Here is a 72,089-nt window from a genome sequence, read left to right as displayed (position 1 = left end):
ATAGAGAGAGAGAGGCTGTGGGACTCGATGTGGGACTCAATCCCAGGACCCCAGGATCACGCCCTGAGCTGAAGGCAGACGCTCAACCGCTGAGCCACCCAGGTGTCCCACCGAAAATAACTTTTTAAAGTCCATTTGACACACCACTGACAGAATTAATTAATTAATTTCTCCTTAAAGCTACTGCTATTATTAAACATTTAGAGTCTTTTGTTTTCAACTCAGCTCCTCTCTAACTCACTACAGGATTTTGAATTGAGTAGTGAAGGGTGGGGGTAGAAGAGAGTAGGAAAAAGTATATGGTCAGCGATTACAGCAGATAGCCAGAAAGGGCTCCACTTATAGGGTTTCTTTCTTTCTTTCTAAAGATTTATTTACTTGAGAGAGAGAGACCTCGAGCGGGGAGGGAGGGGCAGAGGGAGAGGGAGAGAATCTTAAGTGGACTCGCCCTGAGCATGAGCAGACTCAGGGCTGATCCCAGGACCCTGAGGTCATGACCTGAGCTGAAACCAAGAGTCTGCTGCTGAACCAACTGAGCCACCCAGGTGCCCCTAGATAGAGTCTCTTTCTAATAACAGATAATCGAAGTCAGGACAATATAACATTTACTACGGTTTATACGCAGCGCTAACCACGGTGGACAGAAGCAGATATGGTCACATACAGTTCCTGGCAACAAGCATATGCGCTGATAAGGAGCCAAACACACATGAACCACAAAAACATACACAGGAGTGACTGTATTTTCCTTTCTTTTGATTTTGCTGGCCCGAAATTCTACAAAACAACTTTTATTCCCTGCAGCTTGAGAAAATTTAATGCAGGGCAGCCCGGGTGGCTCAGCAGTTTAGCGCTGCCTTCAGACCAGGGTGTGATCCTGGGGTCTGGGATCGAGTCCCACATCGGGCTCCCTGCATGGAGCCTGCCTGTGTCTCTGCCTCTCTCTCTCTCTCTCTCTGTCTCTCATGAATAAATGAATAAAATCTTTAAAAAAAAGATAGGGATCCCTGGGTGGCGCAGCGGTTTAGCGCCTGCCTTTGGCCCAGGACGTGATCCTGGAGACCCGGGATCGAATCCCACGTCGGGCTCCCGGTGCATGGAGCCTGCTTCTCCCTCTGGCTGTGTCTCTGCCTCTCTCTCTCTCTGTGACTATCATAAATAAAAATTAAAAAAAAAATAAAAAAAAGACAGAAAATTTAATGATAGATTATTTGTATTATTTTCTCTTCATTCCTAAACACCAAAAACAAAACAACAACAAAAAACCTCAAAAACCAACAACCTAAGAACTCTGAAGATTAGCAACAGCAAATAAATGGAGGATGAAAGGCCAAGCCCGAAAAATGACCCTTACAGGGTAAGTTTCTGGGTTGTTTTTCCCTCTTTTATTTTTGTGCCACGATCAAGGGCAGTTTCAGCGTGAAAAGGTGCAGAGTGGTTGGTACAGGGAGCAAATTTCAGAGAGAAACTCTGTCTTTCTAGTCCGAGGAACAGGAAAAGGAGCCTTTGCTCCCAGGGCAGCCCCAATTGTGGATAACTGCAGCGGCGCACGTGGCTAAAACTCCAAGAGCAAAGCAAAACACAAAACACAGAACCACACACAATCGTATTCAAGCCAGACGACTAGGAAAACAGGATTTCCCTGGACATCTGAGCTATGTGGCAGGTGCCACCTGCAGGGAAGGGGGAGGGGAGGCTCCACTTCTGCACTTGAGCTGACACAGGTCTGCGTGTCCGTGAGACAGACCACGAGCGACAAGGCAAAGGATTGGAATTCTACCCCTGGGTGTTCAGATGGAATTTCAAGTTTCTTTCTTTCTTCTTTTTTCATTAAAGATCTTCTATTTATTTATTTGACAGAGGGGATCTGCAGAGAGGAAGGGCACGGGCAGGAGCAGACTCCCCACTGAGCAGGGAGCCTGTTGGGTGGTTGGGTGGAGGGGCTGATCCCTGGACCCCAGGATCATGACACAAGCTGAAGGCAGACGCTTAACCAACTGAGCCACCCGGGCTCCTGAAGCTTGACATTGCCCCCTAAGTAGGTAAACTGCTTTGTGACACCACCGCCACTAGAATTCAGGACCCTCTAGGGACTGTTAGAGGACTCGGGGTCTCCTGTCTCCTAACATGATATTCACAATGTCCAGGATACGATCCAAAAATACTCGACATACAAAGAACCAGGACAACAGGAAAAATCCTCGAGGGAAAATCATCAGCAGATCGACACATGGAAACTCAGAGAGGAACCCCACGTTGGACTCATAAGCAATTACCACCACCCTTCCTTCTTCCCTCCCTCCCTTTCTTCCTTCTTTCCTTCCTCCTGCTTCATCGTGTTCTTCATTTCTTATCTTCTCGAGGCAGACAACACTTAGATGTTGGGTCCTAGACTTTTTTTTCTTTTGTAATAGAAACATACCAAGGTAACTGTTGGGTTGTTCTTTTTCTTTTCTTTTTTTTTTCTTTTTCCATTTTCTTTTTCTGTGTCAGCTGAATACCACAGATTGGAATTTGCTGTTTTTGAGGCCACTAAGGACCATGGCAACAAGGCCCACGTGAAAAGCATGATGCACCAGGGCACTTTCTGTTGGATGCTATTGTTACACTGCTGCTCCTAGGAGGCTGAACCAGAATGCGGCCCCCTAGACCAAGCAGCCTTAACACAGAGGGCTCCAGGTCCAAGGCCACCAATAGCGCCTGGAATTGCCTGCCAATATTTACCAATCGGGACAAAGCACTTTTCGCCCCCCTTTTCCCTCCTTAGCATAGAGGACTAGAGTGGGAACCTGAGTGGGAGATTTCTGTGTTCACAGTCTCCCCTTTGTAACCACTCTGTTGGTGCTGGTCTGCCTCCAGCTGGGGCCCCAGGAAGCCTTGGCACTGCTTTCATGGTTGTGGGGCCCGAGGACCCAACTGCGGTAACGTTTCATGTATCATGTTGTTCAAATGGATTTCTAACTTTTGTGACTTCTTGCTTGACTCCTAGCTTGTGCAGAAGTGAGTTGTTTAATTGACTTATCTTTGGGGCTTTTCTAGGTGTCGTATTGTATTGATTTGTAACTATTCTCTCTCATTTTAAAGAGATGTTATGTATATTTGAAAGAGAGAGAGAGTGAGAGAGGGAGGGAACATGAGCAGGGGCAGGGGCAGGGGGCCAGGGCTGCAGAGGGAGAAGCAGGCTCCTCGTTGAGCAGGGAGCCCAAGAAGGAGTTTGAGCCCAGGACCCCAGAATCAGGACCTGAGCCACCCAGCGGCCCTCATTTGTAACTCTTCTCTTACAGTCAAGAGAACAACTCCTTTAGCCTGAAGAACTTCCTTTAGCACTTTTTTTTTTTTTTTTTTTTTTTTAGACTTGATCCCCTGGAGCCGAATATCCTCATGGTAAGTTTACCTGAAAATATCTGTATATTCTTTATTTTTTATTTTATTTTATTTTATTTTTAATATGGAAGGCTTCACGGATTTGCATGTCATCCCTGTGCAAGGGCCATGCTAATCTTCTCTGTATTGTTCCAATTTTAGAATGTGTGCTGCCGAAGCGAGCACTATCCTTTATTATTTAAGGATAATTTTTCTGGAAAAAGATCCGTCAGCACTTTGAATATAGTTCTGGACTCCTTTTATTATGATAAAAAAGTTAACTACTAATTATATCATTGTTCTTGTATGTGTTCTGTGTTACTTTTCTCTAAGTACTTTTTAAGATTTTTTTTCTTTATTTTTTTAGTTTTCAGCAGTTTGACTCCAATGTGGTTTTCTTTATATTTATCCTTTGTGTGTAGGTGTCATATTTGTTCTGATTTGTTGAGATTCTTGGATCTGAAACTTAAGATTGTCTACCAGTTTGTGAAGGGTTGAGCCATCATTTCTTTAGATATTTGTCTATATCTGTCTCTCCTCTCCTTCTGGAAATTTAATTGCATGTGTGTTAAGCTGCTTGGTATTATCCCAGAAGAGTATTTTCCTATTTACTTATTTTCTATTTATTTTTCTTCAGTAATTTGTCTCATTCTGCTTTTGTGGGTGAGCAATTTCTTGTGATCTTCTCATAAATTTCACCAGTCATTTCTTTTATCATTTTCAATCTGATGCTGATCCCATCTAGTGGATTTTTCATTTCAATGTTTATATTCCAGAATTTCCATTTTTATGTATTTTCATTTGTATTCACTCTTTTAGACCATTTGTTCTTTAACTCTTTAAAAATATTTTTAATTTTTTGAACACATAATAGCTACTCTAATGTATCTGTGTGACAGAGCCATCATCTGGTCAACTGAAGGTCCCGCTCGACTTGTGTTGTTTATTTTTTTGAGATTATAGCATATACTTTACTCTTTCTTTACATATATAATAATATTTGGAGAAAACTGAACATTGTAGATAATACGTTGTAGCAACTCTGGATTCTGTTGTGTTCTTCTGGGGATGTTTTGTAATAGCAGTCTAATTAGCTTTCTTGGATTCTAACTGTAACTTCACTCTTTCTAATGGAATGCAGCAGCTGAAAACCCTGCTTATGCCTCACAGCAACCAGCTGCTGCTTTCTTTCTTTCTTTCTTTTCTTTTTTTTTTTTTTCTAGCCTAGTTCCTGAATTTCTTCACTATGAGTCTGCCAGCATCAGATTCTCTTTTTTGATGTTTCAAATCAGTAAGGCTGATTGGCATGTTAGTCAGAGAAGGCACTTGGTTAAAAAAAAAGCAGCAAAATCACAAATTTCACCTGATAAATCGTTTTTTCAACACTATATTCTATTGGCCTTTCCCTGCTTTATTTGCCGGTCACCCAGGGCTCTGCTTTACACATTTATAGTTTAGTGGTCAGCCAGGGATTTCTGCAAATGCAAATGTTGAGTCTTGGTACTTCTGCACTTCTCAGATTTGCCTTTTAAATTCTCAACTGTTACTTTAATACTGATCACTTTCCTCTCCATTCCTGAGCTGGTTAGGCTGGCGGTTTCCCTTCTCTACAGATGGTTTTTGGAGCATGCTCCAACATTTCTTAATCTTCATAATGACAAGTGTTTGAGAACACAATTGCCCTTGGCTTATGTTTGAGCTTATGTCTAAGCTATATAACTTTTATCCATGGTGTGATTTATATGACATCACTTTGCCACCATTATCAGAAACTTGTTCATACCCATCACAGATCATTGGTCTGCACTTCCTTTGTGGGCAGGTTTCCATAGCTCCCTTTGCCTTTCTCTACCATGATGGTATTGAGGCTGGAAGTCTAATCATTTTTAAAGAATTCTACTATCAAATAAATCTTGAAAATACCATCTCACAAGAAGTTAGTAGACATAGTTTCACTTAACTTGGGCAAGCAGCTTGACTGTCTTATGTCATTGCTTTCTCTTCTGTAACTTAAGGAGTTGGATGAGATACACAGTACTCCTGCCAGTGAAATTCTATTTTTTTCCTCCTATGGTCAAGAAGGAAACATGACTGCTACTAATTTATAGACATAGTGATTGTTTAAGCCTTTATCCTTCTGTTTACATTTTCTCAGAAAATAAGTCACTTGTCAACCGAAATGTTCTCTGGAGTTAAATGAAACATTTTATCTATTGTCTCAGTGGCTTTCTAAATCCTGTTTCAACTTCAATACCCAAAAATAGTCAACAGGCACATTATTCTAAAGGTGACTTTTGCAATATTTTCTAATTTCCCAACCAGAGTATTTGAAATTTATTCCCTCCATTTGCTGTCAATTTTCTCTCTTTCTGAGTATACCTGCTACCACTCAACTCTAATTTCCAATTCCTCCTGGGGGCAGGGGGTGTTTCATATTCAGTTGCATTGTTGTCTTGGCCCAGAATGTTTTTACTCTCTGTGCAATTCAAAAGATGGATGCTGAGCTATATTTTCTCTTCTGAATGACAAAGTCAACAAAATAAGAAACATGTCAAGAAAATGTCAGATGTTAGCAAGAGACTGAAAATAACAAGGTGGGCAAAATATAGGAAGAATTCTGTTACAAATGGGTTCCTACAAATAATAATTTTTGTTATCTCTCTTTTTATGTCGCGAATGTAGATATAGTAATATTTATCTTATTAAGCCTAGTGTGCTTATTATTTTCATTAACTTTTCATTTAATTATCTATTTATCAAATACTTTTAAATTATTACCTCATGCCATAAAGCAGAGAGCAAAACAGTTTCCCTGCTCATTGTTGCCACCCAAAGTCATACCATGATGAAAAGCCCTACTTAGAGTTGACAGTGATCATTAGATTCAGAGTCTTGGTAAGCTACAGCACAAGAGGGCAGAGCTAAGTAATTTAGGTGTCAACATCTTTTGAAGGTGGCAGTACAGGAGATAAGACAGGAAAGCAAAGATCAAAGAATGTCAAATAACTTTTTTTTTTAAATTTTTCCCACTGAATTAGCCAAATTATTTTTAATTGAATCTGTTACAAACCTATTACATTTCAAAAGAAATACATTCTCACTGTGACAATTCAAACAAGAATTAATCTAAAATCACCTTGCATCCTTATATTGAAAAATCAATTGCTTTCATGTTGTTACCAGGAAGTCAACACCATAATGCATTCTTTTTATTTATGAAATATACAACTAGAACATATTAATCTGATTAATATAAAATTGTTTCACTAAATCTCTTAAAACTTGCTCACTGACTTTGTTATAGAAAATGAGATTACTATGTATGAATTTTATAAATACACAATTACATTATGTGGATCTGTGATCAACTTACTGAAAAATGAAGAACATTTATTTAGAAATACTACTATATCTAATAAAATAAAGGATATCTCTAAAATTAGCTCGCTGGAAAAATTTTTAAAGTTGGTTTCCTGTTAGTATTGTTCTATAATACTTTGATTTTTGGGAATGCTATATTTCCAAAGCTAGATTTAAAACCAATAAAAAATACTTAAGCTGCACATAAAAAATCCTATAGAAATGATTTGGATAATAAGATATTACAAGTAGATATTGTACATTGATTTTATATGAAATATGAGAATGTTTGAATTTTTTTCAAGGATGGCTTACCTATTTAATAGTTATGAGTATCAGGCTGGAAGCTAAGCAGAATCCAAGATTATTTTTCAAAACTCCTTATCATTTTTTTTTCCTGGTGGTAGGAATAAAAAGGAGAGATAAAAATGTCAAAATAGCAAGTAAAGTGGAGAATGAGGAAAAGAGATGTATTTTTTAGTAAGGAAGTGTAGCCATTTGTTAAGACAGAGCATTGATATGTGGTCTACATTTACATAAAGGTGTATATTCAGTCAAGTCACCTTTATATCTTAGTCTTTACTATATTGCACCAATAATATGTAATAAGCTAAAGTATATTGCTATTGGTTATGTTGACATTGAATAGATATATGATGGCTATATTATTACAATTTGAAGCTATCACACTGCTAGATTTACACTACATATTAACTATCTCAGTAAAATGCGTATATGAAATTGTTTATTTCAAAAATATATACTAGGAATACTTGCATTCTGACATCTTCTGAATAAAGATAAAAATTATTTCTCTTAAAGGTGACAGATCATGGGTGGCTCAGTTAGTTGAGTGTCCAACTCTTGATTTTGGCTTAGATCATATTGTTAGGGTTGTGAGATGGAGCCCAGCATCAGGCTCTGTGCTGGATGTGGCGCCTGGTTGAGATTCTCTCTCTCTTTCTCCCCTGCCCCCCACCAACATCTCCCTCTCTTAAATAAATAAATAAATGTGACAGATCAAATGTATGCATTTGCCCCCTTTGCCTGTTAAGATGTTCCCGAAAGAGGGAAGGAAATAAGGATGTATGAATAAAAATATACTCGTAATAGAAAAAAGAATTGTGGAGGTTAGAGTGAAAAGAAGTCATCATTTATGAGAAGTTTCACTTTATTTCTGCAAATCGGAAAAGGATGGGAAATCACAGAGAGAGAAACAAAGTGGACAAATGGAATCCTGAGGTGCACAGTGAGTTTTATTCCTGTGAAAATCTGAGGACCTACCACTAAAGAAATTGAGCAAAGCTTCTGAGGAAAGCTAATAATCTCTGTGCAGGTCTCACTGGGTCATTTGGCCGGTGTTGAGTCAGGAAGACCAATGACACAGTAATTCAGTTTTCTGGAACCCCATCCACCCAGAGTTGCCTCATGTGAATTGTCAGAATTTCCACTCCAGGGTGGGTCCATGTAACAAAATAGTTTTACTTAAGCCTACTGTACTTATGAATGTTTTTTAAGGAGACAGCTCTTTGACAAATTTCTTCTATGGTTATTCAATTAAAAAAAATCTTCCCACTATAGAGATCAGTTTGAATAATTCATATCTTTCTAGAAAATTAATTATTTTATCTATATTTTAAAATTTGTTTTCATGGAGTTTGATCAAGCAGTACATTTTGATTATTTTAATTTTCTCAATATTTGAGGTTATTTCCCCATATTTATTGTTTATATATTTGTCCTTTTTCTCCTCTTCTTTAGAATAGGTAAAAGCTGTAGCTTTTTCAATTAAACAGCTATTTAATTTAGTTATTACTTCAAGTCATTTTCATTTTTAAGTCATTAATTTCTGTCTTTATTATTCTCTTATTTTTCCTTATGTTGAGGTTGGCATTTTTCCAGTTTCTTGAATTTCTACAAGTTTACTTTTATTCTTTCTTTTTGGTTTATATGTGTCTTTAAAGCTATGAAATTTCCTCTGAGTGCAGCTTTAGACAGTGTAGTGTAGTCATAAATGACATTTTGTGAACAAAAGGTTTGATTAAAAGTTTGATATTTCTGGGGCATCTAGGTGGCTCAGTCAGCTAAGCAGCTGCCTTTGGCTGATGGTTATGATCTCAGAGTCCTGGGATCGAGCCCCATGTCAGGCTCCCTGTTCAGTGGGGAGCCTGCTTCTCTCTCTCTCTGTCCCTCCCCTTGCTCATGTTCTCTCTCTCAAATAAATAAATCAATAAAATATTAAAAAAAGCCTTTGATATTCCAAGAACTTAAGAGATAAAAAAAGATTCAATTATTTTTTATTTACTTGATATTTCATAGTTAAAAGAGCTAAATCGAAGCCTTTCTATTTTTGGTTTTTGTATTTATTTTCCTTTTTGATGCCAAATCATTCATTGATCTATGGAAAATAAAATGAGTAACATATAAAGTATTTTCATATTGTTAAAATAATCATTGCTAATTTAATAATTGTATCCAACATTTATAGCATTATATCAATTCTTTGTATAAGGTACTTTTCTAAACCCAATGTATGCATTAATTCAATAATTTTCATTTTACAGATGAGAAGTGAGAAAACAATCTTAGAGAGGTTATATAAATTATGCTGAGCAAATTAGAACATGTAGACTCTAATCTAGTTCTCTGACTCCAGAGCTAAAGTTTGTACCTAGCCTTTATGTGTGGGGAAAGAGCACAGAAACTGGAGTCAGGCTGCTTCATCTTCTAGACCAGTCTCTGCTACAGTAAGATCTGGTACAGGTTGATCATGCTTTATGGGGCTAAGTTGGGGCTGTACTAAATGTGTTCGAGGTCTACTATGTTAGCGTTAATGTTATGTAATCCTTGATGTGCTATTCTAGGAGCAAAAATAAATGTTTGCACTCCAAATATTGCTGGCGGTCAGTGGCATTACCTGTGATATGGCAAGCTATGGCCAAGGGTACATTCCAGAGTCATAAACTAGAAAAAAGGTATCTGGCCTTATTACATTGATCTCATCAAAACTCTACAGTAACTAATTGCACTAAGTAGTGGTGACTTAAGAGTCCAGTGGGCCCAGAACCAATGCTGGAATTTCAGAAGTCCTAGGAGTCAGCTAATGTCAGAATCCATATATCGACTATAGTGGACATGAGTTTTGAGTTTAGTTAATACCAACTATGCTGGGTTTGAGTGACCCACTGTTGGCCATATAACTTTGGTCATATGTTAAGTACAATTTGGAATATAAAGCTCGTTTTTGCTTACTTAGACAGAAACAAAAGAAAATATAGCCCCTTTCCCTAAAGAAAGCAAAAATGAAATATATTTATCGAAGTGTACACAACTCCCCCTTTAGCTACAGTTTGTTACCTGTGCCGACAGTGGTCCAGAAGCGGGTAATCCTCCTTCAGAGGCATTGTCACAATGCCAATAGGAGCCTTACGCTACTATGTCACAACGCGTTTGTCATTTGCCTCACTTCATCTTATCACATAGCCACTTTATCATCTCACATCATTATGAGGAAAGAAAAAAGAGAACTTTAAAATCTTATCCAGAATTTTGCCCCATAAAGGGCCAAAAACCATAAAGGTGGCTGGCTGGAAATGTGGTCCATCCCATGAGTGCATTGTAGCCCACACATAATGGAGGTTCTACACTAAGGAAGGAGAGAATGAACCCTGTGTACTATACTTAGAAATTCCTTCCCTAATCTGCATAGTACAGGATTAATTCAGGGCAACTATCACAAACTGAAAGTTTTAAACAACTCAATTTTTAGCAATCAATGGAGTCATTATGTCTAAGATTTCAAAGTTCTCTTTTTCCTTCTTGCCAATCATTTGTACTTTTTTTCTTAATTGGCTGCTATTTTCAATCAAGTACAATTGCCCTAAAGTAAAGTTAGAGTCACATTCCACTGATTAGAGTTGTCTTCTAATGATTAATGAGCCAGTCTGAAATTCACACTGTGCTTATTTAGAACATGATAGCATCATTCGGTAATGAACTTTCAAGAGATTATTTATTTCCCGTTGCCATATTTCTAATCAAGTACTCATATGCATAATGAATGCTTCAAGAGAAATCTTTTTGCTTGTTTACCAGAAGAGTCATCTTAATGGCAAACCACAAGCATGTTGAGATGGATTGTCTAGTGAGATCTCAATATGAATTAAAATATTTCATGGATTCATAAAATAGTAAAACACAATGGTCTCTAAAAATTCTAATAAATCACATGAACTCAGATGTGTAAGAGAATTTGAGACTCACTTGGCCAACCCCTAAGCCAAGTCCATGAATATAAGAATCACCAGCAGGTGATTCTCTAGTGCCTTGCGGACACCCTCTGGAGTTTGGAAACACCACCTCTGTGTCAGTCCCCTCTAGATGGCAGTCATTGCTAGAACATTCTTTTATTGAGCAAAACTGCAAAATTTGCTTTCTCCTCCATCATCTTTTTCTTTTTCTTTTTTTTTCTTGCCATGCTAGATGCTTATGTGCTAGGCATATACTTTAGACGAAGTAAGCTGCCAGCAATGTTAACAGCCATATTAGAAAAAAAAATTAATTTCAGGATCACCAAAGTGGTGAAAAGATCACTAACCACCCAAATAAGGGAGGGAACCACCCATGCAGATATCTAACTCTCTGCCCAGAGTTCAAGGCGGAGGAAACAAAGTGCAAAAGGCCATTGGGGTAGGACATGAGTTTGGTGGGTGTGTTCAAGAAATAGCAAGACTAGTGTAGCCAGATCAGAGGGCAGGAGGGGAAATTGGTAAGTGGTTAAGATAGATAGTAAGTGGCGCTGTGAGGGAGATATGACGCCTTTGGAACAAGGAGTGACATAATCTTTCTTAGTTGTAGGAGAATCACTCAGTCTGATGGGTGGAAAGTAGAATACGAGACAGAGAGGAAGTGGAGAGACCACTTAGTAGGCTGCTGCAGGAGTCGAGTGGAGATACTGGCTTATGTTAAGGGAGTAACTGTGTTAGTGCCCTGATTCTACTTACGCTGTGTAGGAAGAGCCTACATGATGGATTGGATGTGCCACAGGGAGTGAAGTATAATGAATCCGATAATTTTAATTTGAGCATCATATGATTTTAATATGCCACGTAGGCATCCGAGTGAGGATATTGAGAATATGTAGACTATATGAGTTGGAATTTAGCTGAAAAGCATTAGTCCAATGTCTTTTAAAGTCGTTGGGTTCGTAGAGTACATCTATATCCTTTCCACCTTCGTGCTGTGAGACTGCTGGGCTTGAGGATGACATATGTTATTTTGAGGTTGCAGCTTTCAGTATTAATGATATCATGGCCATAAAGACCAGTGGTATACTGAAAGATTTTTTTTTTTTTTAATTGTAGCACCTACTGCAGTGTATCCACAACCATCAGGATGGAGGTACCCATTTCTCAACTCCTGGGAGCATTGGGTGGTTAGAGCTCACAGTTGCGCCATACTTGGGGAACTGCTCTTCCTTTGAAGGAGGCTTCCTTGCACATGCCTTCCCCTGTGTGCGGCTCACATCTAGCGGGCTGGGCAATGTAGGAGGGTGATTCTCAGGTATCCCTGAGAGCACCCATCATAAACCTGACACCAAGTATCCTTCTCAGAATCCATTCTTCAGGAAGCCCAACCTAAGCCACAAATGTCTCACAAAAGTACCTATTCATAAATAAAAGGTTTTAATTTTTTTTAAAAAATAGACCCACGATGACACAAATGAATTTGGTATTATTTACATGATGTATTATAACCATCCAACAATGGGGGTTAAAGGAGAACATTCAATTAGGCTATATCCTCTTTAGAATTTTTTTAGCTAAGGATTCATCCAGGTAGAAATAAAGTCTAATGGCAAATGGGGATTTCATTGACTTTATATTCCATTTTAAAGTTGAATTTTAGATAGACCATCACATTTATAGGACATTTTAACAGCAATTATATTTAACAACACAGAAAAAAAAATGAACCAAATAACACTTCAGATGCAGAGATGCCTCCAAACAACATGGTATGTTCATTATTTTTAAAATTCAAAAACTTCACAAAAGACCAGGATCAAACTCTCAAAGCTTTTTGTACAGATTCTCATCTGTCAATCAAATGCTCCCTTTATGAACATGTTGCTTTTCATCATTTCAAGAAGTTGACATTTCTGTGGTTAAGATCATCCCCTCATTTAAAAATCTCTCCCCCTAACTTCCTGTGTTTTTCAGTATTATTTTTTAAAAACACTAATAAATGGTCTTTGGATGGATTCAGCTTTTCTTGGCTGCTTATAAACCAGTAAACTTAACAAATCAGAAAGAATGTTTCTGCAGAAAAGTTAGTTGAGTAAATTTTTTAGCTTTAATATACGTTTACTAATACTGACTTAAAATCTTTTTGAAATACAGAAAGAAAGCATGACCAAAAAATGGGAGATACACTAGAACACTCTTAAGTGCTTTTCAAGAAAAATATGTCTGAACACAGAAACATCTGCTTCATACCTACCTGACCCTTATCTCTTCTATTGCTTTAGAATTTCAACCTTAAAATTCTTTCTTTTTGTTGACAGAATAACATTATGTCTTTTGAGGGTGGAGGGTGGAGAGGGAAAGAGAGAGAGAGAATCTTAAGCAGGATCCATGCCCAGCCTGGAGCCCAATGTGGGGTTCGATCTCACAATCCCAAGATCATCGTGACCTGAGCCTAAATCAAAAGGACTGAATGCTTAACCGGTGGAGACACCCGGAAGACACCCGTGAGCTAAATAACATAGGCAATGTTATTTAGATTATTTTAAGGTGAGTTAGAAAAAATAAAGCAAACTACTGTAATTTTAAATCATAAAGTGGAAGAGTGAGATGATTTTTTAATATTTTGGAAATAAATTGCAAGTTTAATCGGGCTGGCTGAAAGCGTGTTGTGGAATTCTCTTCCCCTGTGACACATCTAAGGAGATTATAACAAATCAAAAATAATTTAGTGCCTCTATTACATCATCTCTCTCTTAATTGTTCTCACAAGTGATTCCTTGTTACATAAGCTAAATTATTATTATTTCTTGTTTCCTTGACTCGACTGGAGACTAGGAGAATTGGCTTCTTTAACTGGTCTATATGGTGGTCCAGAATGGCTCTCGAGGCCCCCTCAAAAACCAGCTAGCAAGTAGGAGCTGAATTAAATTTTTGCTTGTGTGGTTCCCAAAAGGAGAACTGAGAGCCATATGTGAGCATGACAGATGGGCTTATTTCAGCACAGTGGTGGGAAGAGCCTTCAAACAATTACAACCGTGCAGAATTCAAATGAGCAGTGAGTTCCCATCCCCTGCTGGGCTCAGACACCATTCACCGGCCAGAACCTTTGTGGCGGGGACCACAGCACTGGGCAGCAAAGGGGACGGCTCGGTCTCGTCCTGGGGTGGCCCTGGAATGGATGCGATGGCTTGCGTGAATGTACCCCTCCCCTCAACTCAGGACCGTTTCAGACGTATGTCGAAAAATTTGCACGTTGAAGCAGCAAATCCAGTTCGTCCAATCTTATTTCTCCCAGGGCTGTGACATTTGCTCACAGCTAGAGTCCACTGGCAAGTGTTGATTGTTTTTGAACTTGCTATCACTAAGGTTGCTATGAGAAGATTCATCTTGGAGTCACTCGGAGATGAGGTCCCGCCAGGCTCTCTCAGCAGTGACCTTCCTGTCTGCCCCATGGGGAGTGACCATTGCAGTGCTAGTCAAAATATTTCCACCTTGGCCACCTGTGATTAGAATAACAGCCCTCAAAGATGCCAATGTCCTAATCTGTGGAGCCTGTGCGTTATGTCCCCTTCCGTGGTGAAAAGAGACTTTCGCAGGTGTGATGGGCACTGCCTGGCTCTGGGGGGAGATGATCCAGGTGGGCCCAATCTAATCACGTGTCGTTAAAAGCTAAGAACACTTCTCGACCGTAGTCGGACATGTGAGGACTGAAGAAAGGTTGGAGAGATGCAGTGTGACCATCTTAGAAGCTGGTGGAAGCAGGGGCCGTGAGCCAAGGTAGAGGGGTACTTCTAGAAGCTGGAACAGGTAAGGAGATGGCTTTCCATCTACAGCTTCCACTGCAGAGAGCAGCCCTGCCAACATCTTGGTCGTAGCTCAGTGAGGCCTGAGGAAAGTCTGTGTCAGGCTTCCAACCGACAAGACTGCTGGTAACTTGGTTATTTATTTATTTATTTATTTATTTATTTATTTATTTATTTATTATTTATTTATTTATACCACCGTGTTTGTGGTAAGGGGTTGGAGAGGCCATAGAAGAGCAACGCAGCATCCATGAAGCCACTAGGCTGTGGCCCCGCCAGGAGAGGCCTGTGGCCAAGGCTGTCGGCCTGCAGCAGCCTTGGGGCCGGGAGTAACTTTCCTCTGCAGAAAATGTGCCGCTGGCTTGCTTCACGGTCTTCCTGTTGTGCAGCTTCGAGCGTCTCCAAACACCCGCCAGCCTGTGTTAGGAGCATGATTTTCTGCATTTGGGGAGGCAGGTTCACAAGCAAGACCCGAAAGGGTTTGAATCCACTTCCGAACGGGATCTCTGGCGTTGTGCTGTGTTCGTTACGGGTGGGGTCACTATTACATTTTAATTATCTTAAAACTTCGCCTCAAGGCCCAGGGCGGCTGTTAGTAATCCAGCTGCAAAGCCAGATGTGCCCCGGGGGGGCCGTGGCTGTGTCTCAGCCCCAAGGGCCTCAGGCCGTTTGCGAGGTGAGCTAGAACCCACGGAGGCCTTCCGGCTTTCTCTTCAGGCTCGCGCCTTGCCCGGGGCCATCTCCCGGCCCCTCACAGGCCTCCCTTGGCAGACGCTGGTCACTGCTCCAAACTGTTCCGTTCTTCACGCCCTTTCTTCCTTTCCCTGCGGTCAAAACAGCTAGTGCCTCCAGGTGCTGCTCCCTTGCAGGTGAGGAGCCCTCAGATCCAGGTGAGTGGCTCTGGGGTGGAGGCTGAGGAGCTGAGGCCCGCGGTCCCCACGCCAGGGACGTCTTGGAGTCCGAGTGCTTCCAAAGGGCTGTGTGGGCCTTGCAGGCCCAGAGCTCCAGTGTGAGCTCCGCACGCACACGTTGCACGCCTGCTCCCGTCCACACAGAAGCTCCGAGGTCAAAGGTCAGAGACCTGGGGGCCACACGCTGATGGCGGTTGGGCTTTGCCATCTGGTGGCCGAGGCGGGGTGCTCGTTCCCTCAGCTGTGAAAGGAGGCCACGGACCGTGACCGCCTCGGGCGTGTCGTGAGCTCTGAGGGAAATCCTGTGTGTCAGCGAGTCAAGACTCCTCGTACCTTCCCAGTCAGTGACTTTCTAGTTTGGGCCTAGGACGAGGCATTTTGTGGAAGACCCAGGGAAACGCAAAAGGCACAGCCTTAGACCCAGGAGCTCTCTCGAACCCTCCAGACCTTCTGCTTGTGAAGGGGCCCAGAAACATAACTGTGCACTTTATTTACTTATTTATTTTTATTTGTATTTTTTTTCTAGCTCAATATAGTTAGTAGTGTCTCTACTCGGCTTCAGATGGCCAATGTAGTGATTCAGCAGTTCTCTACGTTTCTCGGGGCTCAGCATGAGGAGTGTGCTCTGAATCCCCTTCACCGATGTCACCTCGTCTGCCCAGCTCCCCTCTGGGAGCCATGGGTTTGTTCTTTACAGTTTACAGTCTGTGTTTGGGTGTTTCTCTCTTTTTATTTTGTTCATTTTTTTTTTATTTAAATTCCACAGAAGTGTGAAATCCTACGATATTTGTCTTTCTCTGACTTATTTTGCTTAGCATTATACTCTAGCTCCGTCCATGTGCTTGCAAATGGCAAGATCTCATTCTTTTCTGTGGCTGAATAACATCCCATTGTCGTATATACCAGTTTATGTAAGAAAAGTAGTTAGCGCATACACACCTAGAACTTGTCGATTTTTATCATCAACAGTACAACCTATTACCTAAATCCTTGGATATGTATGTGGGTATTTACTTCCTGATAATTCTCACAATTCAGTGAGGGGAGTGGAATATAAAGGAGAAAAATGTGCCATGAACTCCCAGATTTTTTTCTCTTTAATTATAATACACTGAGGAATAGAGGTAACTTAGTAGAGATTATCTTCAAAAAAAAAAAAAAAAAAGTCATGGTAGTCCAAAAAAAAAAAAAAAGTGTCTTAGAACACATCCCTACATCTCTTGCAGAAATTCTACTCTGTTCAGGATCCTTTCATCCCTGCTCTAAGACAGACATGGTGCTGAGTGAAGCTGAAGACGTTGAGAATAATTTGGTGATGGCTTTAGGCACAGAAAACTATCAATGGTTTCATCCTGAAGACTTGAAATACCAAACAAAAGCCAAAACCCTTCAACTTTAATTTTAGAAATAAAAAATAAAAGATGGGCTATAGCTTGAACAAACCCAGAAGAGCCCTCTTAAGACTTCAGAAAAGAAAAAGCGAGATTTCTTTTTTACAAGTTACATTTACAGAAAAGCCTTATTATAATAAAAGCTTTCTCCTTAAGAGATACTATTCAGAATTGATTACCCTTCTTCACAGGATACAACAATAGATATGATTGACAAGCGTGCCAAAGGCTTCATTCTTCTGATAATCAAATGTTCCTCCTAGGAGCCAATTTAAAGGAGTTGTTATATTTTGAGGTGCTGTCATAGACTCCTTGGAAGGAGCTAGAACTAGAAATGTAAGTTTCTTGTGTCTGCGTTCCCAAGGACTCCATGTCAGAATATTATGTCTAATTTAATAACATAATTTTTTAGAAGTTTTTGAAGCTGTCTGGAAAAATGGAACAGCGTAACCTCAGTTCAATCTTTGTAAGCAGCTTTCAAACATCAAAACGGTGCTTTCTGTATTTACTTCTTGTCGTTGTGACTTGATATTTACTGTACAGCAAACAGTGAATTGAGTAGTTAGCGTTTAAAATTCAAATGCAACACTGTTAATTATAATTGTTAATACTACTTTGAGCAGAAGTAGAGTTAGTACCCTCTGTAGCGTGAAGGGATGACCCAATCTCAGAATAACTCAGAATCTCAGAATCTCAGAATCTCATATGCTATTTTCTGCTGAAAGGAGGGGTATGAATATCTATCAATTTAATCAATTCTTCCAACGACAAATGAGGCTATAAAAATCACAAACTAGGTACGTCTAACCTGCACAGAAAGGTGTTACCTTTCTGGGGTGACCTGTATCTAGAACCTACCACACACTCCATAAATCCGAACTACACTACCAGTTAGGAGTGCCATTTGCCAGATACAAAGACCTAAAAATAAGTGGCTTAAAAATACATGAACTTTTCTCTCGTGTATGATGGAATCCAGAGATAGGCTGTTCAGGCCTGGCATGTTGACTTTTTTTGTATTAATATCTTTAGAATACTTTTATTTCCTGCTTTGCTGTGCTTAGCAGAAGCTTATATCCTCAGAACACCTCATGCTCCCGATGGCTGCCCTATCTTACCGATCACAGGTAGAGAAGGAAAAAGGAATATGCAAAATGGTCAAGGCCAGCTGAATCCTTGCTGTTTTAATGAGACTTTTCCGAGTCCCGGTGAACAGCTTTTGCCCAAATAACATTGTCCTGAGCAGAGTTACATGCCTTCCCTTTTCTTTAAGGTAAGCTGTAACGTGTGTTTTGACCGGATTTTAAGCATTGTCAAGCTTAAAATCAAAATTCTGTAGTTAAGAAAGAAAAAGGAAAATTGGATTTGGAGAGGCAACTGTCTTTCCCAGTGTTATGGTGACGATTATAATTATTGGGAAGTCCACGAATAAATGAATCTTCTTCCAGTAGTTTGCTTCTGGGTGTCTCTCCTGTGCTGTTCCCCTTTCAGCAGCTTCTACTGGCTTAGGAGAGCCACCCGGTAAGTGCTCAAGAATTTCACAAGCTGGCAATTAAACACACACACTTAAAAATTAAATAATAGAAATAGAACTGAATAAATTATATTAGAAACAAAGATAGGAGATACTTAGAACATTAGAAGTCCTTAATTATTTTACTATAATTTGTTATTATTTAAGCCCTTGAAGTTACGTACGTCTATTAAGTCTGCACGATGACATTTCTGTCATGGGGTCCTGCTGTAGATCTCTTCCCAGTCCTGCATTTAGTGACGTCACATTGGTAGCTTTAAAGCTGATCATCGAGGGAATATTTATACCACAGAAACTGACATATACTAAAATGTGGGTCCTTTTTTTTTTTTTTTTTTTTTTTTTTTTCTGGAGAGTAGGTTTTCAACCTTTACCAGCACACTCTGCCTTCTATTAGCTAAAATATTTTTTGATAGTTTGCAATATTCATGCTGGCCAGCCAAAAAAAAAAAAAAAAAGGAAAAAAAATCAGGAATCAGGATAGGGACAAATTTAGTATGTTTCAGTAACCTTTTAATCACATCCAGAAGGTTAACTAGTGAACACATTAGAAGAGGGAAAGGATTGTTCTTTCCCTGTCCTTGCCTTGCAACAGTTCTCCTGGGACCACCAGTACTACCAGCCAGATATTTCAGCTCTGAGCTAGGGAAATGAAGCTTTTGTGACCAATATTCTGGAGAGATAAGCAAGGAAAGGAATTGACGCATGTTTCCCCAAGGACTAATGATTTTGTTTAGGTTCCTTGGAGTTTGGGGCCACTCGTCAGAAAAGAAAAAGGCCCTTTGAAAAAAATTCTGCCTCACTGATTGTTGCTCTTTGGTGGGTATGAAAATGAGACATTTTAGGGGAATAAACATGAGGTTATTAAGCAGAAAATCAGTGAGACACTGTAGTGGGGATCATTCCAAAGAGTGGTTTATAACCCCTTCTCTTCATCTAGTATTTCAAGTAAGCCTGTTAAAGCTAATTTTGCTTTTTCACCTTGGGTGTTTTTCTTTTGCTCTCTTCAATCCTGTGCAAACTTCCTGCCCCACTGTCGGGAGTTGGAGACGGTGCCAGAGAGATCTATAGGAGAAAGCATTAGGACACCCTACCTTGGCGGGGTGTAGGGAAGCAAGCACTCTTCACTGCTGGGGGGTGTGAGTTAGTATGACATTTATGAAGGAATCTGACGATATTTATCCAAAATTGTAAATGCATATAACCTTTGACCCAGCAACTTTACTTTGTAAATATATTCTGCATATATGCTTGCACATATGCTAAATGCTGTAGGTTCAAATTTATTCACTGAAACATTTTTTACATAAGAGCAAACGGTTAGAATCAACTCAAAATCCAATAAGGAGTGGCTACAAATTAGGCCTAATTTTTATAGTGGAGTGCTATGTATCTGTTAAAAAATATTTGTAGGAACTATACAGTGGGGGGAAAAATATGTCTGAACAGTATATTTAATATACCTTTTGTGTAAAGTAAGTGAAAATAAAAATCTAAATGTTCATCTTCTTGAATATGCATGACTCTGGAAAGATCCATAGAATCCAAGAATAGACATGTATATGTGGAAGGGAAGGAGGTTCTTTCTGGCTAGATGAGGGACAATGTTGGAAGGCAAGGAGCTTTTTTTTTTTTTTTTTTTTTTTTTTTTTACTTTTATAGTTATTCATTTTTCTGAGCCATGTGAACATACTATCTAATTAAAAATTTTTTAAAAATCTTAAACTGTATATACAGCTTATAGTGCTTAAAGAGTAAGAAGCTTGCCCTTTGTCAGCAGACACATTATTTAAGCGGATTTGAGAAGGAATTCTAGCTTTGAGATGGCTCACTCCAAGGTTTAACAGAGGAGAGTTCAGTGAGGGACCATGTGCTGATTTTAGGGAATCCGTGAATGAGGATGATGCAGTCCGGGATTAGCAAAAACAGGATACCAGAACCACTGCTAGGTCACGAGAGAAGGATGGGGGTTGGAGTTGTCCTGAAGGCACTGCAGGGACAAGAGCTCTAACAGTACAAAGCAGCTACTGCCAAAAGCAGTGGGGCAAAGAGGAACAAAAAGAATAATATCCCAGTCTTCCTGTTTTTCCAGCATAATCTCCTGATAGTGCCAAACAGAACTCGAGGACCCGGAGGCCTAGGGGGAGTGTGTAGTCATCTTCCTGGTGGACAGAAGAGGGCAGAGAAGGGAGGAGAACAAATCTGGGTAACAAATGAAAAATCACCAGTAGGGGATGTTAGGATGACAACTTGCATCTTGGCTGTGTGTGCGTAGGTCCGTCCACGTGTGTTAGATAAATAAGTTGAAGATGGCGCCTGTATATTGGCCCTGACACTGTGTCTTCTTCATGGCAAGCTAGGACCATTAGCTCAAATCCTGGCAGTGTCAAACTCCAATGTTTACATGTCCAGTGGTTTTCAATTTCAGCCCAAGTGGACGTATTTTTAGCTATTTAGCGACTGCCTGCGTTGTGTACTCCCTGAAACTGTGCACATCATCTTCCAGCCATAGATAGACAAACTGTGGGGCTGTAGAAAGCTGCCAACCCCTGCTGCCCCTTGCAAATTTCTGACCAAGAGGTTCCCCACTTGGAGGCTGAGCGGCATCACCCAGACCTGTGAGCCCCCTGTTCGATTCCCCTTCTCCCCAGGGATTTCCTTGCCTCCTTCCCTTGGGGTGATGACCCCACCCTGTTGTCTCTGGACAGTCCTCTTCCAGGAAAGGCTTTCCCTCTCCTCTCTCATGCAATCTCTCACACACCACCCAGTAAAGCTGGTTATATATCACTGCCACCTTGTGGTCATATTTTTCCCCTTGATTAGCCCTGAAATCCTCTAAGTCATCACCTAGTGCTCACACATGGACAACTACTGAAATTCAGTTCATGTAAGTGAGTATTCAGATAATTTTTTCATAAGTTATTCCATTGAGTTTCTAAAATAACTTTGTGGGCTAAGACCTATTCTCCCCACTCGAAGGTTGTTGAATGGCTTGTTCAAGGCCTGAAGGCTGTGGTGAGGCCATAATGCAAACTTGGGGTAACCTTATGACTTCAAATCCCAAACCTTCCTCAAGACTATACACAAAACTCCTCTTCAATTCTTGACCTCCCTCATATTCCCACCCTTCCCTCGTCTGGTGCACAATGTTTATGATCACTTTCTTTCAAGGGGCACAGTAACATACTCTCAGAGGTTCATCTGATACCCAGGATTCAACAGATTCACGCAAAAAGTAGACTGGAGACTTTCTGAATCTTCTGTTTCTAGACATATAACTGCATTACTTTAAATTTTTTTGCAGCCCAAAATCCCTTACATATGTTTTATAAAATGTAATACGCTTCTTTTTAAATGCAAAGCTCGGCTTATAAAATGGAGAAGAACAAATCTAGGGAATAAGAAACAAAATGAAAGATCCAAACACCTGAAATCATCCCTGTTAAGTTCTGATCTCTATGTGCCCCAAAGCCTTAGCTTTTTGCAGCTACATATAGGACAGGAAATCAGCTCTTAGAGCACTCAGAAGAGAGATTTTGAGTTGAAACTCCACATAAATCCGAGAGCCAAGAAAGGCTACATGCCCAGAGAATGCCAGATTTGTAAAATGTGCTTATCAGCAAAGAGAAACAATAACTTATCAGTCTTACTGTGAGTTCTAGGTAGAAGTAATTGGGGGGTTGGGGTTCATTTTTCACTGGCCTACATGGTCTATAGGGAACTCCAACCTAGGCAAGTAACTGTTACGTGGTTCCAGGTTGGTAGTAAAAGCAAATATTCCCTGGAGAGATGCCCAGTTAGCAGGGATCTCACTGAATTCCACCTACATAGCGTAGTCATTCAACGTGAGTCCAAATTCAAAGTTACAAAACACGTGAGGGATAAGGTCACAATGAACAAGAGCCAGTGAAACAGGAAAAAAGGTTAAAAAAAAAAAAAGTCCCCTCAAGGCCCTATTCAAATTATTGGATATGGCATTGCACACATGCACACAGTTATTGGATAGAAAATAATACAATGTGTGTAAGATTTCCAGAAGATTTGTGCTGAGCATGGTGTTCCAATTTTGGATTTGTTGCAGATGGGATAAAGAGAATATTTTTTTATTTACTCTTCTGGTGACTAATTGGAATGTGCCTTTTTAATGCCACAAATGGAAGTATAAGAATGGAAAACGTTCATAAAACAAATGGAAGTCTTCCTTGAAACTAAAAATTGTCATGCTACCCTCAGAGATAATTTTAACATAAGAAAGAGCAGACTCCTACCTCGTCTCGTGACTTGTCTGTCCTCTTTTTCCTCTCTGTAAAATGAAAATTATAAAACCATACTGTGGGAAAGGGAGAAAAAAGATTTTTTTCCCCTCTCCTGTTTTCTTTGGCAGCCTTGAAAAAGGAGGAACTGCTCCTTCAAAGAATTCTACTGGTTCTCATGGTGATAAGTTAATAAGTGTCCAAGCAGAGGCAGATAAACCTTGATCTATGGTGCTGATACAGAGCAATCTTCAAGGCACGTTGTTAAGTGAAAAAAACTTAAGATTCAGAACAGTGTGTAAATGCCCAATTGGTGTAAAAGAATATATATAACACATATTTGTGTATGCACAGAAGATTCATGTAGAAATATGCATGATAGCTGAGGGAAGAAGCAAGTGACTTTGGGGGAATCTGGAGCTGGAATACAACCTACTAGTCCCAGCTACAGGAATGTGTTCTTTCAATTTTATAAACCTGGCTAATTAAAAATTAGATATATTTCGTCATTAGACCATAGATAACACTCTTAATTATTGATTATATGTTATGTATCCCCCGTTTAGACAATATCCTATCTAGCAAGTATGGTGTGTTATGTAGCTGGCATATGTTTTCTTGGGTTTGACTCCTGGCTCCATGGTTTCCTAGCTTTACAAATTCGGGCAAGTTATTTAATCTTTCTATGCCTTGGTTTCCTCTTCTGCTTAATGGCTAAAGTCATAAAGTTGTTTTGAGGATTAAAGAAAATGATCCAGGTGCAAGGCTTCGTATCGTACCTGACACATGGAAAAGACTTGAGTAAATGTTAGCTTCGATTGAGATTTCCAACCTTGCTGCTCAATTTTCAGCTCGTGTATTTCAAACAAACTTACGTACTTGAAGCCCCAAAGGTAATCACCAAGAGGACAGAAAGTTTTAATAAATTACCAGAAGACACTACCGTGTCTTCATCTTATACATTTACTTTCAAAACATTGGCTTCTCGGGAATATTTGGAAGGTAATGCCCAAACCACCCGAAATACCAGAACCAAGAAAATCAGGGGTGCCTGGGTGGCTCAGTCAGTTAAGTATCCAGCTCTTGATTTGGTTAAGGTCATAATCTCAGGGTCTGTGTGGGGCTCTGTGCCCAGCTTGGAGTCTGCTTACAATTCTCCCTCTCTCTAAATAAATAATAAAAAACAAAAACAAAACCAATAATAAAATCTTAAAGAACAAGAAGATCAATACAGTTGCCTTATGGAAGTGTTTGGTCCTCAGGCTAATTATCATCTGATTAAAAACCTGTGTGGCAAAATTATATTTCACAGTTTGCCGAACATCTTATGGGAGTATTGGGAGGTGCCTCCTCTGGACAAGAAAATACGCACTTTGTTGATGAAATCCCAGTGCTACTTCATTGAAAATTACAAGTGAATGAAATCCTTTGGTAATACCAGCCCGGAGAAGACTTGGCTTCCAGAGAATTTGAATTTATTCTTTTACAATGGGAACTATGACTAATTATCAAATAGACCAAAATACCAGACTTCACTGATCACCATAATTTCTTCCCAGAGCACTGATTTATATCAAAGCCAAATTCTAGCAGAATGTTCAGTTTGCAAAGTACAGCTTTGGAATGAACTCCGTGAGTCGGGTGGCTTGTAGGCCGCATCCCTACCCTGTCAGCGGGTAGAGAAGATGCTACGGCCTAACTAGCTAGTCACCAGCACCAGAGGCCAACAGATCAAGTTTAACTATAGGGTTTTTGTTGTTGTTTCATGTTTTTGTGTTTAGCTGAACATTGTTTTTTTGACTCCTGTTAATGATCTTTCCTTTGTCCCAGGTCAGACTTGCTAGTCCCCTCCCGTATCTCCTACCATTACTGAATTTCTAGATGTTTCAATAACCTAGACATTTCTTTAGAGATCTGCGCTAGTTTACTGTTCCTGCTTAACAAATCCCCACAACTTCAGGGGTTAAACCCACTCAGTTCTGTTCGGCAGGAAGCCAGGTATGGCCTAGTAAGGACTTGTGCTCAGATTATCAGTAGGTCGAAAGCCAGGTGTCTGCTAGAGCTGGGGGCTCCTCCGAGGCTTGGGGGGATTGTCCTCGAAGCTCACTGGTTGCTGCAGAACCCAGCTCCTTGGGACCGTAGGACCAGGGCCCTCAGCTCCCACAGACTGCAGACCTTTCCCTGCCATGTGCTGCCTTCCACAAGATGGCAGTTTGTTTCTTCAGGGCCAGCAGGAGTGCAATCTGCTGCTGCTTGGAATAGCTCTCGCCCGTCTGTCACAACACAGTCTTGTATAACTTAATCTAAACAGGGGAGCGACCACTCTTCACATTCATGGGTCCTGCCCACACTCCAAGGGTCAGGATTACACAGAGCTGTGCCCCACGTAGTGGGAGTGTTGGTGCCATTTGAGGGCTCAGCCTGCCATGCTGGCTACTTATGGGCTATTATGAGAGTCAGGGGTGCAGAGGCTGATTTGACTTGCACTGACACAGAATCTCTAAATGCTCGCGTATCCAGGTGTTGTCATCCTCAAGGCTTTCCTCCTTCAGTTTGGTTTCTCTGTGGTGGCAAAACTGGACTTTAGACTTGGATTTGTAAGAATCAGAACTAAGGGGCACCGTGAATTTATGTTGGGGATAAAGTAATGCCGAAGGGTCCTAGTTTGCTGCTTTTCAAGGAAAAAAAAATAGTGGTCTACATAAATTCTTTTTATAAGGATTCAGGATAATCAATTATGGTAATTGTCTGTAAGAAATAACACTAGTCACCATTTGAATACCTATTATATCCGGGGCTCTACACACATTATTTCTTTCAGTCTTTCCTATGAGGAAATCGAAGTTCCATGAATGCTAATACGAATAAATGTTAGAATGGTAAAAATCAATTTATGTCAATTTATTGCTTAATATGGCTGGTCTCGAGCTAGGTTTCAAATCTACTTCCATTTGAGTTCAATGACTATATTCAGTAAATTGTACACTGTTCTGGAAACTGAGCCTGACCAATTCCCCTTTAGCTTGTCCACCAACATTTATTAGGGCCTACTATGTGCCGGGCACCGCGCTGACCACAGTATAATGGTGAATAAGGCAGACGTGGTCTCTACCCTCCAGAATAGGAGCTCAAGTTTCTGCCCAAGTCTGAGATCATAAACTTTTCTTACATAATAAAGATCTTATGTTATTAATACTAATTAGTAACATTAGCAATACGGTTCCATATCGAATATAATAAATGTGTTTTGGAGTGCTTGGTGGCTCAGTGGGGGAAGCATCTGCCTTTGGCTCAGGTCAGGATCTCAGGGTCCTGGGATCGAGCCCCACGTGGGGCTCCCTTCTCAGCGGGAAACCTGCTTCTCCCTCTCCCTCTGCGCCTCCCCCCTTTCGTGTTCTCTCTCTCTCAAACCAATAAAATCTTTTGAGAAAACATGTGTTTTGGGATACAGTCATAATGAAATTCAATAAGCTTTTCTAACTATAGTAGAAGACTATGACATTTTTATTTGCAGCTACTATTACAGAAGGAATAGGAAACTGTGTGTGTCCATGCACGTGCTTTGGTTTGAGAAAATGAATAACCTATTTGGTTAAAGACTCCTATTAACCATTGAAGAATTAAAAACTAGTAAGCTGGGCAGCCTGGGTGGCTCAGGGGTTGAGTGTCTGCCTTCAGCCCAGGGCCTGATCCTGGAGTCCTGGAATCGAGTCCCACATCGGTCTCCCTGCATGGAGCCTGCTTCTCCCTCTGCCTGTGTCTCTGCCTCTCTCTCTCTCTCTTTCTCTCTCATGAATAAATAAATATAATCTTAAAAAAAAAAACTAGTAAGCCTTGAATTATAAACTCGAATTGTCCTTACATACTGTCTTTAGGTTGGAGCAGGGTCACCCAGGTGTCAGGATATGTGCTGAAGAGGGAACACTAAAGACACAGAGTAATAAATAGGAGAGATTGGGATTGATTTTACCAGATATTACCAGAATTTTGAAAACAGAAGAATCTAGGAAAAAAATTTTAATATCTATGTTCATACAAGTTTGATTTAACTGTTTTTATGTTACGTTCCATAAGAGAAGAAAACCAAGTATACCAGAATGTTTTCAGTGATTTGGGGCTTCTAAAAACCCGAATCCGTTCGATCTTACTTTGAATCCATTCTTTAACACCTTTGTTTCTCTTTTTGCAAGCTGCCATTAAAGCAGGATGACTTTTGAAGTGAATTGACGCATGCCCTTTCCACACTACAGAAGGAAGTGTTAAAAGTAAACAAATGCTTTTGTGAATTATAGAGAAACAACTATTGCCATCTAATGGTGGCAATGCAAACTGCATGGGCTGCGTGATACCCTGCAGCCCGTCAGACTATATAAAAATGGTATCAGTTTAATATATGAATTACATTAAAAAATTTGGCAGTGATAAAAACATCTATTAATATCAGTAACACATTATAATATAATTATAAGACTTGGTAAAATTTTACACCTCATATAAATAACAGTTCTGATGAACTTTTGCATGATGCTTCTGTTATAATAAAAGCATAATTTAACATGGAAAATTATTTTTACGGCTCCAGCCAGGTTTTTAAATTACATTGGAAAAGTCTAAATACGCAAGGTTAGTTGATTTAAGTTTACCATGAATTAAACATCTAAATATTTGATAGCAGCTCTGTAATTTTTGTGTTTCATGAATTTAATTTTCTCTTAGGAAATATATTTAAAATGTTTAGCCAATACTACTGTTTATTATATGACCTAAGAAAAATTACCATAATGTTGGGGTTAGGTAATCCATATAATTATTTAATGAGAATGTGATAATCATTAATATTCAGGATATGTCCCCTAAAGAGACAGCACGGATAGTTGCTTACCTAGTGGGATTTGTAGGTCGCTCAAATTATTGCATTGTCTAAGGCCAAATTCTACTGTGTCAGAATGTCAGGTCCTTGTTTCTTAGTTAAAGCGAAATTTACTCTTGAAGATGACGGATTTTGTTATGCTTTTGTTCATGCACTTGTGTGTGTGTTGTCTTGCTGGCATCAGTGCTCTTTGCAAGAGGAATGGGACGGAAAATTTTGATGAGTAGTCGGAGAAGATAGCTATCCCTGATGGTGGGGCACCAGACCACTAGGGGCAGCCAGGCAAAAGAGAAAAATGTAAGGGCATCCTTAAGATCATAGTGAGATCATTTCCCTACTATGCAATGTTGACAGTAGAAGACGAGGAGTTCTCTCTCTCTCTCTCTCTCTCTCTCTCTCTCTGTGTCTCTCATAAATAAATAAATTAAAAAAAAAAAAGATGAGTTGGACTCAACACATCTCCATGTGTTGGTTCTATAATCCTAACTGGGTTATTGATGGTCTTAGAAGCCTTCGTTTCTAAAGTGGATACAAAAATACTGTCTAAAGGATGCACAACTGATAACTCACAGAATAGGCAAGGCTTCCCCTTAGTTGCTGAGAGTTAGCTTATAAGAAGACTAAATGTCTTAGCTAATTATATCCCACTCCGTAGGTGGGATGATAACTAGAGAATTAAGTGGTTTAATATTTTTTTAGCTTTTAATTTAAAAGAGAAAGGAGAGAAAGGTTTTAATATTTTTTTAGCTTTTAACTTACTTAAAGGTAGAAATTTGATGGAAGCTTGAGTATGTGTAACTGTTGAGAAGGCTGCTCATAAGAGGAAGATACTGCCATTTACCCCATGTAAGTCAATGCTGACTACAGACGACAGCTTGTCTGATATATAGTGAGCTGGGAAGGCACTCAAAGTTATACTTTGTTTTATTGAATCATTAACTTATTATTTTTATTTTAGAGCTTATTAAACCAAGAGTTGATGTGTAGGAGATTGCATTAGTGTTCACCAAAGAAACATCCATTAGCTCTTCATCATCTCATCCCACCACTCTTTCAGGTGGGGGGAAGCCATATGACTATACTTATATTTTATGTAGTTTATATATTTTTTATAATTTATAATCCTATCCCACATAGATAATTTACACAATAATATAATAGCCTTAGTAAGGAGAAAGGCTACCTGATTCATATTGGACTGTGACTGTGACACGAAAGAGAAATAAATCTTGAAGTCCTTGAAATGTTGAATTGTTTGTTTGTTTTGGCAGTTAGTGCTAATTACTCTGACCAGTGCAATATTTTAGGGTCAGAACAAAAAATCTGGCAAATAATTCAGTTTCTTATCTGTTCCCTGATGAACAGAAGATGTATTTTAGAAATGGAAGAGAACTTTTATTAGAACAAATGATAGGAGATCTCATCCTTGATTAGTGAAAATAAAAACCTAATGATGGCAGTGATCCATGTAACGGGTTTCCGTGTCTGAAAAAAAGACATCCAGGCTTCAGAACTTATTTTTTAAAAAAGTTAATAATTTTTTTCCTCTCCAGGTCTGAAGGGAAACATTTTGGCAAATGTAAGGATGGGCTGGTGGACTGGCCATCCATCCACAATTCTGTCAACTGCTCTGGGTTGGGTTAACAATAAGTGTCTGAGTTACTTAGGAAAAGGGATACAGAAAAGTTTTTGATGGAAAAAAAACTTTGAGTTCTCTGGAATCTGTGGTCAGAATCTTTCACTTCATTTCTGACTTGATTCTCAACTAAATCATCTTACTCTGCCCAGGTTGCTAGAGTAAACTATCGTAGACTTGGTGCCTTAAACAACACGTATTTCTCACAGTTACGGAGGCCGGGAAGTCCAATGTCAAGCTACTGGCAGATTAGTCTCTGGGTAAGGGCCTTCTTCCTGGTTTCCAGGTTGCTTTTTTCACCATATCCGCACTTGGCCAAGAAAGAAAGAGCTAGTTCTCTGGCTGCTTCCGACAAGGGCACTAAGTCCCATCATGGGGTTCTAGCCTCCTGGCCCACCTCCCGACACCAAATTATTGGGAATTGGGATTTCAGCATATGAATTTGGAAGTGGGGGATACAAACATTTATTTAGCCCATAATGCGAGTTAAATTGGATTTGTTCCTGTGCTAATGCTCTTACTGCCGGGCTCACATCACCCATTTAGATCTAGTGACATCATGGTAATCTTTGATAATTTTTATTCTCTATGCTGGTGTTATTAATTGTTTGGGCACCTGAACAATTTCCATTTCAGATTGAGAGCAGCTTGCTTTTCTGTTGGGAGTTGTGTGCATTTGAGAAAGTGATGGATACGCGCATTTCTCTCTGTATATACAATTACATACATGCAAATACAGGTGTATTCCCCTGAATATATGCATCGGAGATCCCTCTATCTCCATATCCTATATTTAACAGTTGTCTCCAAAACACATTGAATATTGCCAATTTTCATTATTTTTATCTTTAATTTTATCTAGTATGTGTTATAGTAATAGATTTCTTAGAAATGAAATCATCTTTGCACTCAGATTTTATGTAATGTGTTACATTATCACATGGCACTTGCTTTATCATTTTTAATTCATTATTTGCTATCTTTGATTTAGTATTCGAGATTTGTCTGTCCTTTTCCACTTTTAGTACTATTTTTGTTATTTGAAATAAATGTTCCACTAGTTTTTAGTAAAGCCTCTAAAAAGTTTCATTCCTTTTCTGTGGCTGGAAACAGTTTTAATCATGTTGAAGTCATAACTAAATAAATCTCATTCTTTCCTCATATAGACTGGTATCATTTAAGGCTATGAATTTACCTCTTAGCATTGTTTTAGCCTTTTCTCGTAGATTCTAATATTTTTATTTGTTTAAACTCTGAAATTATTTCTGCGTTTAAACATTGTGTTTAAATGTTAAAATTATTTCTCTATTTTTTCTCTATATAGTTCTCTGCCCCATGCAGATTGATGATAGATAGGTAGAGAGAGAGGTGACAAATATGTTAAAAGGGATTCTTACATTTTTGAATGCTATGAAAACTTCCTGGTAACCCTAATCACACATTTGTCTACATATTAGTATAAGCAGAAAGTTGTTTCTGGGGGAAAAAAAAACTGTTTTATTAAAGAGTGTGTCCTGATGAAGTATTTTCTTTTTATTGTTAGAACTCACCCTTCCAATGCTGTTTGTTCAACCTCATAAATATACCTTTAAAGTTTTTAATAGTTAGAACTTTGAAGGTCTTCTGTTCAAATATAGCAGACTCTATTATGAGAACAATGGACGTATTCTTTAAATCTTTATTTTGGCTCAGATCACATTCACACATGTACCACGTTAACATCACACAAAGAGAATCAAAGTTACAACTCAGAGATATCTGTAAAGAAGTTTTTGACTATAAAGTTTACCATTTCACATGGCACTTGCTTTATGATGACCTACAGAAAATTTTCTTCCAGGTATTAGTAACTGGAAGACCTGCGTTTTTTTTTTCCCGAGCAATAATATGTATTTATATTATAGTCATTAATACATATTTAAAATAATCCTGATTTCCTCTTTACTCCAGCACCAAGAAACATTAGAGCTAAATTTTGGAACATCTTCAGGAATTGTGCATGGCATCAGAGTATTAATTTTGTATAGGCATCTTCTTTATATTTCTTTTGTTTTCCTTTTACCCTATTTTAGTTTATAAGTGAGAGGCACCTCATTTGGTTCCATGTGACATGTATTTCACTCAAACAAATCAAGGAGCAGAATTGATAACTATTTGTCTGTTTATTCGTCTAGTGGACTCAAAAGAACAGAATCCCATTGGCTCTCAGGAATTACTAGAACACTATCAGGATTTTGTCTCCATTTGTCTCTTTGTGTAACTACTTCACATTTCTTTTCGCTTAGAGTATTGACTCTAAGTAATTATGGTATGTGGTCAATAAAAGCAATGGGAAAAGAATGAGATCAGAATTAAAGCAATCAGAAGTCCTTATTCAGTAGATGTGTGGAATTATTAATTTAGAGCTTGTCAAATATGCATATTTTTAAAGTATGCATATTTTTTAAATCTTAAAAAATGGAATTAAGGACACATTAATAGAGTCAAGGAAAAAAGGAAAAATGATTAGGAAAGGAATATGATAGGAATACACACACCCCAAGATAGTAATACATGTACCATAAAGAACTGTAAAAAAAAAAAAAAAAATAGAGAAATCACAAGGTAAAAGACAGAAATTCTCAGTTTTAGATTATAAAATTCAGCTTTCCTTGTTGTTAAGAGAGACACTAATTACAGTGTTCTAGAAAGATGATTATCAACCAAAATGATCTCAAGTTAAATGCATTATTATGAAAAAGTGCATTACATGATAAGAGTAAGTTATGATTTTGATAATGACTTTAAAAGCATGACTATGCATTGAGAAAAAATTATAAATTTATAGATATGTAATTATAAAGATTTATAATTTTGCTTAATATAATTTTAAAAAATTTAGTTGCTCAAGCAAACAAAATTTAGTGTCAATATAGAGGGTAGGACCAATATAATTTGTAAAATTGAAAATACATGGGCCATCAAGAAACTCAACAAAATTAGAGCTAAGTAGTGATAAAATTAGAAATCAATAGCAAGGGGCACCTGGGTGGCTCAGTCCATTAAGCGTCTGACTTCTGCTCAGGTTATGATCCCAGGGTCCTGGGATCAAGGCCCGCTTTAGGCTCCTTACTCAGCTGGAAACCTGCTTCTCCCTCTCCCACTGCTCCTCCCCCCACATATATGCTCTCTCTCTCTCTCTCTCTCTCTCTCACACACACAAATAAATAAAATCCTAAAAAAAAAAAAAAAAGAGCCTAAGCAGTTGGAAATTTAAAAATGCATATTGATATAATTTGTTGGTTAAAAATAAGTATTCATGTATTAAAATGCATATTAATATAATTTGTTAAAAATAATCAAGTGTTCATGTATCAAAATAATAGTATGATACATGCCAAACAAACAAAAAAAACCCTTGCCAATTCATACAATAATAACATCTACATAAGTTTAAACATACAAAACAACATCACTATATAAAAATACTTAGGCACTGTCCACCATGACATGCATGGGAATGATGTAAAGCATTTTCAAGTAGTGGACACTTCTCGGAAATTAGGAAGGGAAAGAACTAAATTAGAGTTATAGCTGGATCTGTAATACCTAAGTTCTTTAACAAAAAAATCTGGAGCAAACACATGAAGTGTTCACGTCTCTTAAATGTGGTTGTTGGATGTCAAGCTGTTTCTATTCTTTTTTAAGTACATAAGCTATGTTGTAAATAAAATAAAAGAATGTCTTTAAAAAATAACGAAAATAAATATCCTCGTAGTCTTCAGGAACTCCTTCCATTTTGGCTCTTCTATCTGGGAGAGGGTGAGGTTTTGGATACATTAATTTCATTGGGCCCCTCTGAGAATCACATAAGGATCATATATATTGTTCACCTAATTCAGAACTACTGTATACGGTAGATGTACAACGTATATTTATTCCCACATTTGTTGAATAAATGGATGAGTAGAGGAGCCATCCTGACCTTGAGTCCTAGAATCATAATGAATGGGCCGCGCACACCATTCCTCAATCTAGAATCCAGGAAATATGTCTGACGGAGTCAACAAGAGAGAATCCGCTCTGTATCTGCCAAGACGTGTGCAGTGAGTCCTGTCTCCTTCTGACCCTTATCTTTGAGCTGCAGCAAATAAAACATTACTTGCTGCCACATGAGAAAGCTGCACCTTTGGTCACCAGTTTTAGTATTGTCCTGATCTCACGGTCTTTTTCAGTCTATAGCTCAAAAAGTGATTCTTGGGCAAACTCCTCATCAACATCTATTTCCTTTAGGAATAAAACGTCACCCAGATTTTGGATATGATTTTACTTGTGAAAATGCTGAACATGTATTATTTGGCAATATTTAACCTGGCAGCCGTTAAAAGCAACCCTCCTTGACACCACCCTCACCTTCCCTGTCCCCTCCAAAAGGCACATCTCTGTGAACTACTGTACCTCCCCTTATCCAAGGAAAATATGTTCTAAGACACACACCCCCAGTGGATAGACTTTTTTTTCCTCTACACACATACCTAGATGAAGTTTAATTTATAAATTAGGCACAAGAGGGGATTAACAATGATAACTAATAAAATAGGACAATTGTGCTGTAATACGTTATGTGACTGTGGTCTCTCTCTCAAAATATCGTGTTGTGCTCATTCTTTTGATGATGTGAGATGATAAAATGCCTACATGATGAGACGAAGTGAGGTGAGTGACATAGGCAGTGTAACGTAGTGTTAGGCTACTACTGACCTTCTGACAATATTTCAGAAAGAAGACCATGGATAACCAGAACTGTAGAAAATGAAACCGTGGGTAAGGGGGTGAGAGGGGTGGTGCTGCTATGACTCTGTGCTAAATATTGAAGTCCCTCCATGGAGCCTGAAGCTTCTGAACTACCTATTGCCAAAATAACCAGTTGAAAGATGAATAATTCAGTCAAGATGATTCTGTGGAATTCTTTAAAAGAAAATGTTCAGTTAAAAAAAAAAAATTAGCCATTTCCCCGAACTCAGCCTCTTTTTCAAATGAACTTATCAAAACCATCTGTACGTCTAGACGTGGCCCAAGATAAAGTATTCCCAACAGTCTATTAAGTAATGAAAATGAACAAGTTAGCAAATGAATTGTTCTTTAGGGAATATTAGTAATTCTGGTAAAAGAATTTAAAGGCTAATTTAAGTTTGAAATCTGCTTAAAAGCCAACATGCTAGGTATTCCATGGTGAGTAATCTATTAAAATATTAATTTTTGTCTTGGACCATAAATAGACCCATAAATACAGAGAACAAACTGGTGATTGCCAGAGGGGAGGGAGGATGGGTAAACAGGAGTGAAGGAACGTAGGAGGTACAAGCTCCCGGTTGGGAGTTGAATAGGTCACTATAACGAAAGGAACAGCATAGCCAACGGGCGGTGTTGTCATAGTGTTGTATGGTGACAGGCGGTGGCTGCATAGCAGAACCACTACGGAGTTGCTGGATCACCATGTTGTATACCCGGAACCAGTGTAACATTGTGTATTAGTTGTTTCTTCGATAAAAAAAAAAAAAAAAAATTATTCCAAAAACTGCTTCCTTACCATTTGGAGGTCCTGTTCTGCAAGGTATAGCTTGTCTACTACCTAGGACCTGCCTAATGCAGCTCTAAGAAATAAAGAAATAAATTGCCACATTTTTCTCGGAGGAACTCATAGGTAGGAGTACTGATTTGTAAAACTTGACTCATGTTAGTATGCGTGTTTTCGCATATATTTGCTGTAAATCTTAAAGAATCGTTGACAGTCACCAGGTAAGTCCTTTTGGTTTGTATAGTACATAGGCTAGATGCATAGGCTTTCCTTCCAGGCCAAGTAACATTCTGAGTGAGAACCCTTATAATTTTTCTCAAGATTTAGAGAAAAATTCCCCTACTAAAGTTGATTAGAAAAGCAACTATTCTTGATTTTTTCCTCTTTCATTGTTGCTCTCTCACTGTAAATAGTGGGAAAGTGGCAGGATCGATGAGGAAGGTGAGGCCATGACTTGACACTAAAAAAAAAATGTTCTTAGATCCCATATGTAATATGCCACAGCTTCTAGTTCCTTCTACTTTTAAAACTTTTTTTTCCTTTTTAAGAAAATGGAGATACAATTCATTTTCTATTTTGTAGATTGCCTTTTCACTTTCCTGACGCTGTCATTTCAAACACAATTTTAATTTTGATGGCCTCCAACTTATTCTTCCTTTTGTTGCCTAGGCTTATGCTTTCGGTGGCATATCTAAGAGTGCTTTGCCTATCGAGGTTATGAAAATGACTCCTGTTTTTTTTTTTCTGTGCATTTTATGGAATTAGCTCTTGCCATTTATACGTCTTCTAGAAATTATTTTTTGTGTGTGGTATAAGGAAAGGGTAGAGCTTAACTCTGGATGTGGATATGCAGTGTCCTAGCACCCGATGTAGAAGACTACTCTTCATTAAATTATCTTGGCACTCTTGTCAAAAATCAATTGATCATAAAAGTTAGGATGTACTTTTGGACTCTCAGTTCTATTCCGTTGATCTCTAGGTCTACCCTCATACCAGTACCACATTCTTTTGATCATTGTATTAAGTTTTAAAACTGGGAAGTGGGAATCCTGAACCTTTGTTCTTCAAGAATGTTTTGAGTATAGAATAGGTGGGGTGGACATCCTTGTCTTGTTTCTGATCTTGGGAAAGCATTTGGGTTTTCACCATTAAGTGTGATGTTAGCTGTGGGATTTTTCCTAGAAACTGTCTTTCAGGTTAATGCAGTCCCGTTCTATTCATATTTCTATTCTGTTTTTACTTTATCGTGAAATGCTTTTTCTGCCTCTGAGATAGTCATATAGTTTTCATCCATTAGTCTATTGATAAGGAAGTTAAGAACTATTCTATTTTTGTAAGAGTCTGTGGATAATTTATTTTTCTTTAAAACATTTCTAGAATTTACCAGTGAAGCCATCTGAACCTGGGTTCTTTCTTTGTGGGGAGCCTTTAATTAACTCAAAATTTTTATTTGTTGCAGGTCTATTCACATCTCTTTCTTCTTTTGTCAGTTTTGGTAGTTTACTTCTTTCTAGGAATTTGTTCATTTCATCTAAATTATCAAACTTGTTCATATGCAATTGCTTATATTATTATCTTAAAATCCTTTTTATTTCCATAAGGTCAGTGGTTATGTTCACTCCTTCTTTATTCACTTAAAATCTTTTCTCTGATTCTCAAGTAGCTAAAGATTTGTCCATTTAGTTAATCACTTCACTATCTTGTTCTATTGGCTTTTTTTCTATATTGTTTTTCTATCCTTTATTTCATTAATCTCCATTCTAATTTTTATTCTTTTTTTTTTCTTTTTGCTTTATGAGTAGTGTGCTCTTTTTCCACTGTTTTAGGGTGAAAGTTCTTTATCTAAAGTATTATTTGCACTATAAACTTCTCTCTAAGCACTGTTCTAGCTGCATCCCATTTTGCTGTGTTCTCTGAAGCTCTGTTTATTTTTTTCTTTTTTCTGTGTATTCAGATTACGTGTTGTACATCAATCACCTTCATGTTTATCAAGTCTCTCTTTGGTCGGCTATAATATGTTGAGTTTCTCTAGTAAATTTTTTTATTTTTTATTTTACTTTTTAACCCTAGAATTGCTTTTTGTTTTCTTTTGTGGCTTGCATCTAGTTTTTTTTACATTCTCTACTTGCTGAGACATTGTCTTAATACCTGATTTACTTCTTTATGAATGCTTCCCTTCAGTTTGTCAAATATATTTATAACAGCTACTTTAAAATCTTTGTCTGCAAAGTTTGATCATTGAGCCCTCTCAAAGGCAATTTCTATGCCTGCATTTTTTTTTTTTCTGTATGTAGGTCACAACACTTTCCTGTTTCTTTATGTCTCATAATTTTAGTGAAATCTATTTCCTCACAGCATGTGTCCTCTGGTGTGGTTCCTCATAGGGCTAAGTCTTGGGTATACATACAGTCACTGAGGATAAGTTTTTTTTGAAGTCTTTTTCTTTAAACCAGAGACCTCTTTTTCTCTTTTCCTGAACTCTCTGTTAAGTTTTTTCCCCCCTCTGTCATTATGTGCCCCTCTCTAACCTCCACTAATTGCTAGCTGATTGCTCTATTGTTTTCAGCAATACCCTGGGACATAAATTGTTCTGCAGTTTAATTCGATTAAATTCAGGCCCTTGGATATTGAATTTGATTCAATTAAACTGTGGCTTGCTCTGATCCCAAGAGGCCTCTTCTTAGCTTTTTCTCCCTGATTCTATCTGTTGAACTTCTAGCTGGTTCAGGGTTTTGCTTATTGCTCTCAAGGAGCTACCAGTCTCCTTTTAATTGCTGATCACCAAAATCTCCATTGTTCAACAGTGCCCAAAACCTTAAATTTCCCCAGATGTGTTCCAAATAAAATCATTTCTCTTGGGGAGAGCTGTGGAACTTTCTGTTCTTATGACCTGCTTCATGATTGTTTGCAAGACCTCTGTGCTACTATTAGGGAATTGGAGGTTGGGATAACTGGCCAGCTACTCTCTGAGTGACAATCCCGCCATGCAAGTGAAATGCTGGGTGAGGTTGGTACTCTCTGGTCATCTATTCTTGATTGTTCCAGCATGAAACCTGCACTTTAGGAGCAAGATGGGGTAAGAGTGATTGGGCCCCAGTATTCCTGGCCTGCTAGGGCAGACATAGTGTTTCCACCCTACACGTGAGAGATGGGTAGAAAAAGGGAGCCCCACATCCCTCAACCGCCCTTTTCTGAAATAGAGTTTCTACAACTAGGAACCAGGAGGATGAGTATTGCTAGAACCTGCTCCACCTGGACCAATATCATTGCCACAGCAGACTGGGGGTCAGGTTGAGAGGGAGCCCTGTGTTCCTGATTGCACCCATCAGAAGTAGTTTCCATGATGCAGAACTGAGGGGGTGGTGAGGGGAAGTGGACTGTGGCTCAATTATTGCTACCAACTCTGGATGTTCTTGAAAAGATGCAGTATATTTCCTTAAATAAACATTTCACCACTTTCTCTATTAGAACAGTTTCCTGAGACTTCAAGTATTGCTTTTCAAATAATTTTAATTGGTCCTGATTGTTCTGCTGGGAAGTGGGTCCTCACACCACCATTCTGTAAGTCCTATCTAGGGTTCTATTTTAATCCAGACACATACAACCAGTTCATTAATGTAACAGGTTGAGTTAAGAGCTGTTGACACTAATTTCAGCTCTTGAAATTTGTTATTGAATGACATCAGACTTATTATGGCAAATAACTGTCTCAAACTCCCCATTTACACATTAACTAATAAAACCTAAGAGTCAGTGTCCATTTCCCTTATTCACACTTTGTGAAATTTAGTAGGCCACCGAATTAGATCTGGTTGAGTGAGCAAGATGCTGCATGTGTAACAAGTTGTTACTCCCTCAAATCATCAATGTCATGCTTCATATTGGAACCATAATTTCTAAGTAGAGCACTAATGGCTTAAAGAAAAATTATTCCATCTATCTGGCACACAGTGAACAAACTAGCTATGCTCTAATTTTAAACTATTAGCTATGTTCTAATTCTAACCCACTGAAATTTTTCCAAGAACCACAGAATCATTAAGGAATGTGTGTGTATAAAAATGAGAGTGTTAAACTACCCCCCACAGCCCCCAAATAAAACAAAAGCAAAACTATATATAGCTGTTTAAAAACAAATGTGATTGAAGAGATAGTATGAAGGATTGATATTTCTGCAGTCATATGGAACACTCATAAACTTATTAATGCTTGTACCATTTTCATTGGTAATTTTTTGAGTAACATAAAAATATCCTCTCATACTGTAACTTTAATCATTTTGCTTTACATTGTTAAAACAATTTTATAAGCTATGGATTCATAGACACACACTTTCTCAGGTATAGCAAGTAAGAATTAGATTAAAGCATAAGCAGTAACTTTAAAACAACCAGGTGTAGATCAGAAACTTCTAAAGCTACGCTTGTTTTAAAATTGAACATTCTTCTGTCAAGGAAACTAAAAGTGCCATTCAATTTTTAATATTTCCCTTGTTGAATTTCTATTACGTTATTTGAATATAAAACTTACTTTCATTCTCATATTTTAAAATTTCCAAAAAAAATGTGTGCATTTGTAGGAAAAGTGATTTAATGTTAAAATATTTTTTTCATTCAGTCCTCCATATTTTTTCCTAAACGGAAAACCAGGCTCTAATTTATGAAAATGTTCTCCTTGATTTATGTAGTGGAGAAATTTTCCTTCTAAATAAGATGGGTAAAATTATAGGTATACAGAGAAATCTTCGTGGCTCTTACAGAGTTATACAAGAAGTCATAAAACTGGCTGGGGATATTAACTCGGATGCTCTATAGAGTCATATCTATTTTCAAGTCCTACCTCATTTTTCTTGTAAGAAAAACCCTTAAAATGGGTCATGTTGTCTATAATGATCCTTTGGTCTGATAGTTCCTCAATTTCAAATCTAATGATTTTACTCCATTTTATTAAAGCAATCACACATCAAGGCACTCTTTGGGGATGATTTTTGTTGGAATCTTTTCTTCTTTAATATTGTGAACTCTTGAAATTATGTTTTCTGAGTGTAGTCTGCGTGCACACATGCACGAAAGAGAGCGAGAACTACATTCTTATTCTATCTTATAGCTATGGAGTGTTGCTACCTCAGTCATTTTCTCTCTTCTTTAGTCTTTGCTCTCTACCTTTCTGTTTTCCTTTTTTAAAATCTACAAATACTTTCAATTTTGCTAGCTTGATAGCAAAGAAAATCAAAATATACTACTTCAACCTTCGAGTTTTATCTACAAGGAATATTCCCTTCTAATTCCTTCCCTTTATGATCTGGCTTCTCAAAAGATCTGTATATTACAAAAGTTTACATTTCATTATAAAACAGTGAAGATCTAGTAGGGACAAATACCAGTTGTCAGGAAAGCATTCTCAGATACTCTTTGATTTTTAATCACTCCTGCTCCCATGGTAATATCCATTCTGTAGCTACCAATAGTATCCAGCTGCCATCCCATACATAAGTGACAGATCTCTTGGAAGTCAAATTCATTCCAAATCACAACAGAATTTTTCATGGAAATTAACAGGCTGATTTTGAAACTTAAAGAGCAAAAGATCAAGAAGGTTTAAGACATTTCCAAATAAGCAAACTGCTCTAACAGATAACAAAATATTTGTAAAGCTATAGCAATTAAGACATTGTGGTATTGGGATGCCTGGGTGGCTCAGTGGTTGAGTGTGGCTTAGGTCACAATCCCAGGGTCCTGGGATGGAGTCCCACATTGGGCTCCCTGCAGGGAGCCTGTTTCTCTCTCTGCCTGTGTCTCTGCTCTCTCTGTGTCTCTCAATGAATGAATGAATGAATGAATGAATGAATAAAATCTTTAAAAAGAAGACATTGTGATAGAGAGATATATATAAATAAAGATATATATAGATAGAGATATATATAAATATAGAGATATATATAAATAAAACCACAGAATGTAGAGAATTTTAAAACAAATCATTGAAAAATTCAGCTTATGTGCTACAGCGCACTTGCTCATGATAGCTGGTACTGTTTCCTTGGTGTTTTCGGGGTAATAGCACACTCTAGAAAGAGGAACAGACCTATATTTCAAGGATGTTCTGTATGGGCTGACAATTTCATCATGGTCCATCAGTTGGAATGAGAACTCACAGATTCCTGGTAATAAATGGAACATGGTCTCAAGTCCATTTCACTGGAGGTTCAGTGGGTCTGTGGACTCAACTTGTGGTTATTTCCCCAGTTGCAAAATACTTAGAACTTAGCTATCCACCCTCATATTCATTTCATTGTCTCTTAGTAAAAGGACTGTAATAGGAGGGATGGCCAGACTTAATCAGATCGTGGACCAATTACAGCTGGTCTGCCAGATGTGGTGTCTTTGCTGAAGCAAAGGTCACCACAGCCTCTGGCTTCTGTTGGAAAATGAACCATCCCTTGAGTAGGGAAGCACGCAAGAGAATTCACTTCGAGCATGGTGGCATATATTCACCATTTTGTTTCAGGGTTCTGAATCGAACTGAAGGATAACTCTCTTTTTCATAATATAGTCTGGATGAATCTTTATTGTCTTGACTTTTCCTAAAGTATCCTATAAGTCCACCATTTTGATACCTTTATGCTATCTGGACTTGGTGAGCAGGATATAGCAATTATCCTAGATACTCTAGTCACATACATATATAGGTACTTAAACGTTAACCTTTTTTTTTTTTTTTTTTTTTTTTTTTTTTAGTGAACCAGTGATTTGAGACATGCCACGAAATTCCCCTCTAAGGTAAATAGCACAGTTTTGCATTTTGGAACTCTGTTGAGACAGAGGCGTAGTATTTGGTTGGTTGGGTCTATTTGATTTTTTGAGTCAGCTTATGCCATGCTTGAGAATACTGCCTCCAATCCACTTATCAGATTACAGGAGGACATTACAATTTTGTTTAGGGCTCAGGTTGAAGAGGACTCTGTAGCCACAGCCAAGCTGTGGTACCACCTTCCCTTCCCCTTGGCCATGAAATCCTGCAGATTTGATGGTGCTAGAGGTGTAGATGGTAGATATTTGGAGCCTCTGGCAAGCTCCAGGGGTAAAGTAGCAGGGTAGACAGACCTGTAGGTTTCTAGAACTAATTCTGCTTGAAAAATGGCTCCTTGGAAGCTAATGGACCTTTAGAGACATTAGGAGTCTGATACTAGGGGTAAAAAGTGTTTATGAAAGTTGAGTTGTTTATCCTAAATTGAATATTATGGAATCTGAGGAGTCATCAGGTGACACAGGATATCACCAATCTATTGTATAATAGAAATAGATTTGCAAAATACAAACAGAAGTCACAAGCAGATCATATAAATAGGTGACCCAGACAGCAGCCGCCATAGCAGTGAAGGAAAATTGTCACAGTGGTCGGAGCTATAAGCACTACACAATACACTTGGTCAACTGGTATGGAGGAAAAGATAACCAGATATATGGAAATGCAGAGAAGTTTTTGAGATGCTGGAAATGTTCTATATCAATAGCCACATGTGTCTATTGGGCGCTTGAAATGTGACTGGTGCAACTTTTAATTTTAGTGAATTTTTCATTTTAATTAATTTAAATAGCCATGCTGCCAGATACCTGGGTGGCTTAGCCAGTTGAGCATCTGACTCTTGATTTTGGCTCTGGTCACAATTTCAGGGTCGTGAGGTCGAGCCCCAGGTCAGCCTCCGCACCCAGCAGAGAGTCTGCTTGAGATTTGCTCTCCCTCTCCTTCTGTCTCCCTCTGCTTGCACATGCTCTCTCTTTCTCTCTGTCTCATAAATAAAATCTTTAAGCAGCTATCTTGGACTAGTGCCTGTTGTACTGGGACAGCACAGGTCTAAATTATATATATTTTAATAATGTATAACCAGTGTTATGAGTTATAGCAAACGTCGTTGACACAATTATTCTAATAATTACTCTGACATGGTTCTGGCCAGCTAAACCATACTTCTCTCTCAACTATGTTTTGACTGTGTCTCTTCCAGGGACTTCTTCATTGAATAGTCACTTCTTAATTTATAGTCATTGGTTATTGGGAGTCCTGCCAGCCATCTACGTTCACTTGCTCCCCTTCCTCTCAAACTGTTTTCCTCACTGCACTCCTGGTCTCTCAGTGACTCTTGTCATGAACCACGGTGATACCTACCATCCTGCTCATATGCTCTTCATACACCAGGCCCTCATGCTAGGAACACCTGACCCAGAGGATGAGCGACACAGGGGAGGGTGTGGAGGCCTAAGGATAAGGGATGAGTTGGGCTAGATTTGTTTCTTCTTAACTGTCACAGCCAGTGGCTGGCCAGACCCAGTTTGAGACTGTACAAAGGCAAGGGCATGGTGGATTTCAGTCTATTTAGTATCCTGGGATGAAGGCAGAAGTTGGAAATGAAAGGGAGACAATAAAGGAAAAAGAGAAAGTACAAAAAAGTGGACCAGGATGGACAAGATGGCAGCGCCATCTTGAGGCTCTGTTGACTGGCAAGTGGCAGATTGGGAAGGCCTGGGGGAGGATGGGCAGTTGCTTGAGGCTCCTCTGACCAGGGACCAGTCGTGAGGGTGGGTCAGAAGGGACTAGGTATGGGGCTCACTTGCTGGATAATCTCTTCTTCTGATGTAAACCAGGGTCTTCAGGACACACATACCTACAGACCTCCCCTGATCTATAGCAATGTATGTTCTCCCCAGGAATTAGACTGTTCAATACAGCAGAGCCTCCAAACCCACCTGAAGGAAAATTAACAGTCTATGGGGGAATATATCCCCTCTAATCGTCAGTTCATGTCCTTGGCTGCTGGCTGCCTTCCTGGCTAAGATCTGGGCTGGAGGTGCATATGTTGCCCCTTGGGCAGTGAGGTTGAAAGAATAGGTTTTCCTCCAATTTAGCTATGCCACCCTCCCCACACCAACTTTGGACATGAGCAACAGAAGGTTTGTATCTGGCCACTCCCCTCACCTCAGCTTCAGTACCCAAAGGGGGGAAGGGAAATGCCTTGAATGGCAATGGGCACACTGGAATTTTGATTGATAGATGGATCTATTTACACTGGTTTTCAATTGCATCATGTTTAGACTATTATCAGCCAGTACAGAAATATTGCAGTATTTTAACAGCCCATAAATTTGCTAAACTTGCTATTCCCTTTAGTGTCAATCCTAAAGGCACGTGATGGCTTTTTCTCATGGTTATTTTCCCACAGCTTTGCCTTTGACACAATTTCTTTTCCAGGAACTATAAGATGTTTTTTTATATCTTCTTAGTTTGCTTTGGGTCAATTATATTCAAACAAGAATAATAGTATTTCTCTACTCGCTACAGCTTGATCGCCGAATGATTAATACTAGAGTGACTTGCTGTTACTGTCCAGGTAGGTTTTCCTCAAAAAGAAGAGCCAGGCTGCAGAGAAGTGAGTTGACTCAGGCCTCCATGAAGGTTGGCCTTCCAGGCTTGGGAACTGCGTATTTAACTTGCAGAGTACCCAGAGTGGACAGGGCCCTAATGGGGGACAAGACTCAAAAGAGGGTTGTGTTTACCTTCAGAAGGGAAAGGTTAACGCTCATCATCAGGAAAATTAGAAGTCTCCCTCTAGGCAGCCAAAGAAGGTGATTCGACTGATGGGCTGATTGACTGAAGTTAATTTACTGAAGAACTTACAGAAAATCACTGACCCCAAGCTCCAGAGGGAGACCTGTTAGCATCATTTAATGAGGTTTGGATGACAACTTCCCACGCCTGGGCCCCTGGGATCTGGTAATAAGCCCAGTCAGCAATAGTGATTGGGTCCACTTGGCCTGGAATCCTTGTGCAGCGGATTCCTGCCCTGTGGCCTGATGACTTTCTGGACATTCTGGACCGGGATGCAGCTTCTTGGTCTCTGCACCCTCCGGACTGTTTACACAGAGCCCTCAGCTTTCCCATCTGTAAACACTCAAAGTTCGCTTCAAGTGCAGTCTACAGAGTCTTCTGCTCCCTGCCAGTGGGCCTGGCTAAATGCCACGGGCGTCTGCTTTTTATTTTTTTTTATTATTTTATTATTTTATTATTTTTTTCATCATCCTTCACCCCAGGAATGGCATTGCTTTCCTCTGCCATCTGCAGTTCTCTCGAGGCTGAGCATTCACTGGGGCCTGGCTCAGCCCTGTCTGGGTTCGGATCTGCCTGGGGGCCTATTCCACCTGCTGGGCACTCCGGACAGGAAGTGGCACCCAGTAAGCCCTAATATCGGTAGGGGTGTTGGCCAAGATCTGGCTAGAAGCACCTCCTTCCCCATTAGAGGGAGGCCCTGCCATCTTGCTGCACAATCCCACATTCCTTGGGCGTCAACAGCCCAGCCATGTTACTACTACGAGTCCAGGGAGTAATAACTCACTGAAATTTGTATTTGGATTCCCAGTGATAGACGGAATGTGTTTGTTATAACTGGTGAGTTATTTGACTCAACTAGCATGGCCTTTAATTAGATACCTGAAAGCAAAGTTATTGTGCTGCCTGGTGTTTTGAGATTTTTAACCTCTGCTCCCTGCCTCCACATTTCGTCTCCTTTCTCTTTTCAAATAGGAATTTTTGAATCTGCTCCCATGATCCCACAAGAGGTCTATGTGAGGGCAAAAGCTGGTGCTACTCCAGGAAAGGGCATTTCCTGGTTTGGGATTTTAAAAGACTAAATCCTTGAGCCTAAGTCTGAGTTGCCTAGTCATAGGAAGATGGTTTTTTAAAAAGTGCAGAGAGAAGAATTTCTTGCAGACTAGCAGACCCTGACCACTGGTAGGGAGGAGGGAAGCAGAAGAGACTATGGCAGGTCCTCGTGTTGGGCCTGGGGAGGGGTAAAGGTGAATGATGGGGCTGGGCCAGGGCTCTCAAACACCTGCCGTGGCAAAGGCAGGTCAACTGAAGAGTGGCAAAGGGTCTGGTGTGAAAAACAATAACAAAGGTTCTTACAAATATTGTAAAAACATCAACTGGCACCTGCTGGAGAGATAATTGAGGTTGAATGGGTTTATGGCAAATCGGAGAGCTAAAAACATGGCCCCTTCTCAGCTTTGGTGATTGTTGGCCACAAGGATAGGTGGCCCGTTATTACTAGATTTTCTGATTGTTCCTGAGAAGCCAGACATTTGTATTTTTCAGTGAACTCTCCTGACTTTTAAAAGTTGGCTAACATGTTTTTAAAGCCTAGTGTAGGCCAAACAAAGCACATCTGCAGGCCAGATGTAGCCTCCATGTCACTGGTTTGCAACCTGTAGTGCATCAGGCCTGCAGGCCAGGCGGTCTCAGTGATTCCCACGTCTCGGGGTGGCACTGAAACAGTAGAGGACTGTCTGCCTGAAAGGGTCATGCAGATGGGGGCCCCGGGAAGTACCCAGACCGATGGCCCAGAACCAGAAGACACTTCAGCTACCAATGCTTTGACTCCATGGCGTGACTCAACAGCATGAGCAGTAAGTGGGAATTCTAATTAGCCATGAGGATAATTGTTTCACCAGCCAGTCAAGATGAAGGTTGAAAGGCGAAATTTATTTGGGTTCTAAAGAAAAGGAGATGTGATCATTCTTACCCATAAGAATTCGTGGGCTGAGAGTTATACTTGCTATGCCCCAGAACCTGCCAGGTATTGCAAAAACTTCCTGGATGAGCATCCTACCCATTAGATATTCCCCACATTCCCTTAATCATCAGACTATCTGAGCTGGGGCTATGCTGTGAACTCTGTTTTAGGGGATGAGATCCTGTTCCACAGGGAATCTAGACAGATCACTGCCATGCTCTTTTTATTTTTTAGCAGCTTTATTAAGGTATGATTTACATGACATAAAATTTCCCTGCTATAATTAATTTATCTACTGTAATGATTCTGGTAGATTTAGTGTTGTGTCACACCAAAATCTGTTTTTTTTTTTTTTTTTTATGATAGAGAGAGAGAGAGAGAGAGAGAGAGAGGCAGAGACACAGGCAGAGGGAGAAGCAGGCTCCATGCACCGGGAGCCCGATGTGGGACTCGATCCCGCGTCTTCAGGATCGCGCCCCGGGCCAAAGGCAGGCGCCAAACCACTGCGCCACCCAGGGATCCCCCCCAAAATCTGGTTTTAAAACATTTCTGTCCCTGTATAAAGTTACCTTGTACCCCCTTTACAATCAGACCTCAACCCGTACTCCCAGCCTTGGGCAACTACTGACCTGCTTTTTGTCTACGGTTCTTCCTTGTTTGGACATTTGACTCGAAAGGCATCGTACAATATGTGGTCCTTTTCATCTGACGTCAGATTATGTGCCATTCAGCATGTTTTTCAGGTTCATCCACATTGTGGCATGGATCAGTAGTTTTTTTTTTCTTTTTATTACTGAGTAGTATTTCACTATATGGATATACAATGTTTTAAAAAATGTAAATTTGCTAGTTGATGGATATTTGGATTGTTTTCCAGTTTGGGGATTGTATGAATAATGTCTTTGTGTGACACTGCCCATGCTTTTGAGAGGAAAAGTTTCAACATCAGCTATTTATAATTTAGGAAAGGTACCAATTCCACAGCAGTGGTGTAGAAACTAAGGTTTGCTCAGGGAACCAGGCAGAGGAGCCTCACAGGTGCTTCCAAGCATCTGCTCTGCATGGAAATCTGTTTTCCATGCAGCTTCCTTTCATGTCCTGATCAGGAACATTGGGCTGAGGGCTCAGAGAAGAGAGGAGGGGAAACGTGTGGGCCTTAATGTAAGCCAACACAAACTGGTGGCCACCTCCAAAGGAGGATGTGGGCTCCCAAGGTTGGGGGGTGTGATGTCATTAAACCAAAGCCCAAATTAGAAGCAGCCCTTCAGAGGCTTTCATGACTCAAAGAGAACTGTGGCCAAGTAGACTTCAGGGTATGGATCAATGCTGGAAGAGGAGAGATCTGAGCTGAAGATTCACTTTTTGGCACTTCCCTGAAATGCTTTTTGGGTGACATATTTTGGAACACTGGTATAATTTATAGATAGGCATAGATTACATTCCTGTCACTGCACATTTGCAGAAATTCTTTAAGGATTTGATTTCAAGCAATAATGCCTTTGCTAATGTATTTCTCTCATATAAGTCCTTGAAGTGTAGCACATATATTATTGATAAAAGTTTACAAAAATAGAATTAAGTTTTTTAATCTAAAGTCATCTCTAGTCTTTATTACACAATAAAATGTGTGTGTATGCATATATGGTAAAAAAAAAAAAAGGGTAAATGACAGCCAATTCAGCCACTGTGAATTCACACACAATTCATTACAAAACATACCTTCCCAGAAAAAATACTCATGCACACATGGTTTTGTAGATCCTAACATCCCTAAGTTTTCTGACTTCTTGAAATCACTGTTTTCTTTAACTATCTAAGTGTCTGTTTCTTTAGTCTGGTATGTCTTGGCATTCCTGGGGAGTGCATGCCCTCTCCTGGTTGCTGGCCATCACTCCACTTGGAAGAGCTCCTCTAGGTTCTGTTAACATGTTGACCATATGTAAACGTGGGGAATTAGAAAACATTAAAAGCTCATTCACGAGAAACCAGACCCCCTACTCACAAACTCTGTTTTTCAGACAGAGTCCTGGCCCTCACCTTCCCTCCTTGCTGTAGCCATCTGGTCCCACAAACTCCAGCAGAGTGTTGAGTCTGGGTAGATGATATCATGGAATGACTAATGAGTGGTTGTAAGTTTATGACCGCTCAAAGGACAGGATAGAGAAAGCTCTTTTATCACTAGATGTGAAAAAGGGACAAAGATGTTTGCGTTCCATAATTTGTGACTCTCAAACTATGAGTGTCAGTGGATTTCTTCCTGTAAATCAGAACACTGTTAGGACTTCTATCTGAAATAGACATGTGAAGACTGGTCCCAAGTTGTTGTTCCTCAGATTGCTTACCACTCTGCTGACTTTGCCACTAGACTAAAATGCCTTGCACTGCCAGGAGCACTATACCATCTGGACATGTCCACCCGCCTAGCAGGACCTCCCATTGATGACTGTCATTGCCCTTCACTGAGCGTCCTATGAGTAATGCCAAAACCCAGGTTCGGCCACCGTCAGTCAAAAAGGCAATCATCAAGAGATGAGCTTTGATTGGAAAGGAATATGAGCTTTATTCAGGTGGCCAGCCACATGGGGGGAAGGCAGGCTTTTGTCCAAAGGCCAACTCAAGGTTTCTGCTTGGCCCATGGGTTCTTAGGAGTTTAGGGCAGTTAATCAGTAAAGGAGTACAGTCGTCCTTGGCATTTCTCGATTATGTGCAGACTTGATGGTAACAGCTACAGACATTATCTCAGTGCTCAGAGGTTGCCCAAGGGGGTCTGGTTCCTTAGAGCCTGGGGTTTGTGTAAGGGGGTCTGGTTTCTGTTTCATGATGTGCAGAGGTGCTCTGTTCTTTCTAGGAAAGAATGTGTGATCTATAGTACACCAAGAAAGGTTAATTAATCAATCACAGGGGCTAAGGATGCTTACTAAAGCTTAAAGACCACTAGTTTGGCCAGAGGGGCCAACACAGCTTCGGGAGGGGTACTAACTGGGTAGTCAGAAATAAACCCATCTTGAGGAAGAAGCCTGATGGTCCTCAGGTTCCTATGTGAATCACCAGAAAGCCTGTGGTTGTCTAGCAGGGCTGAAGTAAAGAGGGCATATGGCTTCGCCATCATCCAGCTCAAATAAAGTCCTCCATTCCTACAATGCAGTCCAGTTCTTTCAATTCTGTTTTAGTCAGCATCTTAATGTCAACCCTTCTTTGATTTCCTTTATTAGATTCACGCTGGCTCAATGCTATGGGGTTAAATAATCTCACTGAAAATTGAAAGGTAACAAACAGCAAGGTTAGGGCTATGACTTGGGATCATCATGAGAATTAAGTAAATACATGAAAAACTTAGACTAGTGGCTGGCGCTTGGTAGATACTCAGCAAATGGAAGTAACGATGGTGATGAAGAAGTTTGTTTGTTTATTTATTTATTTATTTATTTGAGAGCAAGAGAGAGAACACATGTAGACAAGAAGGGGGGGAGAGGGAGAGAGAATCTTAAGCAGGCTTTTTACTAAGCACTAACCACAGAACCTGATATGGGGCTTGATCTCATGACCCTGAGTCCAGGAGTCATAAGCTTAACCAACTGAGCCACCCAAGCCCCCCAGTGAAGAGGATTATTGCAGTGCATAGAAAATTTGTACTTAGCTTCATCTATTTGTTCTTATACCTAAGCCATATGTTTTCATTATTATACCTTTAAAATACAATTGAATACCTGCTAGAGAAGTTTCTCATTTTCTTACTGAATTTTTTTGTTTATTGCATTTTTTTCTTCCAGAAGAATTTCAAAACCATTTATGCTGAATACCAAAGAAAATCCTGATGAGAAGTCAAGTGATGCATAGTATATAAATTTGGAGGGAATCAACATGAGCCCAGTATTGCCTTCTTTTCCTAGACCATAGCTATGTCTCTATATATTCATGCATAATATTTGGTCTTTCAGTAAAGATTTACTGTCCTATAAGCCTCACATATTTCTTTTTTTTTGTTTTTTGTTTTAGCCTCACATATTTCTATCCCATTTAGTCATCATAGTTTTATATGATTTATTGCCGTTGTGCATTATCCATAATATTCTAAATGGTTGCTGTTTTGGTTCACAAATGCTGTTGAATTTATGCATTTATTTTGTACTTTAGCCATGTTACTAAATTCTCTCATGGTTTTTCAGTTAAATGTGATATAACCTGCAAAACTGAAATAAGACAAATATGAGTCATAAATCTTCTGAGACAATCTGCCTCAGCAGAGAATAATTCCAGAGATTTTTTTTCCTGAACAGTTTAAGAAAGAGAACAGAATTCAAGAAAATTATTTACAAGATTGTCATACTAGCATGCTTTTTTTTTCTGAAAGGATATGCCATTTTTAAAAAATATATATATACTCTTGATTTAATAGATACGCATATGAATGACATCTTTATTATTTTCATTAATCTCTTGGTTTTTTTTTTTTTTTTTTTTCAAGAACATGATCCTTCTAGCCTCAATTTTGGCAAGAAATTACCCCTTGGTGAAAAGCTATTCCAGTAGTTCTTTAAGAAAGAGTATAGTCTGGGTTCTTACTGAACTCATGGTGGCTTCATTGATGGCCATTTCCTTTGCTAAAGAAATAATTCACTCTAAAACTTTCTCTAGAGTTGTTCTCAGAGTCATCAAATATGTTTTGTGGCTTAGATATTTTCTTTGAAACATGGTATAAGAATTGCCTGGGTTTTGTCCGTTTATTCGAGAACCTGGTTTTACTTTGTGGTTATTGGCAACTGTTGAACAATTTTGTCCACCAGTTCCCCCAGCCCCTGGGATGCATGAAACTGAGATAGGAGACCTCAACTAATTATGAGTTGATAGGTGATACCTGAAGATGTCTTCATCTGTTTTGGCCTTCCATTTCCTTTTACTAATGTTTCCTTCTTCCTGGATTTCTAGTGTAAGGATATTTTATTTGACAGAAGGAATGAAAAAAAAAAAAAAAAGAAGGAATGAGAAACGTGGGCAATTATACTGTTCATCATTCTCTGCCATCCATTTCCATTATACTTCTAAGCAACTCTTCCTTGCTTTTCATTGACCATATCTAATCATACTCATAGTTTGTTCTCTCTCAGTCTCTATTTTTTTAAGCCTAAACTTCCTCTGGCCTATCTTACATGTCTGCTTCTGTCTTCTGTATTTATCCTAATTTATAGTCCCCTTCTTCCTTCTTCTCAGTATGTTTATTTAGTGGCTGAGCTCATTATATAAGTATCCGTGCAGCCATTTCATGCTCATTATGGATCTCTTCCTCTCCTCTGGACGGGGGAGAATTCGAGTCTATGTAAATATAATGTAATTTTTGCATGGATATCAAACTTCTGAAATTGCCACCTTTTCCAGAGTCTAAGGCTGTGTTGTTATAGCTGTGTATATTGAGAACTTTTGAAATCCACCCCCCAAAAAATCTAAAAATTAGATTTTACTTTTGGATTTAAATAGTATCTTATTACTATATCCTGGCACTGCCTGTCCCCATGTCCCACTGAAATACTAAGAGAAAAAAATAGGCGTATGTTTGCAACACACATATTCATACACACGAGAACTGTCAATTGATTGGATGATTCGAATAGAAATTAAATGTTTGCTAACTGCACTGTTGAGTCTACTGAAATGTGCTTTTGATGTGCTGTTTGTGCTACTTGTCCTGAAACAGCATTAGTCCAGTCACAAGAAAGTAGGTTGGAAAGAAGAATCTGTCAACACCTGCCCCTATTCCTAAGTGTAGTGACTAGAACCACCTGACTATCGGGCAACTAGCCCTCCACTGCATGGATGATTCTCTTTGAACAAATTAGCATGCTGCTTCGACCCCAATCCCCAAATCCCATCTCATTTGTTCATATATTCCTCTTTTATCACTAGCTCTTGAAGATGGAATTTCCAGAAAACAGCTAGGCAGGAAATGATGATGGTGGGAGACTGGGGGTGGGGGAGGTAAGCAGGATATTAGCTATGGTATGCTGCATTCTGAGAGCCAAATGTTTTCTCCATATGCTGCTCTGGGGGGTAGCAGCAGGAACAGCTTTGATGGTATATAATAACAAGTATAAATTTAAAGAATTCCCTTTACTCATTATGGAATAAATTGATCTCCCCTCTCTACCTCCAGAACCTCTCCAAGCTTGTCTCCAGCTTTTCTCTCTTTCATTCTGTTCCAGTTTTACTGACCCCCTTGAAATTCTGTAAACCCACCAATCATGCATCCACCTCAAGGAATCTGCACTTGCCTTGGCCTGTAATGTTCTTCCCACTGATATCTGCATGATTCACTCATTCCCTTCATATCTATCCACATTTATCACTTCTTAATAAGGCTGTCACTAATGGCTCCCTGTGGAGGGCAATGCTATTCCTCTCACTCTGCTGCAATTTTCTCTCCAGCACTTAGCATCATCCGACATTTTAAGTAAGTGCCCACTCGTTTTGTTTTCAATTTCCCACCATGGGAATTTAGGCTCCGGGGGGCGGGGGGGGGTCAGGGGCTTTGTTTAATTTACTGCTGTTTTTTTTGTTTTTTTTTTTTTTCCAGAGCCTAGAGTAGTTCTTGACTAAAAGTTGATGTTTTGGGATGGATGAATGAATCACTTTAAATGTTGGAGAACCAGCAGAGGAGATAAAAATAGGTCACATGTTAGTCCAGCAGAATTGTACTAGATGCAACTTTCTAAAAATGTGGACATTGGATTAAGTGCTGTGCATATCAACATGATACCCCAGCTGAAAAGGAGTATTTCTGAGAAGGAGTTTAGAACAGAATGCAAGTAGATACAGTTAACCCAGGATCAGTCCACACATCTCATTGGTTGACAGATACTAAGTCTGGGGAGCTCTTTATTATAGAGTCAGTCATTATTTAAAAAATAAACAATATGGAACTTTGGCAAAATCTCCTAACAAAAAATATATATATAATCAAAGAGGAGCATAAATATATAAGAGAATAAGTTGAGATTAAAATATTATGAGATGAAAACAGATTGATAAGCTAAAAATATAAGGAAAAAATAAAAATGCACACTGGATAGATTACATGTGACCTTGACATTGAGATATATCAAACCAGAGGTGAAAAAATGGAACAGCATCTAGCAGAGTACAACAGAAAAGGACAAAAGGAGTGAGATTTGAGGAAGAAGATGGTCAATCTGGAGTAGGGAAAACATGTGTCCCTGAAGAATAATTTGGGTGGTTAGAATGGTGCTCAGACATAGAAAACCATCAGTAAAAGGTAGAAGACATTTTCCTGTCAGTTGTATATGTCAGAAGACAATGACATCTTTACAATTTTGATGGGAATATATTGTGCTCACCAAAATTAATATTCATTCTGGATAAGATGAAGTTGAAGGCAAAAGTAACAGAAAGACACTTCCAGAAAATCTAAGAGAAACAACTTAAATTTATGATTTCTAAAAACACAGCTTAGCAAGGAATTAGATATGAAATAATATAAAAGTATTAGTATTAGTTTTTTGGTGGTGTTACTGAGGAAAATTCAGATTGGTATTGTTGCAGAGGTCATGTCTTAATGAGCTCATGCATCCTGAGAAAGTGAGGGAATTCGGACTTTTTCTTGTAGGTCATTGATACATAAGTATTTTTTGAAACTTGAAGTAATTTTTTTTTTCTTTGAATGAAAATTTAATATAAAGAGAGTCCCCTAGTTTTGCCCAGTTTGGGCCCTTGTAAAGTATATTAAAAGTGAGTGTGTCAAAGACAAATGATTTATTTAAAGGTAGGTGAGAATTTTTTGTCCCAAGTTATAACAAAATATATAAAATCTCTTATTTCATCTCCTTTTTCAGAGATAATCTTCATTTTAATATTCCCAGTGTTCTTTATGTACTCTTTCATGTAATTCTTTATTTACCAGTTGAAACTCAACTAGATGAAGTCCAATAAGTAGTAAACTGAAATTTGTGCCATTTTTAACATAGCTAGTAATTTGTATCCATAACAAAGTTTACAGTAGGCTTATAAAACATATGGTAGTAGCACCTTTATTTTCAGAAAATAAAAGAAGAGCACATCAGAAAAGAATAAAAATAAGACAAAAAAAGTTTAAAATCCTTAAATCAGTATCCTAAAGCTTAAGGAGCTTAGGAAGTTAGAAAAGTATCATAAACGAACCCTAAACCAAGCAGAAAGGAGACAATAAAGATTGAGCAGAAATCAACAAAATAGAAGAGAGTAAAACAATAGAGAAATTCAATGAAAACAAAAGTTCTTCACAAGGATCAAGAAAACTGGCAAAACTCTAGCTAAGCTGACCAAAACAGTAAGAGCAAAGACTGAAATAATAAATCGACTGAAGGGAGAGGCCACCACTAACAACTCTAGAGAATTCAAAATCAAAGCAATTACAAAGAAGCATTATGAATGACTTTATGCCACCAAATTATATCACTTAGATAGAAGGGACAAAACCTTAGAAGGACACAAATTACCAAAACTGCAGCAAGAAAAAGATAGAATGACTGAACATACGTAAAAAAGTTGAATCATTTATTAACAATCTTTACATAAAGAAAAGTCCGGCCCCTGAGAGCTTCACTTACGAATTTATAAAACAACTAAGGAAGAGATTATTTCAAACTCTTTCAGAAAATAGAGGAAGAGGAAACATTTTTCAAGTAATTCTATGAGGCATTACTCTGATTTTGCATCCAATTCCAACTGGGGAGGGTAGAGGGTTCCCATATCACTACCAATTCTTTGACACCAGTTGAGTATCCTGCACCTCCACTCAATTCTGACTCTATCTGTCTGGAAAGAGCATCAAATTCCAATTTAACGGATAAGTCCTACATGGACTTATATCTCCTTATTGCCTTTTATCCATCCATCCATCCATCCATATATTTATTCATCTAATCATTCATTTAGCCCTAAAATCAGTAAATATTTATTGGTTATTATGACCCAGCACTATTCTAGGCACTGGGAAATCAGAACTGAAAAAAACTTGTCAAGTACCATTGCCCTGATCAAGCCTAAATTATTGATATTGGAAGGTTTGGGGTCATTATCTCTAGGAAGAAGTACATATCCTTTCAACATATTAATATCCACCTTAATTTTTCTTTCCCTTATTTTTGTCATATCCTAAAACTTATATTTATTCACCTTGGTTCTTAAATCCTTTGTACCCATCCCTCAAGTATTTTATCATTACCTAGTTTAATTTACTTCTATTTTCTCCATTATATCTTGGAGGACTTTTTCCCAGAACGGGTAAAGTATATTTCTCAAGCTCCAGGTTCCCCATTACCACTTTTTTCACAGTGGAGGAATCAAGCTTGCACTGACTACAACCAGAATTGGTGATCTCAGCAGGAGATTTGAATCTGCTGTTAAAATAGAGCAGCTTCCCTGCACGTTCCTGGGACAACACCCCTAGAACAGCTTCCCCGCACGTTCCTGGGACAACACCCCTAAATTGTGCCTAATGGTTACTGCTTAGGGTGTCTCTTTTCCATTGACCTTGTTACTCTGACTTTATTCTTGACCCCTCTCACTTCTCTGAGTCAGCTTACGGGGGGCTTTGTCTGATTTAAATCAATACAAAAGCATCTGTAATTGTCAACCATTGATTAGCGCCATTGTTGAGGCTAACCCAGCACATATCCAGATGATTAGGATGTTTAACACAGAAGAGCTAAAGATGCAAAAATTACCTTGTACCATTTATTCTATTATTTCACAACAAAGCTAAGTTCAAAAGTAAAAACCAGTTTTAGAAGTTGCTTCCCTTTTTGAGGCTTATGAACTTAACTAGTTTATCAAAGGAAAGCTTAAATAGCTATACAAAAACTCGAATATTTTAACTAAAATTGTTTTTATTGTAATATGTACATGGGGGGCTGTAAGATAGTAGAATGTGTTTATATTGGTCTCTGTCCCCTGTTTCTAGCACAGAACTTCTAAACCCTTATAATTTCCTAAATGATAAGAACACTAGCAGCATCACTTTTAATATTTGTCTTTGATCCATCCTTGACATAGGGTTTCTAGAACACTTGTAAATTCCTAAGTAATAAGAGCACTGAGAGCATTTTTTGCTCTAATAAGGTGACTCTAGGAGGGCTCAGAATGCTCCTGGATGAGGGGTGATCACCAGAAAGCTGAAGACACGATCAGAAACTTGGCATTTTCAGCCCCACACTCATCTTCCAGAGACGGGCCAGGAGGTGGAAGTGAATTTCAGAATTGATCATGCCTATGTGTGGAAGCCTCCCAAAAGCCCATTTGGTGTCTGAAGCCTTCCAGGGAGGTGAACACATCCACACAGGGCAGGTGAAGCACCCAGCTCCACGGAGACAGAAACTCCTGTGCTCCCCACCCTCTCAGACTCTGCCTCTGCATCTCTTCATCCAACTAGTCCTCTGTATCTTCCATCATACTCTTCCATAGACTCATAGATGTGTAAGTAAGTCTTTCCCTATGTTCTGTGAGCCACCCTAGCAAATTAATTGAACTCGAGGAAGGTGTCATGGGAGCCTTCAATTTGCCACCAAATTGGACACAGGTTGCCAGTAACCTGGGGACTTATTCCTCGTTATTGACATGCAAAATGTGCTGGAAGCTCTCAAGGGGGGGCTGGGCCCTTAACCTATGGGATCAGACAATATCTCCAGGTAGATAGTGCTGGAAATGAGTTAAAGTGTGGGACACTCAGCTGGTGTGTCAGAGAATTGCTTGCTGTGGGGGAACCCCCCCCCCAAGACACACACACACAGGTGGTGACCAGAAATGTCAGAAGTGTTCTGTGTAACGAGTAAAGAAAGTCCTTCAGAAAGGATGTAGGACGAAAGGACAACTGGGTTGTTTTTCCAATGCAGGGTAATGTGTGCTTGCTTTCTCCATTTTTATATGAGAATATTAGCTTGTACCCCAGGGACATTCTTAGAAGCAGATGAGAGGACTAGTACTTATTGACTGCCTGTATTAACGAAGGATTAAATGGGAGGATGTAGCTCAATTCTCATAACAACACTAAAACCTATTAAATGCTTGTTCTTGTACTTGGGAAGAGGAAATGGAAGTTTAAAGGTGATTAGAAATTTATGCAGAATCACAGTATTAAGCAGCAAAGGAAAAATTGGCCCTCAGATCTTTCTCTTCTATCTCAATGCCACGCTACCATCCCGTAATTCCCTTAAGAAGTGGTGCTTACAATTAGAAGAACCGCTGAATTTATACTAAAAGCCAATCATTGATAGCAAATGTGACTAACTTTTAGCTCTAGGTTCATTCTTTATAAAATCTTATCATTGGAAGAAGTTGGAGAAATGAATTCATAAATTCAATTACCTGTGTTATTTTCTCTCAGCATTGATAGATAATTTTCCCTCTTGACTAGTCTATTTAAACACCTGTACAAGTGCTTTTAGGGTAATGGCACCATGGGTATACATCTTATAGACTGTCATCTTGGGGGAGAAACTCATTTCACTGTTTTGAGCAAGAGAAATAGATTTAAAATTCTTTTTACTCCATTTTTAGAGATTCTCGCAGAATTAAAAAAATATATATCTTCCCTCATTTCCCAAAGTCATTGCTTGTGTTTTAATTTCAGTGGTGTCTCATTGCCTTTTGCCATCCATGAAACCAAAGATTCTATTAAGGAACCGACCAAGAAAACAAAGAATTACTGCTCTATTTTGATTCATTTTGTTATAACAGAGCTTTTGTTTGTGCTTATTGTTGATTACCTCCTCATAATCTATTCATAAAGAAGTCAGGTGATCCTGTTTATTTTGTCTGTAACTTTAAAAGCGTCAGCAGCATTACTGAGTGGGTCCTATTTAGTTGCGTTTGGGTCTCGGCATGCCAAGGAACACACCGCCCCTAAACAATTGGAAAGTGTCATAAAATATTTTAAAGGCAAACGAACTGATAGCCTGCCTCCTGTACAACCAGATAAGGATAAGGACTCGCAGAGCCTGTGGACTCTATGCCTACACCTGGAGCTTCCCTCTACACCTTCCCTCTACACCTTACGATGCAGAGCTTGGGTGTGAAGGCCAGAACCAAGGCTGATTTTTCAGCTGTTCTGATTGCGGCCTTTGGGGACAGAAAAAGTTCAAAGCCTAATCAATCTCCCTTTTCAAGTATAAAGCAGAACCCGAATCCCAAACCCCCCTTACCTTATTAGACTGCAAATGCAAGTCCCCCATGACTTTGCAGCTGGGTACCTCTCTGACCTCATCTCCTACCCCTTTCTCACCTCTCACTAGGTCCGACCATTCTCAAACATCACCAGACAGCTCCTGTTTCAATGGCTTTGCACGACCCAGTGCCTGGAATTCTCTTCCTTAGATACAACTGCTCAGTTCACTCCCTAAGTCCCCCTCAGTCCTCTGCTGTGCGTCACCTTGTTAGAGAAGTCTTTCTGAATATACAGTTTTAAATAGGATCTTCTCTCCTTCCATCACTGTTGCATTATTTTTCTTAATAACCTTAATCACCACCTGCATATGATGTATTATTTGCTTATCTCTGTCTCTACCAGAACTGGAAGCTCCAGGAGAGCAGGGGCATTCATTTTAACTATGTTTTCCCCCAAACTCTGTCCCCAGCACATGGTAGGATCTCAAAAGACTGAAGGAATTGTTGAGTGAAATCAGCAAGACATTTTCTTTTTCACTTCAAACATCCAAAGTGATCAATATTTATGCCTTTACTGCTTAATGACTAGGAAATGGAGGGTGAAGGATAGCGGGGTGAGTGAAGGAAAAATTTAGGAGTGCTTTTCGGAAAGAAGAGACTTAAGACAGAACCCACAACTTGTGGTTAGCCCAGAGAGAATGTAAACTTTGAAGTTATGCTGTGATCACTATGTTAGTTTTCAACTTGATTAAGAATTCTTTTCATTTACTTCTATTGGTCCCCTGTTTCCCCTTTTGGAAAGATTTAGGCTTTATGGTCATGAAATTAAACAGATACCATCTCATTCTTAAAAGGAAACAGAAGCACCACTAACATGCTTTGAGTAGCTCCAGAAACCCTATTTAGAAAAGTATTTTGGCGTGCTATTTTTTAATATGTCACTCATGTAATGGCTTTTAACTTTTTTAATATAGAAAATGCTTAATGGGACAGATCTAGAACAATCTGATCTGATCGTTGGGTCTTTATAGCATTCATATTTTCGTTCAGAAAAAAGAAATGATAAGCTAGCCAAGAATAATAATGCAAAGGCTTGAATGTGGTGATAGCATACTATTATTTACTTCAACTTCTCTGAAAAATCATACTTCCTTCATTTTTTTTGTAGAGCCAAAAATATGCCTATCATTATCAGCAACTTCTTATCTATATCTTGTGTGTTTTTATGAATAAGATAGCTATCTTCTGACTTGCTGTTCTATTTTCATGGTGCTGAACTTGGGATTTTCAATCTCCCTTTACAGAAGCAAAGAAAGTACAAGAATAGATTTATGCTTTTAGACTTTTTACTCTTTAAGGCCACAGTACTTAAACACAATAAATTAGCTTTTTCATAGAATATGGTACGTATTTCATGTTCAAGCTTGTTCCCTGTTCTTTAACATTTTATACACTATCTTAAATGTATAGGTTATCAGGAGCTTAATAAAAAAGTGATACTTTTTCCCCAGAGTTCAACTAATGCTACAGACCTATATATTAATTCCCATAATTTAAATCAAAGACATCTATTTAATAAGACCTCCTCAGTTTGATTCATGGGATTGTATTTTGAGGTATCATGATTGAAATGAGCTTTTGTTTCCATCGTGATTAACCACCATAAGGGCAGCTACGGGAAAATCTTATTTCTGATTTCTCTAGAAGGGATGATAAGGAGCAAATTGTGACTGACTGAGTTCTAAACATGAACAAAACCCACAAAAAAGATGAATTTAGTTTGCAGATGTGCACAAACGCACTATGCATGGAGCTCAATGCCATTTTAGTGTTTTATTTTAAATGAGAAAATTAGTCTTCCAATTTTTCGACACAGAGGTGTTGGTAATGCCCTGACCACTTCTGTCTCCAATCAATTTTTATTGCATGATTTGTCATTACGATAAGAAAATTATTTATCTTTGCAGCAGTATTTAAGCTACAGCCTGAACACAGATTGGATATTTGGTGATCCTACTTGGACACTGCTTTGCTAATTGAGTATTTTCCTTATTATTGCAAAATTCAGCCTTTTTCATGGCAGTTATACTTACACACTAATTATTAAAGCATAAAGAAAGTCAAGCTTAGCACTGATATGGAAAATTTTTTTTCTGATTAAGAGAAAAGAAGTGTCCTTTTTTAAAAAATGTTCTTATTTATTATGATTTTTTAATCAAATTTTGAATGGAATTAAGTGCACTTTAAAATAGTAATAGAGTAAGGAGACTGAAGAATGGGCATTAAATAATTCTATTAAATCTAGCTACTTTTATCACCCAACCCTTTTAAATAGTTTTCCCCTGGCCAAAACAAAAGGAAATTATTCTATTTAATTCTCATTTTTTTTCCAGAGAGAAATTTCTTCTAGAGGAGAAAATAGTACATAGATAATGTGTCCTAGAGCATTTAATAATAAATTATGTGTATGCCCTGCTTAATAATCCATTCTAGTGCCCACATGAATTTTCCCGTTCCAGTTGTTTAGGTATGCTTCATCAATGTTACCTCAAAACATTTATAATAATAATAATAGATTCAATTCATTAGCATTTCTTGTATCCTATAAAGGACACTCCCTATAAGGTAGGGCCAATTATATCTCCATTTTACAGAGAAGAAAATTAAACTTAAAAAGTCAAAAACATGAGGCTGGTGAGTGCAATAAGCAAAATTTTAACACAGATCTGTCTTATTCTAAGCCCTCACTTATAATTGTTTATTTATTACTTAGGGAAGTTATATATATTGATTCCCCTACTTAGTGTCACATATTATGCAGGGTGGATTATGCTGTTACTTATTCCTCACCATAATACTACCTAAGATGAGTATTTAATAGCACTACTGTACAATAGGCAGTCTGTGTTCCAGAAATTTGAATTCTCCTCCCATAATGAGACATAATCTTAGGAAACACTCCCCTTCAAGAGTCAGTTTTATAGATACATGAGCATTTGGCTCATTATTCTCTAAAAAAAAAAAAAAAAAAAAAAAAAAAAAAAAAAAAAAAAAAAAAGATATAGTCTCTACCCATGGAATTTAAAACATCTAGAAGATGCCCCAAAGGTGACAGCCTCTGTACATAATGCTCTCCTTCATAATCTAGCACCTGTGTCTTATGTAGATTCCCTAGATGGGAAGGAAGTATAATTGACAATTATATTTTTCCCCAAACCCAGTGTCAGACTCTGATTTTGATAGGATCCCCCCAAAGCCCTCTCTCTTAATTTGAAAGCCCTGGGTGTGTGTGTGTGTGTGTGTATATATCCTTCCTCTGTAAAAATTTCAGATGCATGGTCAATATAATATCCAGATTAACTTCAACTTTGTTACTGGCTTTATGCTTGACTCTCTAGAGACACACAGTTGCTTCCACTGAGGCAGTTTATATTTGAAGCGGATGTTGGCAATGACATCCTGTTAAAGAAGCGTCCTTGTATATGAATTCACTTACCTCCAGCTGAAGAAACAAAATGAAGGAACAGGATGAAGAAATTCTCAAAGCTCCACATCCCTAAAGGCAAATTTACAGAAATGGCTGTTAAAGAGAAGACAAAAATCACAAGAGGTTTATGCTCAATAGCTTTGTTTTCTTTTTCTGCTTCTGTGAGGCGGAAGGCATGATTTAGCAGAGCCAGGAACAGGGAACTAAAAGTAAATATTTCATCTTGCTCTTCTCAGAGAAAGTCTTCCTGTGGTGCAGCGGGAAGGGTGAGATGAGGAGGGAAAGCCAAGACGGACATCAAAGATTGACCTTAGGCCTAGCTGTGCAGAATTCTAGTAATATTTCTGGGTGTGCTTGCAGGTACAAGAAAGGACTAAAGAGGAAAGCAAAAAAGCAAAGAATTGGATGAAAGGTGGAAAAAAAAAAATGAAACTATGAAGTAAAGCCTTAGAAACTATGGTCAGTGTAGGGAGCCTAAGTGAAGTTGAAGTTGGTTAAACGGGGGTTATGTTTTCCTCTTAGGAGGGAAGGTGGGAAAGGAGTGAAGTTATAAGCGGAGTTCATGATTCCACTAGCAGTGGTTTACAAATATGGGAAAGGTATGCTTGGGAATCTGGAGGTGAGGAGATGAAGGAGGCAGGGCAAGCTGTGCCCTAGTGTTCAAGTCCTGTTACTGAGACATTGATGCCACCTGGTGGCCAACCTCAACCTTAATGCTAGCTGGTTCCTGTTTCAGGGCAAGGGTTCCAAGCCTTTCTTCATTTTAAAGAAGACAAGAAGAAATAAGTTCACCATTGCCTCCCTGAGGAGGCAATGCTTCCTTCCAAGGCTCCTCTACTTGGAAGAGCCTGCGCTTGTCTCAGTAGGTACCCATCACCCACCTGAGAGAGTGGAAACTCACTTCGTAAGGATTGCATTTTGTACTTTCAGTTATGTTTTACAATATTTTGCCCTGTTTGGAAAAGTCAGCTCATCTTTACGTTTTTAATTTGCGTCTTTGATCGGCAGTCCTGTATGGAGTTAAGCCCTCAATTTTTCTTCTGAGACATTCCACAACCACTTGGCCGATCTTCACTTTTTTCCCCCGTCTCACAGTAAGATTTGACGAGATGTTTTCTTACAGCTCCTCTGTGCTACACGAGTCAGTCAAGGGACTCTGAGTCCCACACTCTGGAGATATTGTACATTGAGAGAAATGGAAAGAGGAGATAGATAAAACGAGTAAAAGAGAACTTCTTGCAACTTAGATCTTTATTGCCTTGGTCTCCAAACCTTGGAACTCCACAAGACTGTGGATGTAGAAAGCTGCTGATTATATTTATAACAAGCTGTCTCTTTGGTACTTCCACCATTGTTAATCAGATGGCAGAAAATCTGCCTTCATGGTGTTAATGGGTAAAATCACCATGGTTAGTGGAAAAGTTTGGGACGACCAAATTAATCTCCAAATATCCAACCCTACACTCATGACTTAAAAGCACTGGGAGGCAGAGGTCCAGATCTAGACACACACTGAGGTAATGGCTGGTCTCATCCACAGTCCGTTCTTTTCCTCCCTGATAACTGGCTCATCTAATTTATTCATAATGACAGTGTCTGCTTCCTGAATTCTAACACCCTAACACAATCATGGCATATGCAAATGCAAAAGAGATATGAATCTTTAATTTAACTTCTACTTCCTTCTGTCAGCAATGTCCTCATTTATTTTATACTTTTTTTTATATGTTAATAGCTCTCTTTGAAGAGTTCTTCGTGGACCCCCTTCTTCCCTTAAATAAATGGAAGAAGTGTATAATTGTCAAGCAAAAGGAAAAGTGTAGATGAAAAAGAGATACATAGGATTGGGCTCTCATCCCTATATTCCTGATTGATGTCCATGGTGCCAGCAACATGACATTGTTGATTTCCAGATACTGCAAGTATCTTCCATTAGCCAATTCAAATACAAAAGGACCCCCCAAAAAGGGCAATAATACGAATATATTTTTGGGAGATAGAATTTTCAAAGAGATGAAAAGTAATGTCGCATCAAACTAAAAGGTCTTGAGTATTTTAGCTCTTCCATTTCCTTATCTACTCCTTCTGCAGTGTAAAGGAGGCCCCCAAGTCAGCCAGCCGTGTACCACCTTCACAAAGTTTACTATATTTCTTTTTTTATCTCTACTACAATTTACTTAATATTTTTCTGTTTTTATTTGGCTATATTGTAGGCAATCCAATATATATAAAATAATTTTGATGTTAATTTTATAATTCTTATTAAAACAAGTTACTGAATTAAAAAAAAAAGTGTACCACTCAAAAGCCAAAACCAAAAGTTGAAGGGAAAAAATAAAAATAGTAGTTTCTATAATGTTAAGTATTTCTCTTTCCTCTCTCTTACTGTTTATCACACACACGTAATGGCAATCTCAATCACACACAATCAAAAGTGTGAGTATATTGCTCTAAAAGCTTAGGAAAGAAATACATAGTTGAAAGAAGAGGAAATGTAAACAATATAATACTTTAAAGAATTCAAAGCATCTTTCTATAAAGACTTTCACTTCTAGCTGGGATGGAATCATAGGAACCAGACTCAACTTCCTGCTATAAACATAGGAAACTAGATGATGTACATAAAATAACTAGTTTTAGGGTTTAGGCAATAGGCAATCTAGGATTGTGACCCTTAAGAGTTGTTGGGAAAATTGACAGGAGCCTTATAATCTCCCTTGCTTCCTGCCTAGAGGAAATTTCTGTCCACAGTCACAGGGAGGAAAAACCCAGAGTCCATGGGTCTTAGGGAATTGGGGAGATAGAGGTTGGAGCTCAGAGAGGCTGAGTGGCTCGAAGTTTCAGGGTAGAGTTACAGAAAGGAGAGAACTACAAGATAGAACAGCTCCAGATATCTGTTTTGGAATCACTGTGAATCTTTTTGGAGTACTAGCCATTATATATGAGAGTAAACCTCTAGGTTGTCAGACAGAAAGCAATCTGGGAGTGGTAAGCAAAATAATCTCTAGAGCTCAGAAAGGCTGGTTTATCATTTGAGGACTAACTAGTCATGGTAAAGAGTCCTCAGTAATCACTTGGGCATTCCATGGAGACCCCCAAAAAGTCATACCTTAGTCATAGAACTAAATTATCTCTGGAATAAAAAAAACTCAAAATCTTTTCTAACAAGGCTTAAAAACAAGAGTCAGAGCAATCAAACTGATCTTCCATTTAACTGTCTGGATTTTCTTGTCTTTCTTTAAATGATATTTTGTCAAAATCCAACAATGTAACAACACAATGCCCAATATGCAGTCAAAAATCGTTAGGCTGACAAATAGGAACATGTGACCCTTAACCAGGATTAAAGTACTTATAAAGAAAATATAAGTGTAATGAAGAGAGAAGTCAAAATATAAAAAATCCAAGCAATCTCACATGCATATTTTACTTTGACCCTTCCACAAATCAGTTAAGTCATAGTACAGTATTACTTAGCCCCCTTTTTATTTGAAAAACTAGCTTGTAGCTATAGTAAACAAATTGCCACAAAGACAAAGGCCCAATAGTTTTTAGAGTCCTACTAGAACTGGGGACTCCAGAATCATTAATGTTCTTTAAGTAGATGGTAGCGTGAACCTCAATTAAAGGGGACTGCTGTGGCTGGTAGTGGACCATAATACATTTTCCTAGAGCAGTCTTGGGACAGAAATATGAAGGAAAACAAAGTCTAACTGCATGCTTCTGTGTGTGAGCGTGTGTGGTGTGTACCTATGTGTACGTGAATTGCAGCTGTGCTGCGTAGATTATATGATTTAACGTGATAATTACTCTTATTCTCATAGAGTGCATTTACTAATGCTGTATTCAAACCTAGCATTGGTCAAATAAAGATGACATTTCTGATGGAACTAGGGCTGAGTCTTCCCCAATGCTAAAGGCAGGGCTCTAAACCATTGCTCTGAAACATGCCTAGGGAGAAAAAGAAGCAGGAAATTAGCGTTACCAACTATGTTGTCAACCTATGTGTCAAGGTCAATATAATTCAGGAAAAGTTAAAAAATTGAACCTACATAATTTTTATTGGCAATTTCTGAAATATCAACAATGTGTCCTGAAAAACCTCTATACCTTTTAGAGTAAGAGGATTGACGCTCAGATGTATTAAAGGATATTGTAATTCTGGTGCTTCAGAATAGGAAATTCCTATTGACTCCTGGTCAATACTTAACACTTTTCCAATGTTACGTTCTATGGAAGGGATGCAAACTTTGGAGCATCACAGTATTTTCTTGTTATGCTGTACTCTGTTTAGGAGCTTACTGGGATTCTTAATTTTATTTCTTATTTTTTTAAGAAAAGATTTTATTTATTTATTCATGAGAGACACAGAGAGAGAGGCAGAGACCCAGGCAGAGGGAGAAGCAGGCTCCATGCAGGGAGCCCGATATGGGACTCGATCCCAGGACTCCAGGATCATACCCTGGGCTGAAGGCAGGTGCTAAACTGCTGAGCCATCCAGGAATCCTACTTACTAGGATCCTTATGTTGCATTTAGAGAAGTATCAAAATGTTCTCTTTTTATGCTTTACTCTAAAATTTAGGTGCTTTCTATTCATTGCTGAATTATGTTACATTCAGAGCACAGGAATGGATATGTCCCAGATGTGTAAGGGTCAATATAAGACCTCACTAATTTGAACACTTGTACATAAACACATGTATAAAATATATTTAGAAACATTGAATATAATATTCTTTCTCGAAGATTCACAGTGCCTATTACCATATTAAAGATTCTGCAAAATTGTGCAATAAGTTTTCATGCGCTGGCAAACTTCTCAGACCTTGGAATCTGATTTTGAAAAATAACTATTAATATCTTGCAGAGCTACTATTCCCCAGAACCCATTTTGAGAAAAACTGTTAAAGATGTTTACTTCAAATCTTTGGTGCTAAAATGAGACTTCTTTCATACAAACCCAAGTTTATACCTTATTAATTATTTAATCTTGCTGTGACTTGGTTTCTATATACAAAAAAGAAATAATAAGGATATCTCAAAGATTTGTGTGAAAGCTTAAATTATAAACTTCATTCCAACCAGTATCTGGCTCAGAGTAAATACTTAATAAACATTAGTTGTATTGGTTAAGATTCAAGGAAATGATAAAATTATTGAGAAAAAATTTCTGGCTAAAAACAGGGAGTTGTTAGTGCAAGAGAACTTTGAAAAAAGTCAGAATAAAGTGATATATCATTCAAACATTCAAAGGAAGGTGTGTGGGTTATTTTCTTTCACTTGACTCTCTTCTCATCTGAAGCTCATAGTACATCCCAGCATGGCGGCTCTCCCTGTTTCTACTAGTCTTTTGAACAAAGTAGGAGATTTTTCTGTTAAATGAAACCGTAAAATCCATTACCTTGAGTGGAAATAATAAATGACTCCAAAGCAATAATAATAAAGAATGTCATAGTTTGAAATATGTTTCATTTAAACTTAAATGTTTTCAAAATACCTTTTAAAAAAAATCTGAAAACTCTGCCTTAAGTTCCTCTCAAGATTAATCAATAAAATGTTAAGAGTGGATCTAGTGATTAAGGATACCTCTCACTCAACTCTGACTTTACTTGACATTGATAATAGCCAAGAGATAATCACTTAAATATTTGAAGCCACATCTTAGGAAGTGACACTAATACACATAGTGGGGAATTTTAAGGTATTTCTTTTCTAATAACAGAAAAACAAAAACTTCAGAGGAGTTTGCTGTATACTCACCTAAGACCAGCATTCAGACATAAGCAATTAGGGGCCATTTGCCAGGACCTTCCAAATGGACTTTCTTCTTAAGAATCAGGTTGTTCTTAGAAGAGTTAACCTTAAAATCAGGTAAGTCTAGATTTGGACTCAACTCCCCAACTTTTAGACTTTGGATTTGAGCAAGTTATTTGACCATGTTGTGACTTGCTTTCCCTAAAAAAAAGGAAATTATACTGCCTACTATATGAGGCTATGGGGGTGAAAAAAATAAGATTATACATGGAAAGCTCCCAGCAGAGGGCCTAACAAAGTATAGGCATCAACCAGCTGTTAATGATATCCCTTCCCACCCCGTAAACTGGCAACATGAAATGTTTTTAAATTGAAACACATTGTAAAATGCATTCTTTAAAAATTATTTTATGACATCTTTTAATTCTTTGTCTTCACGTAAATAAGATAGAAAAAGAATATCTCCATACCTTTGGTCATCATTCCACAAGCAAGCAAAATCCCCTTCCCCCTGCCTCCCTAAAACCTCCTTCCCTTTGGAAGTATTTCTCCACTCTTAGCCCTGAGTGAGTTGATCATTCCATCCTCGGGATCCCAGTGGGACTTATTTCTACTAATCGTTGTGTTTACCCTGTACTTGCTCTGTCATTGAGTTTTTTATGTCCGTGCAATCGTAGCTGGAAAAAAAAAAAGTGTTTATAAGGATCACTTTCCAGCTAGTTGTCTGTTCCTCAGAAGTCAAATGGTCACTGAAACCATATTAAATGTAGTTGCTCATTCTGGAGGCCAGAACACAAATTTTATGTGTAATATAAAATATTATGGTAATATTTTATGGTAATATAAAATACCACACAAATCTTTTCTGTATGATTGATCATGGATCACTGCATGCTTTGTGAATACCTACTTAGTCTGGTTTATAGACCCCAGGGGAAGAGTAGAAGAGGCTACAACCTCTTTCTGTACCATCGTGTGAAGAATGGTAGGCCGTCCGTAATGAATGGCTTTAAAACAACCATAGCCCACCATAAGATATGCAGGTTACATCAGACTAGTACACCCCCCCCACACACACACATACACACACACATGAACATAACTGAAAAAAAATTCACAATGTTTGGGGAATTTTGTCTACTATAATTCTCTTTTATCCCATTTGATGTTTTGATACTAGTTATGGAAATTAATTTCATACATTCTCAGAGAACTAGAGAGTGCTTAAAGGCACACGAAGTCACATACTATTCTCCTTTCCTCCAACAGATTTTCGTGTTCTTGTTGAATAACCTCTTCCTCACATGGTTTGCTTCAGTATTGATCTTGATAAAATGTCTGGACGTCGCAATGTTAAAAAATCAGATTACAGGAATAGAAGTCAGATACTAAGGAGGTGTTTCTTTAAATGAGAAATGCTAGGCATTAAGGCCATAGATTTTCAAACCATGATGCTGCCTTCTAATTTTACTCATGATTAGCACCATCATGGCCACCACACATCTTCCACCCACATTTCACCAATTATAAATTTGTTTTTACAATGAATGGTCACTTCATAAACATCATGCATGAAAGACACACTTCCTGTGCTGTTCTCCCCAGACAGCTGGGGAGGAAAAGTCTGATTCTTCATACAAAGTCTCCTTGTTGTCAGTACATATGGTCTGTAGTTTCCAGACAGGGTGTCACCCCAGAAGTTGGCAACAAGGTACAGGAAAATGTCAGCCTCTGCTACTAAAGTTAAATGAAGTTCACTGCTGAGAACAGTTCAGCGCCTAGATGGGTTTGTATGTAGGCTTACTGTTGGTTGGACAGGAATTTCTTCCCAATTTCAAGGGGGCAAATGTAACTTTAAGGTGAGAAAAGACTAGATGCACAGCAGAAAGCAGTGGAGAAAGATGATGTCTGAAAGGGTCTAAGTGTCTTGAGCCGAACTCCAAGCTCAAATAGAAATAGCATGATGCCTCTTCAGCTCTATTTTTTTTTTCACAGAAGCAAGAACAGCCTATACCTTAGCGCTGATGACATTTTCCATTAAAATAGTCTAACCCTCTTTGCTCTGACTTTCGCTTTCTGATAGAACAATTTCCAGTGTAGAAGATTTTTAATGTAGACACTCCTGGTGGAAAGAAAATACAGTGAACGTTTTAAATCCTTGGCAGTTCTTCATCAGTATGGGTAATTGGGTAATGCAATAGTCTCTCTGCTTATAAATTGGAGACCACAGATGCTAAAAGAAGGTAAGAGATTTTGAGAGCATTTCAATTTCTTTCTTCGACAGATCTGGAAATTAAGAACCAGCGGATGAGGTGATTTTCCAAAGCCATGGATGATAAGTTTATCCACAGTGAGATAGTCTCTCCACACTAGATAACTCCAAGTAAATGACAATAATTAACAGTTGTCTCACATCTGATTATTGCAGTTTCACTGGGGAAAAAATTCCATTTCTGAACATGCAAATCTGAGATTCTTTTTGCCCATTAAAACATCATCAAAGGCAATCAATTTTACTCTGGGATTGGAGTAGTCTGAGTTCAAACACAGCTCTGCAACATTAGGAAATTTGTATAATTTATACCTCAGTTTTCTTATTTTATTCATTTATTTATTCATTCATTTATTTATTCATAAAAGACAGAGAGAAGCAGAGACATAAGCAGAGGGAGAAGCAGGCTTCCTGTGAGGAGCCCAATACAGGACTCGATCCTAGGACCCCAGGATCACGACTTGAGCCAAAGGCAGACGCTCAACCACTGAGCCACCCAAGTGCCCCCGCTTTTCTTATTTTTAAAATGAGAATATAAACACTACATTAATTATACCTAACTCATAGGCTTAGTATAATGGGTTAAATAGTACACAACAGGTCCCCAGTAAATGTTAGTTATTATTAAGATATTTCTTACCTGTTAAGTCTGAATTCCCTATAACTGTAAATTAGGGACTAGACTTCTGTTGTTATTTTGGGGTCCAGGTTTTAAAGATGGGTAGAACTAAACTGTCTACTGTAGCACTTCTCAAAATGTGGCCCCAGAAGAGCAGTAGCAGCAGCACCTGGGAGCTTGTTGGAAATGGAAATTTTCAGGTTCCATTCTAAACTTCCTGAATCAGACACTCTGGGGAGGGAGTCCAGAAATCTGTGTTTTAAAAAGCCCTCCAAGGGATTCTGGTACATGCTGTAAGTTTGAGAGCCAACGGTTTAGTAAATCCAGACAGTGGAGGTGGAGATGGGTAAAAGGTGGTGGGATCAGATCAAGGAATCCAATTCGAAGCAGCCTCTAATCCAGGAGGGGTAGGCAGCCATTAAAAACCAGCTGTGAGCAACCAATAGTCACAAGGTGGGGAGCAGCTGACAAGCAGAGAGAAATGCTTTATGTAGGTCAGGAGACATTCCCTCTCTAGGACGCCTCAACACACAGAGGAGTAAGTGGGGAAGGAGACCTGAGCTCTGAGCCCAGAAACTACTATCCCGACTTACCTTGAATCTGTTAATTCTGTTAAAATCTAATTTCCCTTAAACAAAGTCTACACAGAACCACTATTTTGGGTAGATCATGGATCCTGTTAGACTAAAGGTTGATAGAGATAGGCTTTTGAGATAAAAAAAAAAAAAAAATGGAACCCTTCACAATTTCCTTCTACATTCTCATGATTTCAACAGTTCTTCTCAGAAAGAGATTGACTTTCCTTACTCTGTAACAGGGGCAGAAATACCACACTTTGGCCTGATTTAGCCCCCGATTATTGGCTAAAGATGCAGCAAACATGACAATCAGCAGTGGCTTCATATTTGAAGAAAAATTCTTGAAGGCGATACCATAAAATTACATACTCAGCTGGACCCGCTGGTAGAAGAACCCATCTCATCGCTATAGTCACCAGACATTTGGTGCATTTACATTCTGCCATTTGCACACTCACAGATGTGTTAGGAATAGAGGAATGGGTCCACTCCTCTTCATTCTGCACAACGTAGTAGGGCTAGTCTAGTCAGGTTCTGTTTAGGAACATAAAATATGCAAGTTCCTACAGATGGAATTTAGTCCCAACTCTTTTATCCAAAGGCTTGAGCTCTGGCCACCCAGTTCTGTCTCCATATAGCCTCTGGACCTCGCCACTCGAGACTCCATACATTTCCATTAGCCCCTCATCTCATTTCTATGCTGCTTTTTTTCTTCTCTACCTGAAGTGTTATCTACCCCAACC

At 38.7% G+C, this 72,089-nt stretch overlaps 2 long non-coding RNA genes and 1 other non-coding gene across 3 annotated transcripts; 1 reads left to right on the top strand and 2 right to left on the bottom strand.

Moving 5' to 3' along the window:
• Window positions 1-3,442: 3,442 nt before the first annotated feature.
• On the bottom strand, window positions 3,443-3,549 carry LOC140614548 (U6 spliceosomal RNA). The gene has a single exon (XR_012015386.1). It is a non-coding gene; the product is annotated as a U6 spliceosomal RNA (small nuclear RNA).
• An 11,787-nt stretch (window positions 3,550-15,336) lies between these two features.
• Window positions 15,337-50,401, top strand: LOC140613811 (uncharacterized). The gene is made up of 4 exons (XR_012014701.1): window positions 15,337-15,663; window positions 41,663-41,704; window positions 44,262-44,310; window positions 50,259-50,401. It is a non-coding gene; the product is annotated as an uncharacterized lncRNA (long non-coding RNA).
• LOC140614416 (uncharacterized) lies at window positions 17,051-23,021 on the bottom strand. The gene is made up of 2 exons (XR_012015278.1): window positions 22,878-23,021; window positions 17,051-18,620 (listed from the first exon to the last, which is right to left on the bottom strand). It is a non-coding gene; the product is annotated as an uncharacterized lncRNA (long non-coding RNA).
• Window positions 50,402-72,089: the final 21,688 nt, after the last annotated feature.

This window comes from Canis lupus, chromosome 22 (genome assembly GCF_048164855.1).
Source record: "Canis lupus baileyi chromosome 22, mCanLup2.hap1, whole genome shotgun sequence".
In the NCBI taxonomy this organism is placed as follows: domain Eukaryota; kingdom Metazoa; phylum Chordata; class Mammalia; order Carnivora; family Canidae; genus Canis; species Canis lupus.
Note: the sequence above shows the minus strand (reverse complement) of the source record. Positions and strands in the feature narration are given on the sequence as shown.